This window comes from Chenopodium quinoa, unplaced genomic scaffold (genome assembly GCF_001683475.1).
Source record: "Chenopodium quinoa cultivar QQ74 unplaced genomic scaffold, ASM168347v1, whole genome shotgun sequence".
Classification (NCBI taxonomy): domain Eukaryota; kingdom Viridiplantae; phylum Streptophyta; class Magnoliopsida; order Caryophyllales; family Amaranthaceae; genus Chenopodium; species Chenopodium quinoa.
In genome coordinates, this window is record NW_018743389.1 from 4411781 (window position 1) to 4474284 (window position 62504).

Sequence of the window (62504 nt, forward strand, 5' to 3'; positions counted from 1 at the left end):
CAAATCCGAATTCCGGAAATGGATAGAGGCCATAAAATCCAAAACAGACTCCATGTTTGAAAATTATGTGTGATACTTGATTAATTTGCATGAAGGGTAAAGACACATCAATCATAAATAAGTTTTCAAGTAAAAAACTAACAATATGGAAATGCATATACATACATAGCTAGATTGGTTGAAAAGGTTACAATTAAATTCACAGCGTTGATTTAATAAAACCTATTCTCTAATCAGAATACTTAAGTCTTTTCATGATTATTCTAGCAAAAATGGCGCATATGAAATATGGAAAAATAGATATCGAAACCGCCTTCCTAAAAAATGGGATTTTGGAAGAGACTATGGATATAGTCTAAGGGTTTTGTAAATCTTAATAATGCTAGATTTGAAGGCAAGCTCAAGAAATCCATTGGTGGATTGAGGGAAGCATGTAGGAATTGGAATGGGTTTTCTCATAAAGTTAATATAAGGTCTGGCTTGTTGAGAAATATGGAAATTCTTTAAATAAAGAAGTTTAGTGGGAGCCAAAGTCAATTTTATAAGGTCCAGTAAGAGGTTTACGAACTCTATTGTAAAATAACTATCAAATGCTAAATGCTTAGATTTGATAGAATTATTCATTAATTGACCAAGCTAAAACGACACTTAGTACACAGTGGGAATTAAGATCTATTGAATGGACTTAATAAAATGTTTGAATGAGGAAATTTACCGTGTTAAACATGAAGGACCTGAAAAGGCTTTCGACCCATATGTATAAAACTAAGCCAAACAAGAAAGACTCTAGTAGAGACTTTCAACCGTATCATATAGCAAAAAGTTTAGCAAGACTCAGTGGAACTAGATGAGCTAAAAGTCACATGAATGGGATGATATTGGGAATATTTCTGCAATTAAATTCATCATGTATGATATGATATGGAATCGTTACATGATGTATGAGTTTTATACCATGTTTTACCCCGAAACTACAATGTATATTTGCATGATTTTGGGCTCTTTGGAGCCATTTCTTGCTAACAATCTCTTCTCTAATGTGTTCGATCTATTTTATTGAGTTTCATAGGAATACGGAGTTTCTTGGATGAATCAGACGTGTTTTCGATAGTTAAAGAAGAGGTTAGTGTGTGAAGACGAAGATTTCCCCCATGCCCTGTTGACCATAGCTTGCCTGGTCAAACAGGGCAAAGAAGGACAAAGCTAGCTATGAAGTATTGTTGCAGACTCTACGTGCCTAGTTGGGAATAGATCGCCCGATGAAATCGGGCATTGAAGAGTTGATTTCACATCTCAGTTTTTGAGGTCGCCTTGCGCGCCCGATCGGGCGTGGCTTGCCCGGTGGAACCGGGCGCAGGAAGATAGAAGAACAACGAGGCAGGACGTCGCAACACCCTCAACCGCCCAATCGGGCAGCCCTTGCCCGGTTGGACCGGGCACTGTTTCGCGGAAGTTGTTTTGTTTAATTTCGTAATTTTATCTTTTTGAGGGTATAAATACCCTTTGTAATCACAATTAGAAAACAATTTATTATATCCTCTAGTATTAGTTTTCCCTAAGAACCCTAGTTTGCTCTCTTTTAAGCAACTAAATTCTTCTCTTAGCTTTGATTATTGTTCATCAACAAATCGAGTTCTTTCGATTGAAGTAATTGGTATTCATCTATTTCACATCTCTTTCATTTATTATTGCTTATTGATTATGTCTTCTCCATTGAATCTTGTTTTTGGTTTTGTTAGTATGTGTGTGTAGATCCATAATCCGGGATCTTGCAAAGCCCGTATATGATTAATGCTTAGATTTAATCTTTAAATTCTCCAATAATATTTCCAATTGACATGCTTGATTGATTCTGTTTATGCCAATGCTAGATCAGGAATAATTGGTATTGTTATCATCCCTTTGTTTTTATTGCACCGGAAGTTGAATATTAACGGGATTTAGGTATTTCAATTGAGGGTTTGAAGATCATCACGAAAGTAGATGATTGATTGATTAGGAAGTTAAGTATTGTGTTTAATGTCCCTTATTTGCTTGATTCCATGGAAATAGGCTTGATAGTTGATTTAGGAAGCCATTGATAACTCGGAAGAGACTTTTGGTATTGTTTAGGGAATGCTTTTCCTCTTGTCGATTGGATTGTTATTGGGGGTAGAATTATTTATGCATTGATTATATTTATGCATTGATTAATTGAGTCCTTTATTTATTAGTTCTTAGTATTCATCACCATTGATTTGTTACTTGCTTAGTGATTACTTGAGTCTATTTAATTAGGTGAACCTTAGTCTCCTGGGATTCGATCCTTACTTGTCCGTCTATATAGTAGTGGTCTTGTTTGGTTTATTTTTGTTAGGTACGCAACACGCCTATCAAATTTTGGCGCCGTTGCCGGGGACTAACGGTTTTCATCTAGTTATTTGTGATTCGTTTTTACCAAGCTTTTGATTTGTTGCTTCGGCTATTGTTCCTTGTATTTTTGATCTCCTCTTTTTAGTTCTTTGTTGCATGAAAACTCGACATTCAGGTTTAGACAGCTTAACACCTTTTCACTCTGAAATCGAAGCTACTGCAAGGAGACGAAGAGGTAGACGAAGGAGATATCAAAATACAAGTAAAATGACCGAAAGAATCAAATCTTTATTGAAGTACGGCAATCCTGATACCGCAACCGAGCTCCTATCTAGCATTGTCAGACCACCTATTACTGCTCAGAGCTTTGAATTAAAACCTCAATTCATACAGTTCATCTCCAATGACTCATTTGCAGGCACACCTCATGAATGCCCTGTTAGTCACATAGACAGTTTCTTGGAGAAGTGTGACACCATAAAGCTCAACGGTGTTATTGATGATACTATCAGACTTTGTTTGTTCCCTTTTTCACTACGGGATAGAGCGAAGGAATGGTTACGAGACGAAGGTATAGGTTCCTTTGACACATGGGATAAGCTTGCCAAAGCTTCTTAGTAAGATTTTTAGGGCAATAGAAGACTGCAAGGTTAAGGTACGAGCTAGCTACCTTTCGTCAATTTGATGATGAGTCTTTATATGAGGCATGGAGAAGATTCAAGCGCTTACAGAGACAATGCCCTTATCACGGTATCCCAGAGTGGATGTTGATCCAAACATTCTACACTGGTATGACCCATGAGTTCCGCATATACATTGATGCTGCATCCGGGGGTTCTCTCATGACTAAGAACCCAACTGAAGCCAAAGAGCTAATTGAGAAGATGGCAGCCAATGATAATTATCATCCAGGGGGCAGAAATACTGTGAAGACTAGAGGAAAATTTGATGTTGATGCTTTAACTCTCTTGACAAATTCTGTATAAGCATTAACAAGAAAGTTTGATAAACTTCAAGCTGGATCCTTTTCCACTTCATTCGAAACATGTTAATTATGTGGTATTCAAGGCCAAATTGCATCACAATGTCAACCTCCCTCTAACGAAATGTCAATCGAGCAAGCAAATGCCTTCTATACTACGACACCTAAAAGGCCGTATGATCCTCATTCAAACACATACAATGAAGGGTGGAGAAATCATCCGAACTTCTCTTATAAGAACACTCAAGCTCAATTGAATTCTCCATCACCACCACCTAGTTTTCAAGCAAGGGCATCTTTTAATCACCAACCCATGAATCAAAAACTACCACCGCAAACTTCAAAATACAATCTTGATTCCATTATGGAGACTTTCACTACTTCCCAACTTCGACAGCAAGAGCTTATGACAGAGCAATTTGAGCTACAAGCAAAGCAAAATGAACACTTTGAAAGCTCGATTCAAATGCTTATTCCTCAAAATAAGAGGATAGAAACCCACCTTTTTCAACTTTCACAACAAGTGAGTCATTTATCAACTCTTCATGATCAAGCAAAAGTCCAAAAGGAACAATGCAATGCAGTTTTCTTGAGAAGAGATGAATTATTTTCGAGGAAAATAGATGAGAAAGTGTGCAATGTGGAGTCAAGAAAAGATGAAAACACTAGACGAAAAACCCCAATCCCCACCGGTTCAAACCCCCCATTCCCCACCGGTTTTGAACCGTTCTTGATTTGGAGGGTGGCAAACCGTCAAAGATATGCCACCGGTTTTAAACCGGTGGCCAAAAAACTTTCCCCACCGGTTTTAAGGTGAACCGGTGGCAAAAGTTGCTGATTTAGGTTCAAGCTAAGCACTTTTGCCACCGGTTTTCAACTGAACCGGTGGCAAAACTTCACCATTCCCCACCGATTTTCACAGTGAACCGGTGGCAAAAGTAAGCGCGCCAGATTTTAAATTAATTTTGGGCACCGGTTCATTGAAAAAACCGGTGGCAAAACCTGTTTTTTTTTTAAAATTTTTTTTTATAATTAAAATTAGTTAAAAACCTGCACATCCTGTATTAAATCTGCCATTAAAATATATTATAATAACAGTAATAATACCCCAAATTATTACCCGTATTATTATTATTATTATTAAAAATACTAATAATATAATAATTTTTACATTGGAATAATAACAACAATACATAAATATTAATTAATAACCGTAAATGCGATACAATGAAATGTCATATAGCTTTTACAACTCATTGATTAAAAGGTGTTATATTTACTAACTATACTAATAATTAATGTATAAGTTAACAACTTCAAATTAAATTATATGTGATGAAAGACGCTAACATATCTCGAACTTCATTCAGCTCTTTGCTCGTCAATGGACCTCCTTTCTGTACCTTTCAAAACTTGGTTAAACAAAAATGATGTTAGCTAGAATTAATTACTTAGGTTATGTATGTAAAAATACATTTACAATTTAAGTTAGGCAAAAATTTAATACATAGGCCTATATGACTACTACTTCACCTATTTTCTACATTTATAATCAAATTAGCTCACTCTTCCTCATAACATGTCAATATTACCTAGTTAGAGGCAGCTAAAGCTTGAAATCACATTAAAAGAACAAGTCAAGTGTTTTAAGACGCATTTTCAACCAAAAGGGCCCGAATAAGGCCTATATCACTACTTGTATGCCTATTTTCTATATTTTTTTTTTATCAAATTAGCTCATTCTTCCTCTTAACATGTCATTATTACCTAGTTAGAGGCAGCTAAGGCTTGAGACGCAATTTCAAGGGTTTTCTCTTATCAAAACACACCACAAAAGCAAATTAACTAAGTCAATGGCATACCTCATCAAGCTGTTGTAAGTCTGTGCAATGAGTCATTATGTCCAACATGAATCTCATCACGTATAGTCCGCAATCAACTCCGTTATCTTGTTGTGCGCACTAGCATAGGAACACAGTAAATGAATCAAACATGCATAACAAATTAGCAACATCTTACGCATCGTTTATTATAAAAATCACAAAATCATGTAGCATTACCATCGGTGATTTCCATGTAGGACCTTGAGGAGCTCGGCAATTTATCTTCTTCATAGCACTATAGAAAAGTAAGTTCAAACTTGATTAGTATGACTAATATAATAAATGAGTTAAGTAAGGATAATCAACACTAGATAGCTATATTTACTTTCGCAGTATAGACTTCACGAGGAGCTTTTTCGGATGAGGCAATCGAGCTGAATAAAAAAGGAAGATGGTGTTACTGGGAACACAAATCACCAGCAGGGTCCAATGTGCACTACAGAAATGGACAATACACAAACAAGTCAATAATTAGCCGTGTACAACATATAATTAGGGGAAACAAATGAATTTGACATGGTCAAACATACTCCTCAAAACATGGGGCGAATATGAACTTGTCACCCGCACGCAATGGTTCCTTGATACCCCGTTCAACATAGTACAACACGTCAGGGTAGTTGCCTAAGATTCTAGTAGTGGAGATTTGCTCGGGGCACAACCACCCTACTTGACACGGAGAATCAATCTCAAGTAAGTGCTCCTGTAGTGCTCTGCATGCATGGTAACAAAATATTAATGGGAAATTAAATGACAAGCAATCACCACTAATCTGAATAACATAATAGTGTCTGGCATTAAATTACCTCATGAATGTTTGAACAAGGGAGATGTTAAGCATTGAACCACTTAGAAATTCTTTCACATCTTCTTTGCTAAGCCATGCAACTGCATCCTCATCAAAGTGAAACATTGCCTTAGGTAGTGGAACTTGAATGGGAGTGTCAGCCGGCAACATACTAACACGGTTGTGTAGAAATGTTAAATCTTTAGACAGCGTTTGAAGGACCGTGTCAGCAGCAAGTGGAGTAGCTTGCAAAGCTGAACCTCTCGAAGAGTTCTTCTTCGACCCTTTTTCACTCTCCGACCTTTGTTCACTCCTCTTCTTTGGCACCGGTTGATCAACGCTTATTGGTTGTTCCACCTTCCTCTTTGAAGGTTGTCTTTTTTGCGAAATCTAATACAACAAATCACGCAATTGGTTAGAAAAGACAAATCCATCTAACTCTTGTGAAAACAACCGGGCATAAAGTACCGAACGAACCCAAAATCTTAATTACCTGGTTCATCAACCTTACCCAAGCACATGGCCACTGCACAAAGCTACCTTTTGCCGGCCAAAGTGTAGTGAACTCCTCCTCCTCTATGGGCACCGGTATTAGGATGTCCTCGAACCCGGTAATAACAGAATTGATCCCAACCGAGCAATGTTGTGGCCTAAGCGGTCGCAAATGGACCGTACCTTGTTTTTCCGGTTGTGCACTACCATATGCAACCACATGCAAAGCTCCAGAGTCGTTCGGGTGTAGAAGTGCACAACGGGTCTCTTCCTACACCAATTTGAAAGATCAGTTATTAGAACCAAACATATCACAAGGGGTCGTTTCCTACACAATTGATAATGTGCTCATATTCACTAAGATTGATAATGTGCCCATATTCACTAAGATAGAACTAATCAAAATCACCTGTAAATCTAGAAAATGATGAGGCACTGGATTATCGAGCTCCCTCGAGTCCGCATGTGTAGGCGTACCACCCTGCAACAAGAAATTAATGACTGCCACCTTAGATCCTACATAACTCAATATGCCAAAACTAAAAGTTTTAAAACTACCTCATTTGCATCATCGTCTCCATGTATATCATCTTCCCCTTGTCCTTTTGGGTGACTACATGAGTCAACGGGTGTATTCGAGGGGAAAGGAAAGCTCGGTAGGTTCATTTGCTTCGCCCAAGCGTTAAATTCACTTACGAGCTCGTTGCGGACTTGTTCCTTAATCGATTCCACCGTGGAAACCAAGTCATGAGGTGAGTTCACACTTGCTCGGGATCTTCCTGATTTGGTATACTCTGGACCCATCACCTTTTCCCACCCTAGCAATGACCCTCCTGCACCTACTACCCATCCTGGATGGTAGGGCTTTCCCAAAGCCAAGGTGAAAGGGTCTTTTTCTACACTTGGGACGAGCTTGCCTTCAACCAGTTCTTCAGTGTGTTCAATCTGTAGCCATAAAAAAAACAGAAACCAATAGCATCCATAAGTGATATTTATGCAAAATATTCATAGAGTTCTCAAGTTCGTAGTTACTTACGAGCTTATCAGCCATTTCTTTGGTTTCCGGAGCCTTGATGGCCCATTTTCCGGTCTCCTTGTCACGCGCATGCAGTGAACAGAAGAAATCACCAGCACGACTCACCAGCGTAGTGATCGTGGAAGAAGAAGAGGGTCCTTTGGACGACCCTAGTAGCGAAGTGGGGTATACTCCTTCGTTGACCCACGTTTCCCTCCATTCACCAAATGTCTTACACCCCATACGTTGGGTGTATTGCTTCATCTTTGCATTTTTGGAATTTTGCTCCCTCGGTTCCTACATAATTAGAATTGTTAGTATTATTACTTCAAAAAGTGATAATATATTATACAATTGTAATCAAATTTACTTAAACTTACAATTGCTTCCTTTGTACTTTGTTGAATAACAAAAACTTCCCAATCATCCTTCGATATGTTTGGCCATTTTTGCCATGGGAGTAGCTCTTCATTGATGACTTCATCATCATTGCCTTTCTTCTTCTTTGGTTTTTTCTTCCTCTTTGTAATCCAACAACGAACTAATTCGCTCTTGAAGCCTCTGAATCTTTCCGCTAGCAAAGATTCAAACACCCTTCGCTTAGCGGCATCATTAGAAATATTAAACAGACCCTGCAAACACAAATAAAGTCGATTAATAGTTTCCCCTTTTACATAACATTAAAGTAAAGGTATTTATAATTGTACAAATATGCAAATAAAACACTTGCCCTTCTATCATTCCAAAATGTGTCAATCAAGCCTGGAGGTACTTCCCGCATACGAAGTGTAATCCAGATTTTACGCGCACAAATGCCAACGTGAATAGCATATGGACGACGGAATTTGCTTACAGGTTGGCCCGCCTTGTCGAACTCCAGGACCATGGGACCGACGGGTTTCTTGAAACTTGTCGTCGGACCCCTCACCTTTTTCTTAGCCGGTGCCCTCACCCCTCCTCCACTTTGTCCTTGGCTTTGATTGTGGGAAGTAGCGTTCTCACCAACCGTCTCAGAAGCTGCATTTTCAATAGGAGGCGCTTGTTCAGCCTCCATTTCAAATGCATCCAGCCTACGCTCCAACTCATCCTGAGCCTGATCTTCTACCTCACCTAAATCAGGCTCCTTGTTCACATCATACAACTCATCACCATCCTCAGATAAGTCATCATCATCATCCTCTACATCCTCAACACAAACACGGTCCTGATCGTCCGCCATGAGATGTAATCACCTGCCATAACAATCATAACACGTTAGTAGTTGTATTATAAATACATTTGTAAGGTACAGTTATAAAATCAAATATAAATTGCCTAATTATAATACTTATGACAATTGATTAATTCATTTTTGGCTAACGTGTCATTTGATAATACTTTCAACACATAAAATTGCAAAATTGCTGAAAAATAGTACCTCATTCTAATATTCCTTCGTTGTGGTCTAATCGCACATAATTGGTTTGGTCGTCTACGTCATTTAGTACAACAGGTCTAGGAACAGTGAAAGGGGTCGAGTCATCAAACGCATCATATTCTTCCTCATCCTCGACATCTCCAATGCCTAGGATTCTTCTTTTGCCGGCTAGCACAATAGACCATTTCATATCTGCCGGGTCAGTTACGTAAAACACTTGCTTAGCTTGAGATGCAAGGATGAATGGTTCCGCACTATCATTTAGGTGGCTAAGATCTACAAGAGTAAAGTCATCATATTTGACGTTACGCCTGATATTATCAACCCATTTACACCGAAAAAGAGCAATCGTGAAGCTACAATAATCAAGCTCCCATATTTCTTGAATTCGACCATAGTATGATAACTCTGCATCAACGGGTGATTTATCCTTAGCACTTGCAAACTCCCTTGACGATGCCACAAGCGTTACACCACTGTTTAGGGTCGAGGAAGATTTCAAATCCTGACGCTCAGTCCAAAAAGTGTACCCATTTATGTCATATCCCTCAAATGAGCGAACATCATCCCTAGGACCATAAGCAAGCCACCTTACTGTATCAGTGACACTCTCATCCATTCTACCCATCACTCGATCACGAAACCAACTCACAAACCTCTTATTGTGCATCTGCATCAATGCCCTTTCACCTTTCGATGGAAATTCATCACGCAAACTAGCCATGTGTTCATCTAAGTATGGGTGAACATCTACAACATGGTGCAACACATATAGGTGTGCTTGTAAAAACTTATCTCGGTCAGGTGACATTCGTTTCGACCCGATTGTGCCGTGACCATCAAGTCTCCCTTCATGTCGAGAAGTAGGAAGACCAATAGGTTCAGCAACAGCTATATAGTCGGCCACAAAATTACCAATCTCCTCACCCACGATCCCTTGAATCATACTTCCTTCCGGGTGAGCCCGATTCCTTACCTTGTTTTGCAATGTACCCATGTGTCTTTCAAAAGGATAGCACCACCTCATGAACACTGGACCGCACAACTTAATTTCACGCACTAAATGAAGAATAAGATGCACCATTATGTCAAAGAATGAGGGTGGGAAGTACATCTCAAATTTGCACAAAGTCACAACCACATCCGCCTGCAAAGCATCAAGTGCACAAGGATCAAGCACTTTACTGCATATTGTATTGAAAAAAGAACAGTGGCTTGTAATAGCTTCCCTCACGTGATTCGGTAAAATACCACGTATTGCAATTGGTAGGAATACTTGCATAAGAACATGACAATCATGGGATTTCATACTTGTCAGCTTCAATTCTCCATTTAAGGATACAAATCTTTTCATGTTAGATCCATACCCTGATGGAACCTTAATGCCGTACAGACAAGCACAAAACATCCGTTTTTCTACCCTTGACAATGTGTGGCAAGCCGGAGGTAAATAAGCCTTGGCATCCTTTGCTTTTCCATCATAATTCTTCTTCAACGCATCTGTGGACTTTCCTTTTCCCTTGCTCTTCCCCTTTCCTTGTTTCGAACTCGTTTCATCTCTCTTTTCCTGTTCCTTTCCCTTTCTAACCTTTTGCTGAGCCCACAATTCAGGACGAACCCCCATCTTTTGCAAATCTAACCGTGCACCCTTTCCGTCCTTTGTTTTGCCTTGAATGTTCATCAGCGTTCCCACAAGAGCATCACACACATTCTTCTCTATATGCATTACATCAAGACAGTGCCTAACATCATGTTCTTTCCAGTAAGGAAGCTTCCAAAAGATTGATTCTTTTTTAAAGAGAGCAGTTGAGTCCGCAGCTTTTTCTGTTTTCCCAAATACTATTCGTATACCCTTAACTCGAGCATAAACCTCCTCACCGGTCAATGGCCTAGGCGCAGTCCCCTCTTCCGCTTTCCTATCGAAAGCCTTTTTCTGCCTACGGTACGGGTGATCGCGCCTTAGTAACCTTCGAGTCCGCAGATACACCTCTTTGTGGCAATTGTCAAGGTGTATGCTTGGGGTGTCATCAATACAAATGGGGCATGCTTTTTTTCCTTTGTTCTTGTACCCAGACAAGTTGCCATATGCAGGAAAATCATTAACGGTCCACATAAGAGCTGCACGCAAGGTGAACATCTCATTCTTATGAGCATCAAACACGGAAACCCCTTCGTCCCACATCTTTCTCAAATCGTCAACAAGTAGCGCAAGATAAACATCTATGTCGTTTCCAGGTTGCCTTGGCCCAGTTATTAGTAGTGAAAGCATTACATACTTACGTTTTATGCACAACCAAGGAGGTAAATTGTAGATCACTAAAAGTACCGGCCATGTGCTGTGCTGGGTACTAAGAGTGCCAAATGGATTCATCCCGTCCGTGCACAACCCAAGCCTTAAATTTCTGACTTCATCACCAAATTCACCAAACTTCATATCAATGTTCTTCCATTGCGGGGAGTCGGCTGGATGCTTCAGCATTCTGTTTTTCTTTCTTCCCTCTGCATGCCACCTCAAGTTTTTTGCGTCTTTTGGTGTTGAGAAAAGACGCTTAAACCTTGGAATGATGGGAAGATACCACAACACCTTCGCAGGAGGTCCCTTCGTACAAGCATTGCAACTCATGCGCTTGTAGCGCAACTTCTTGTATCGCGGACACTCCTCCAATTGTTCATATTCATTTCGATAAAGAATACAATCATTAGGACATGCATGTATCTTCTTATACTCCAAACCAAATGGACACATGAGCTTCTTTGCATAATAGTATGACTTAGGAATTTCATTCCCGTCAGGCAACATCTCACTTAACACGGTCAACAAAGACGTAAAACTGTTGTCCGTCCACCCATGCTTCGACTTAATGTTAAACAGTGTTAGCACAGTTGATAGTTTGGAGTATTTTTTGCACCCAGGATACAAAGGCTTTTTAGAAGCCTCCGATAACGACTCAAACACGTCACCTTCAACACCACGCATCATTTCATTCACCCCTTCATCCTCCACCTCATCCACCTGATCATCATCAAATCCATCCTCATCACTATTATCAACAATAAATTCCTCATTCTTGTATTCCTCGTCCACACGAATATCATTGCTTCTATCATCATACACATCATTCCCAATAACATCCCCTGTGTACTCTCCTTCTTCACCGTGCCAAATCCACACATGGTATTTAAGCCTAAACCCACGACAAACTACATGATCTCTAATGATATCAACACTATTAACCACCTTCACATTATTACAATCAACACAAGGACAATAGAGGCAATCGAAACCCAGTCTGCGCTGATAAGATGAAGCCCTCTCACAAAACTCTTGAACCCCGTCAAAGAATTCCAATGTATCACGTCTACCATACATCCAGCCACGATCCTTCTCCATTAAGTAAATTGCCTCTAAACATGGCAACATATTACGAATAATGTATAATTGCTACATCTATTATATATGTAAATCAAATTCAAACACACACCATGCATATAACATTCATATAGATACAATAATGCATATATGCTTCCAAAGGGTCCTTATCGCTCCAACCTAACCCATCCTTGAACGTTTACTCTCACTAGTGAATGTATGTCGACTTTCCAATTTTAAGGAAAATCCGGCAGCATTTCTCCCCAGTTCTCCAAGTACACGATGTAGGTAATAACTTACCCACATATGTACCAAGAGAAAATGGCAATCGAGGAAATGCTAAGCCAAGATGTTCCTTAAAATCGAAAAAAGAAGACATACATTCACCACCTAAGTGAGAGCAAACGTTCAAGAACAGTCCCAATCGGGGACTATTCAAGACTTTCTCCTAATGAGAAAGCCTTGAACGGGTATCTAGGCATATGATGATGCAAGCATTTATATATTATGGTATTTATTTGTCATTAAACAATACACAAGTTGTAAAGGCATGAGAAAACTTTCATCATGAATCAAGAAAAAGAAACATAGACTAAGTTTTTAGTTCATACCACAATTGAGCTAAATTTGTAGTCTTCAAGCTAAACTTGTGCTTCAATTCACATACGAATCTATAAGAAAATTAAAAAGAAAAAACATAAGTTAGTAAGTAATTATACCTACATACATTGCTAAAGAATAACGCATCATTAACCAAACTAACAATTGCTAATCACTAGTTTTTTTAAATTTTTGAGGAAGCAGTGCCAAGCTAAGCTTGCTTTCTGCATTTAATGGTGGCTGAGAGGAGGAGAGAGAGTCGAGGAGAGAAATTTTTTGGATTAGAAATGACTATTTATGGGAATGGATTTCAAATGCTATGGATTAGAAAATAGGCATACATGTAGCGATATAGGCCTTATTTCGGCCATTTTGAATGAAATTGCGTCTTCAAACACTTGACTTGCTCTTTTAATGTGATTTCAAGCCTTAGCTGCCTCTAACTAGGTAATAATGACATGTTAAGAGGAAGAATTATCTATTTTGATCAAAAATATAGAAAATAGGCATACAAGTAGTGATATAGGCCTTATTTCGACCATTTTGAATGAAATTGCGTCCCAAAACCATTCAAATGCTTTTTTAATGTGATTTCAAGCCTTAGATGCCTCTAACTAGGTAATAATAACATGTTAAGAGGAAGAATTAGCTATTTTGATCAAAAACATAGAAAATAGGCATACATGTAGTGATATAGGCCTTATTTCGGCCATTTTGAATGAAATTGCGTCTTAAAACACTTGACTTGCTCTTTTAATGTGATTTCAAGCCTTAGCTACCTATAACTAGGTAAAAATGACATGTTAAGAGGTAAAAAGGCTAGAATTTTGATCAAATTCAAATGCAAATACCTGGTATTCCAAATCATGTGAATTGGGCTAAATCCATCATTTCAAATGAAATATCCAATACCATATAGGCCATTGGATTTATAACTTTTGTTTAATCTAGATGTATTAAGGTAATTCTCAAATAATTAACTTAAAGTAGATTAATCATGGTTATATCCTCAACACCAAATTAAACCACCACTACACCCAACCGCCCCTCCCCTTCCCTTTGATGCCCTACCTTTTACCCTTAAACCACCCAGCCACATCTAGCGATAACCTATAAGAGCCTAGTCAACAGTAGCATCTAGCTCATAAAGATATTTATGGTTGCTGAAAAGTTGGAGAAACATATACTGTAGACATATATCTATTAGGGAAACCAGACTTTTGTTTTACAATTTGCATGAAAGCGAAAAAAGTGTCAATTAGAGAGGGAAAAAAAACAAAAAAAAAAAAATTGCAGTTCACTGCTGGCCAAATAGCATGATGCACTCAACTAAAAGATAATCCTTTTTTGGAGTTGGAGTCCACCAAGGCCTTAATTGTAATTCTTCGTCGAATGTCAATGATTAACACAACGTATCACTGAAGCTCAAGAGCTTGAGTTCCTCATTTCAAGGATTCAAAAACACCATGTGAAGAATACATGTCAGTGACACATAAGAAATATCAGCATGTGGCTAAGGGCATGTCCTGCAAGAAATATTACCTCTTCCTCCTCAATATTATTGGCTTTCTCTTTCAGCTTTAAAATAGATGATTCAAGTCGTGTAATCAGATATTGATTAGAGTGTTGCAATCGTTCTTTAAACCGCACAAATTCAATAACCTGAAACATATGCAGCAGAAGCAACACTGCTGGTTAGCCCATAAATATTAAGAGTCCCAACCCCGATACTATTTTCTAATTTCAGGCTCTCCACAGTCTACACCTACTTTGTAGAATCATGAAATACTTTTACCAAAAGCACAACTTGACTCAATATACAAACAGAAGATTTTAAAAGCTTTAAAAACCAGCAGTCCTATTTTATCAATAAACCTCAGTTTAAAGTCTTTCAATCATCCCCCCCTAACCCAAGTGGGCAAGTGCATATGCATCATGACAATATGCACTTCGAGTTTTAAATATTGGAATAAGTAATCCTAAAATCCTTAATTTCAATTCATCAACACCCTCTAAAATATAAATTCATCAACAAGAAACTCCAGAGGTTGTCCTTAGAGTCTATCCATGATCTCCATTAAGCACTGAACACACACCAATCCACACATCCCTAGCAGCATGCACAACTCGAAAATATGCACAACTCGAAAATATTCTACATATTCTACATTCAATTTTCAGATCAGCAGAAAATATGCACAACTCGAAATTAAAAAAGAAATTAAAGCAAACCACAAATAATGCATAAAACCCAAAATAACGACTAACCCTAGATTGCGAAATTAATCAATAATACCTCAAAGCTGCTACAATGCAGTTGGAAAGTCAGAATGCGCTTCAATGGAGGTAAGAAAGCTCGAAAGAATGCGCTTCAATGGAGGAGAGTTATGGAGAGAAAGAGAAGAGTTGCGCGGCAATGGAGGTGAGAAACCCAGAATGCGCTTCAATGGAGGACGACAGGAAGGACGAGAACAATGGTGAGGGTCGTATGTAGGCGAGAACGAGAGAGGAAGAATAATTGATGAAGTTGCAGTAATGGAGGCGAGAAGAACAGCAGCAGCAGCGCAATTGGGAAAGCAGGGGATGGGGAATGCGAATTGAATGGAATAGTGTTAAACGAAGGAAAAAGAAGTATAAGGGCGGGTTTTTTTTTTTAAAATGCCACCGGTTCGAACCGTTACTAAAACACCTTTCCCCACCGGTTTGGGTTGAACCGGTGGCAAATCTGTTTTCCTCCTTTTTTTTTTAACAAAAACAATTAGGATTTGCCACCGGTTTATCAGGAACCGGTGGCAAAAGTGATTATCCAAAATTAAGCCCACTATTTTTCCGACCGGTTTTTAAGAACCGGTGGCAAAAGGGGGGTGGCTTTTTCGATTTTTCTACTAGTGAAAGGGTGAGGATGTAAAAAGTCCCAAATATGTTGCTCCACCGGCCTATGAGGAACCGATGCCCTTCCCGCAAAGGTTGTCAAAAGCCGTGCTCAATAAACATTTTGGGAAATACTGCGTGACACTTAAGAAGGTATATGCTTCTATTCCTTTTTCCGATCTTTTAATTCAAATGCCTCAATTTGCAAAATTTGTGAAGAATTTTAAAGATCAACATGATGATAAGGAAGTAATAAATGAGAAATGCTCTACTCTTTTAAGTGATAGCCTACCACCTAAGCTGCATGATCCTGGTAGTTTTACTATTCCCTGTATGATAAACGAAATATTTTTTGACAGGGTTTTGTGTGATTTAGGTGCTAGTGTTAATTTAATGCCTTATTCATTATATGAAAAATTAGGTTTGCATAAACTTAAACCTTCCCCTATTTCTCTTCAAATGGTTGATAGGACTGCTAGACTCCCTAAGGGTGTGGTTGAGGATGTATTAGTTAAGGTTGGTAAACTTGTTTTTCCTGTTGATTTTGTTGTTATGGATATGAAAGAAGACCATAAGATCCCGATTATATTTGGTCGCCCATTCCTTGCCACAAGTCAAGCTCTAATAGATGTTCCTAAAAGACAAGTGACCATTAGGGCCCAGGATAAACAAGTAGTGTTTAAGCTCTTTAATGAACATAATTTTATATTTGATGGTGGTACTTGTTTAAGAATTGATGTTACTAACCCTTTGGTTGATAAGTGTGTATGTGATAGAAATCTTGTGAGAAACGAGGACAATATTCCACCAAATGATGTGTTTAGCTACATGAAAGTAAGTTCGAATACAATTCATGTCAAAATGTTGGAGTATATGTCTTTTGTCAAAATGTTAGTGTATATGTCACATTTCGAGTCGACATTTGACTAGGTTGAGCGTCAATATAACCCTTTAAACACGCGAATGTTGTGAGATGGGGGTTTGCATTATTGGTGGAGATGGTGAGAGATCGAGCTCATTATTAGCATGCCACGTAAATATTGTGTTGAGTGACCACCAAGGTGAGATACTCTAGTCATCGATTCTTGAGTTATACATGGTTGATTTCACTTGACGACTATTTAGGTTGATTGATGGTTTGAGTGACTTGATTGGTTGGCTAAGATGCGTGCTTGTTTGATTTCAATTTTGAGTCCTTTGTTTTCAATCGCATTATGGGGTGAAGTGTGTTTACTTGGTTGTTTGTTGTTTTTGATTGCCTTGCTTGAGGATAACCAAGAGGTTAGCTTGGGGGAATATGATGTATGTGTTTTATACCATGTTTTACCCCGGTTTTACAATGTATATTTGCATGGTTTTGGGCTCTTTGGAGCCATTTCTTGCTAACAATCTCTTCTCTTGTGTGTTCGATCTATTTCATTGAGTTTCATAGGAATACGGAGTTTCTTGGATTAATCGGACGTGTTTTGGATAGTTAAAGAAGAGGTTAGTTTGTGAAGACGAAGATTTCCCCCATGCCCTGTTGACCATAGCTTGCCTGGTCCAACAGGGCAAAGAAAGATAAAGTTAGTTATGAAGTATTGTTGCAGACTCTACGTGCCTGTTTGGGCATAGCTCGCCCGGTGAGACCGGGCATTGAAGAGTTGATTTCACATCTCAGTTTTTAAAGTCGCCTTGCGTGCCCGATCGGGCGTGGCTTGCCCGGTGGGATTGGGTGTATGAAGATAGAAGAACAACGAGGCAGGACGTCGCAGCACGCTCAACCGGCCAATCTAGCAGTCGTTGCCCAGTTGGACAGGGCACTGTTTTGCAGAAGTTGTTTTGTTTAATTTCGTAATTTTATCTTTTTGAGGGTATAAATACCCTTTGTAATCACAATTAGAAGACAGTTTATTATATCCTCTAGTATTAGTTTTCCCTAAGAACCCTAGTTTACTCTCTTTTAAGCAATTATATTCTTCTCTTAGCTTTGATTATTGTTCATCAACAATTCGAGTTCTTTCGATTGAAGCAATTAGTATTCATCTATTTCACTTCTCTTTCATTTATTATTACTTATTGATTATGTCTTCTCCATTGAATCTTGTTTTTGGTTTTGTTAGTATGTGTGAGTAGATCCATAATCCGGGATCTTGCAAATCCCGGATATGATTAATGCTTAGATTTAATATTTAAATTCTCCAATAATATTTCCAATTGACATGCTTGATTGATTGTGTCTATGCCAATGCTAGATTAGGAATAATTGGTATTGTTATCATCCCTTTATTCTTATTGCAACGGAAGTTGAATATTAACGGGATTTGGGTATTTCAATTGAGGGTTTGAAGATCATCACGGAAGTAGATGATTGAATGATTAGGAAGTTAAGTATTGTGTTTAATGTCCCTTATTTGCTTGATTCCATGGAAATAGGCTTGATAGTTGATTTGGGAAGCCATTGATAACTCGGAAGAGACCTTTGGTATTGTTTAGGGAATGCTTTTCCTCTTGTCGATTGAATTGTTTTTGGGGGTAGAATTATTTATGCATTGATTATATTCGTGGTAATGCTTGATCTTGGATGCTTTAGTTCATTTATATATCACTTTCTTTAGATTAATTGAATCCTTTATTTATTAGTTCTTAGTATTCATCACCATTGATTTGTTACTTGCTTAGTGATTACTTGAGTCTATTTAATTATGTGAACCTTAGTCTCTTGGGATTCGATCCTTACTTGCCCGTCTACATAGTAGTGGTCTCGTTTGGTTTATTTTGTTAGGTACACGACACGCCTATCATTACATGACTTGCATGCTTAGAGAATGACTAGCATAAAGTACCAATCAACTTGAATCTAAATAATAGAACGTTAGATTATGATCAAGATTATCCAAAGTACTTGGTTAAGTAAAAGGATGAGTTCTTGATACATGGAAACAAATATAATTTGAGTATTGATGTTGCGAGCACAACCTTAGCAAGGATTAGACCCTTAATAAGGAAGTCATTTACAAGCACGAGGTTAGACGTGTCGTGGCTTGTGAATGGCAACGTGAACTTATGTCCATGTGTATTGTGCGGAAATTTAAGGTAAAATTCCATAATCACAAATGATCCCAAATCATTGTGAACAGGTTGGAGTAAAATCCAAGTAAAGCATCATTAGAAAATCTACAGGAATATATGTTGAGAACATTGTTGCCTTAGAGGCAATATAAAGGAAGTTGTTCAATGGATAGTTCGTTGTTGAACTCTGATGATAGTAGGTTGTAAAGTTGAAGATCTCAAATCATGAAAATGAGTGGGAGCAATCACTTGGGCAATAAATCCTAGATCACATGTAATCCATAACACACTCAAATTTTATCATCTTATTATGAAAGTGTTAGATAATGAAGATGCTAAACTTTGCAAAGGTATGATAACTAAACCTATACAATAATTGAACCACAACATTCACAATTGCATAAAAGAAACCAAGCATATTAGATATGGGTGTGATTTCTATTAATATTTTGTAAAGAGTATTACTCTTCAAACATTTGGGGAAAACCATTTATCATAAGATGAAACGTTGAAAAGTTTCATAGTGGAATAAAAAATTTACTAATAATTCCACAAACTATTTAATTGTGGTTTAGAATTAAATAATGAGTCCATTCGATTTGACGATATTCAAAATAGGGTACCAAGATAATGTCTTGGATAAAGAAACACCTATTAAGTGAACATTGAATATCATATCGAAACTATCCCTAATCAAGGTCATTTGAAAGTTAAAAGACTAATGACCGCGCGAGATTAGTGTGTAGTATGATTCATAGCACCGTTTCTTGTGCTACAAGGACAAGATTGTCATAAATCATTTTCATAGGTATTAGTTTGGAACTATATCGGATCGACCTATGAGAATACTTTAAGAGATTTAACAATCATCATAAGTATATTACTCATTATGGCTACCGGAACCTCTTTCCTCAACCATGAGTATTGTAAGTTCTCTTGTTTTAGTACTACTCCGTTTTGATGTTGTCAAACGTCTACCGTACAAGGGGATTATAAAGGCAACACTCGGGCGGCTAGCTCTTAGTAAGGGAAGCTAATAATGCAAGACTGGGAATGTCCCCCTATTAACAATAAGGAACATGTCTTTGTTGTTTACAAGGTCTCTCAAAGAGCGAGACTGTGAATATGCATGGGCATGCTCAGATGGATTTTAGAAATCATCTGTTTATTAACAGTCGAACTCGGAAATCGAGAAACATTCCTAGACTCTGGACGTAATAATAATGACGAAGAATCTTACCTTATAGTTCATGAAGAGGCATTAAGTGACATAGGAAATAGGCTATACACAAGCAGTACACTTGTCCGGAAGGACAAGTGGGAGATTAAAAGGAATGGAGTCATTCGAACAAGTGTATTATTCCGATAGAGGGTTCAGAATTAATTAGAAAAGCTAATTATTTAGTGAGGTCAAGTGATCGGAATGCTTAGCTGGAGGCCGCTTCCGATCAGTAATATTAATGTTTAATTAATATAAGTTCTTGCTCTTAACTGAACCCCTCGGGTCACACCCAATTGTGTAACTGAACCAAGGCAACGAATTAATCTAGAGGATTAAATAAGTCGATGGATTTTTTACGAACTAAGACGTCGGATTCCGAGCTTAAAGCGTCGAAGCCGAGCATCGAACGGCTAGTCAAATTTATGAATCGACGAGAGGAGAAATTAGGCAAACAACAAGTCAACGCTAAGCCGTAGCCTCGCTTTAGCCTAGCCATGCGAGGGCTAGGCAAGCCAAGGCCACCAGCCGCAAGGCATGGCTGTGCCGCAAGCCCAGAATGCATATGCGTGCTAGGCTAGCTAGCCGAGCATGCTTGTGTGCTGGTGTGCCCAGCCGCTCGCATGCAAGCACCAACACGCATCAATGCATGGATAAACTGGCTAGCCTTGCCGCAAGCAAGAAGAAGCCTGCTAGTGGCAAGGGCCTAGCAAGCGGTAGCAGCGCCCAACTGCGCACAGCGGCTAGCATTGATGTGTGGCCTGCTGGTGCGGGGTTGCTGCTGTGTGGGCCGGCTTGTAGGCCCAGCCAAGGCACCAGGCGCCACCAAGGAAGCCTTGGTGGCCAAGGCAGTCCGCCTACTGGCGCTACCTTAGTGGAGCCGGTTTTGTGGAATTGGTTACCTTGGGGAGCAAGGGAGGTGTGGTCCTCCTTTATGGTCCTCACCTACTCCATTTCCCTCCTTGTGACACTTGTTGTTTGCTAATTAAATAGTTATTAAATTTGATTTAGAATTAAATTCATTCATTTATTTTCACATTTCACCAACTCTCCCACATGGAAAGTTGATGGAAACTCTTTTGAGCATTTTCCTATAAATACCCACCTTCGGTATTGGGATTACTCACTAGAGTAGAACTCAAAAGGAATCTCCCAATGAGTGAGGAAGCCTTAAGTTTGTAAAACTCTAGTAATTTTGTCTAGCCCCGTCTAAGCTACAGGGTAGGGGCCGTTTCGGTGATCGAGGGTGTGAGACGTTGGAGGTCTTGCATTTGCTAGTCTAGTGGTTTTCCAAGTCCGAGCTCGAGATACAAACGAAGCACGCTTCAAGGGTGAGTTAATATTGTCCTTACTTTCTCTCTCTTCTCTTTATGTGTTTATGTTTTCCTTAATTGCATGCTATTTTGTTATGTATTAATATAATTATTATGCATGCGATCCATTTTGCGGGTTTTGTTTCTGCACGGTGTCAGACACTGCAAAACCCAACAGGTTTTTTGCCAACTCTGAGAGAGATTATTAGAATAAATAGTCTTATAGTGCTTGCTCTTGTAGAAACTCATATTAGTGGTTATAGGGCGCAAAAATTTTGTGACAAAATTGGCTTCTCGAGTCAAACTAGGGTCAATGCACAGGACTCTAGTGGGTGAATTTGGTTGATTTGGAAACAAGAGGAGGTGATGGTTACACCTATTGAGTACCATGGTAAACATATTACTCTGGAAATTGCAAGGAGAGAAGAGCCTTGGATTTTCTCGGCAATTTATGCTAGTCCTGATTCGACTATTCGTAGAGAGTTGTGGAGTGCTCTAGAAAATGTTATAAATAACTTCTCTGGTCCATGGCGATTTTAGTGAAACGAGAACAATGAGTGAGAGACAAGGGGTTGGTGGTTCTAAAATGCAGAGTTTAGTAATTGGATGGAAAATAATGATCTCATTGACCTAGGATACTCAGGTGCAGCACATATATGGTCTAGAGGTGATTCTGCTTTGATCTTTAAATCTGCAAGACTCGATCATTTCATATCAATTCCAGATTGGAGGCTGAAATTTGAAGGAGTAGTAAGGCATATTCCGAAAGCTTGTTCAGATCATTGTCCGATTATCTAGAGTACTTGTGGATTTGCCCCGATTCCAATGTCTTTAAAACCTTTCCGCTTTCAAGCGGCTTGGTTAACTACAAACGAGAAATTTGAGGAATTTATGGTGCAAAATTTAAATAATTCTGAATTTCTTTTCAAAATTTCTTTTCGGGTAAGCTGAATGACTAGAATATGGAGATTTTTCGGTATATTTTTCAAAGAAAGTCACAACTCTAGGCTCGGCTAGAGGAAATTCTAAAAGTTCTGGTAGAAAGGAGAGTTGATAGATTAATTAATCTTGAAAAAACCTTAAATCTTAAGATGGAACAAGTGCTTCAACAAGAATAGCTTTTATGGTTTCAGAAATCAAGACTGGAAGCTATTCGTGATGGTGATCGTAACACTAAATTTTTTCACCTATCCACCGTGGTTAGGAGGAGAAGAAATAGGATCGATATGCTTCAAGATTGTAATGGAGAGTGGGTTTTGGATCCTGATCTAGCTAGTGATAAATATGGTAGTTAATTATTGGGAAGGATTGTTCCAAGAAAAAAATGGGTGTTGTTCTCAAGTCAAGCTATGGGATTTTATGCTGAACTGTTTCCTTCTTATACCAGAAGAAGAGTGGAAAAATCTGACTAGACCATATGCTTCGTGTGAAATTTATAGAGCTCTTATGACAATGAGACCGTATAAAGCTCCAAGACCGGACGGTTTTCAACCGGTCTTTTACTAACATTTTTGGCAACTAGTGAAGCCCCCATTCACTCGTACTGTGCTAAGTGTTTTGGAAGGGAGAGATTTTCCTTATAATTTGAATAAGGCTTTTCTGGTTCTAATCCTAAAGAGTCAAATCCGCAATTTGTTACACAATTTCGGCTTATAGGACTCTGCAATATTGTGTACGAAATAGTCACAAAAGTGATGGTTAATCGTCTAAAGAATATGCTCCCAACAGTCATATCCCCGACTTAGTACAGCTTTGTCCCTAGGAGGTAAATTACAGACTACATTATCATCGACAAGAGATGCTTCATACGATGAGAAAAAAACAGAGGAAAGTGGGATACATGGCTTTTAAGATCGATTTCGAGAAGGCGTACGATCGATTGCGATGGAGTTTTATTAGACAAGCTCTAATGAATTGTGTAACTTAAACTAGTTTACAGATTTTGAGGAATGGTGAGCCTACCGAACTCTTCAAGGCCACTAGAGGAATTCGGCAAGGAGACCCTCTTTCTCCGTAATTTATACGTGATATGCATGGAGCAACTTGCGCAAATTATAGATCGGGCTATTCAATTAGGAGCGTGGAAGTCTGTGAAAGCATGTAGGGTTGGGCCGGAAATTTCTAACCTTGCTTTTGCTGACGATCTAATATTGTTTGCGGAGGCTTCGTCTGATCAGGCCCAAATAATTGCTGCGTGCTTGGATCAATTTTGTGAAAAATCTGGCAGTATGATGAGATGTTCTAAATCTCGGGTCTTTTTCTCCAATTACACAGATATGAGTGTGAGGTAGGATATTTGTGAGAAATTAGGTATCGAAGAAACTGATGATCTTGGTACATACTTAAAAGTGCCTACTATTAATGGTAGAGCTTCAAAAAAGGAGTATCAATTTTTGGTGGATCGTATCAATGGGAAATTGGCAGGGTGGAAGTCGAAATTAATCTCAATGGCTGGCATGGCAACTCTTGTTCAAGCTTGAATTAATTCTATGCCATATTATGCAATGCAAACGACAAAGCTTCCGAGATCGACTTGCGACGAAATTGGTCGAATTTCTAGGAGATTTCTCTGGGGAGGCTTGAAGGAGCAAAAGAAATGTCATCTGGCTGCGTGGAATGTAACGAATAAGCCAAAAAATGCTGGAGGTCTAGGAATTAGATCGATGAGACAAGAAAATGCGGCTTTTTATCGAGGTTAGAATGGAGGTTACTTGCGGAATCGGAAGCGCTATGGTCGCGAGTACATGGAAATAAGTATTGTGAAGGGCGATGTGATATTAAAATGTTCAAGACGAAGAGCGATGCATCGAATGCTTGGCGAGGTATAGTAGAGAATTTGGATGTTTTGAAGAAAGGTATCAGTGAAGCGGTTGGGAATGGACAGGGTACTTTTTTTTGGCATCACCCTTGGGCTACTCGAAAGCCTTTGATTGATTATGTGACAATTGAACCCCTAGTGAATCCTATAATTTGCGGATAACATCTCGCCAAAGATACTACAAATAATCGAATCATTCGAATTGCAAGAAGATGAAGAGGTTGTTGATCAGATTTTCTAGAATGGTGAAGCCTTAGGGGGTTTTACCATAAAATTAGCTCTGAAATTAATCAGAGGGGATGGTGTTAATGAACCTACTGGCTTTTGGAGTCAACTATGGCGTCTTAGAATCCCCGAAAGGATTAAATTTTTCTTTAGGTTACTTCTGCGAGATCAATTGATGACAAATTCTAATCGTTTTTTACGGCATTTCTCTAAGAATCCAAGGTGTTTTGTTTGTGAAGCAATTGAAGAAAATGTTGAACACATTTTTAGGACTTGCCTAGTAGCGATTTTAATTTGGAAGAAATTCTCGTGGCTTGAGAATGATGAAATTTTTGGGAAGCCTTTCAATGCATGGGTGGAGCATAATCTCAAGCCCAATAATCAAACTTGGGTGGAAGATTGGCATGTGGTTTTTGCAGTAACTCTATGGTGGCTTTGGAGGTGGAGAATTAAAAAATGCTTTGGGAAGGATGTTAATGTACTATTTGATCATGTGAATTTTATAAGTACGAGAGTTGATTTTATTCAAAGAGCTATGAAATAGGAAGACCTTATGATGGGTAAAAGAAAGAGAGGCAAAGAGGTGATTTGTGTTAGGTGGTTAGCTCCTAGAACGGAGTGGGTGAGGCTCTGATGGAGCGTCTCGTGGAAACCCAAAGGCAGCAGGTTGTGGTGGGCTGAGCAGGGGGCACAAAGGAGAGGTCTTTGAAGTGTTTTCTGCGAGGTGTGGGGTTTTCTCTTCCATGAAGGCTGAACTTCTGGGCGTAATGCGTGGATTAGCTGTGGCTTGGAATGCTGGCCATAAGCAAGTCCAGTTAACTTTGGATTCGGAGATAGTTGTCAAGCTATTAACGAAGCCTTTTATTCCTAATTCTCCTTTTTTTCACATCATTCGAAGGTGCAAGTGTATGATTCATAGAGAAAGTTGGAGGGTAACTATTCAACATTGTTATCATGAGGCCAACCGAGCTACGGATTGGCTTGCTAATGCGGGAGTGGAGCTCAACTCTCAATTCAAGCTATTTGAGGTGGTCCTTTCGAATCTTCGTGCTATTTTATCGGAGGACTTGGGGAGAGTGATTATAGCAAGGATGGTTCCGGCTATGGCGGCTTAAGTTCTTGCTTATAGTCTTTTTGTTTTTGTCTTTTGTTAGTTTTTCTTTTACGTTTGTGTGTTTTATTTATCTGCTATTTTCTTCTAGTTTGATAGTTTTTTCTTTGCTTTTCTAGGGGCTTTGCCTTTCTCCTTGACCAAAAAAAAAAAATTCTTCTATTCACATTCACCAAGTAAATTAGTATTCCCAAACTCTAAAACATCACTTAAAAATAATTTCAAATACCTATATACAAGTATAATATTTTCAATTTAAATATTTAATAAACATTCAAATTTGTCTATATATATAATACTAAAAACATATATCAAGAATAACATGTGTCAATCCCTGATGTTCTTTTTTCCCTTGAAAAACTTTATTTAATTTGATTTTGCCAATGTCATCAATTATTTACTACTGTTAAATATATACGAGGTATAAAATATTCACCAAATCATATTATTTTGATAATTTTGCTTCACATATTTTCTATATCTGTAATAAAATACTATTACTTTGTATTAAAGGTGATCAACATCGGCCAGACCCATTAGCCCGGCCCGTTTAGGCCCGAAAATTGGGCGGTTTTGGGCAAGCCTAAAAACTCCTTTTTAGTTAAAAACCCAAACCCGGCCGAAAGAGCCCGAAAAGGCCGCTTTTGCCTGACAAGCCCGCTACTTTTTTGCTGGTTTGGACACGACGTATCATGTTAAGAACCTCTACTTTTTATATTAAAAATATTACACCATTTTCCATATCTTTTTAATAATAGGACAATACATCATATCAATCATCAAACAATCAATAACTATATGCTATAAAACACACTAGTAATGTCACGTGTCAATTTCAGGTGTGTCCTTAGTTTATTTTTCCTTAAAAAAAAACAAAAATCCTTTTATAAAACTTTTATTTTAGGAAATTATTACATCATAATAATTGTCATAGTTAAGCTTGTAAAATAAGTAATGATCTTTTACATTTCTATAAATGGATATGCCACTATCTAAGGTATGTGGTTTAGCAACATATAATTACTTAAATAAACACAAACTTTGAGAAATTTTTTTTAAAAGAATATAAGAATCTTCATATACTTGACAAGAATTACTAAATTAGGCACAAAAAAATCTTATTTATATCATCTTCTTCTAAGGATTAAAAGACACATGAGATAAATGTTACTGTGACTAACATTTTATAATTTTTTTTTTAATTTAACTAAATATAATACTAAATTAATAATGAATATTAAACAATACCATGTATGCCACGGGACTTAACCTAATTGTTATATAAAAATAAGGTTTGTATTTAAATTATGACTTTTACTTTATAAAAGATATAAAGTTAACTTCCTAAAAATCAACTTTGACTGTGAAGAGAAATATCTTTTGATTCTTAAGATCACTTATTAAGCGATTAAGTATCATTTTTAAAACCCTACATAGGATGTGTGGCCTATCCTCTGGTCTTAATCCTCTCCTTAGAACGAATCTAGTGATTTCTAACTATCCACTTTGGATTGCATGTAAATGTGATAAATAAATCTGGATATCCATACCACCTGCATATAGCCATTATGGCATCTTGAAAATTTTGCTTCATATATCTAGCACCACCAGCAAATGACAAAGGTAAAACAATTCGCAATCCCGTAGATGATGGATTAATGTCTCCTCTCAAAACTGAATCAGCAAGATTCTTATACAATTCTGACCTCAATTGCTTTTTATGTGTTCGAATGTAGTTAATTCTATTAGCCTCAATCATAGTGTAGACATCAACCCAAAACTGCTGAAATAACTTTCTCGACATAAATAATGTTGCAGCTTCATAAAGTCTTTCTTGTATTCGGAATGCAAAAAACTCTCTCATACTTAATATCTACCTTTTTCTAGAAGAACTACTTCCATCATTATCCCTCAACAGAATATTAACCCTATAACTATCCTGACCATATGGAAATAACCTTCCTCACCATCCTCAAAAGGTATAATTAGTAACATCCTTTGACCTATTCTCTTACTAAATTGTAATATAAAGTTGACTAATATAGGTAGGATAGAATTTTTTATTGGCTATAAAGATTTTTATATAATATGCAATATCATAAATCTTTTCCTAATTCATAAAATTTTCTAGATTCTTCATAAAACGGTCAAGAAGTAATTTTTTTTTTTTTTTTTTTTTTAAGTATTCATAATTTGTAATTGACCATTGTTATAGAAAAATAGAGGAGCCGACAATCTTTTACGCACTAAACAATAAAAAGATGTTTATACATATGTTTTATATATAGAGTGACAAAATGTAGGATAAAAATATCTTATATGAACAATTTTACCATCAATAATATTTTTTTCAATGTGTTTTTTGTGTGGCTGGCCACACCGTGTGGTCGGCTAATACCAAACTCGTGACCGAGTAAACCCTAACCTACCAAGTAACCTCTGATCGACTAAGTAACCTCTAATCGAGTTACCCTTAACCGATCGAGTAACCCTTGAACAAGTAACCCCTGAGTGAGTCACCTTTGACCGATCAAGTAACCCTTAACCAATTAACCCCTGACCAAATAATTCTTGACCAATCGAGTAACCTCTAACCAAGTTAAATAACCCGTGACTGACCTAGTAATCCCTTCCAAGTAACTGCAGCTACATGGTGTGGCCAGCCATATAACAAATGAAATTTTGTGTTTTTTTTTTAATATTTCTTTTTTTTATGATATACAGTAATCAAACTTACAATGATTGTGACATATATACGTGATTATGTATACACCATAGTAAAGATATTAAATGTCAAAAACCTTAGAATATTTTTTTCTACATATAATTTTAAGGAAAACTTACAATCATATATTTACAAAGAAGATTTATATGGTATAAAAATATGCTAGAACTAATTCATTTACTTAAACGATGGTTTACTAATTAAGAAATAACATATATTATACCTATATATTCATAAGTTTAACTATAGATAGGATTAGTGTAGGAAATATTTCAAACATCAACTTTAAACTCAACTGTGATCATGCATTTAAGTATGGTGGCGTGCAAAGGGAAAGAAGTTAGAGATAAAAGAGTCGCCAACAAGTTTTAGGAACTTGTAAACCGTTCACGGGTGTGAAGGTTACACCCCATTCACGATCACGGAGATCGCTAACTCCAACGTGGTACGGAACCATGACTGGATATTCGGGGATGATGGTACGAATCCAACCTAAAAGAGATTGAACCTGCCATAAATCGGTCTCTAGTTAATTCTTATGATATTCATGTGCGCTTTCCGATCAACATACATCCTACAAGTTAGCCCTAAACATGTTTAATCTACGTTGGTTAATTATTAATGCACAAATAAATCTATTATTGGCGATCACTTGAATTAAAATCATATTAGCCTAATCAAATTATTAATTACCTTATTAGGCGTGATTTCAAGTACAAATTCCCTTTAAACCTACAAGAAAGGGCGTGATCAAGCAATAACAATGAATAATAAATAGTCAAGCAATGTAATAATTATTGACACAACAATCATCATCATAATAACATGATCAAAAAATAATTAAAAACATGATTAATAGCAGGATCCTAGGCATGTTACTAAACAGATTAAAGCTTCATCCTAAGCATGATACTAGGAAACATGATATTAGAAATATTAAAATAACACCCTAACATGATACTAGGAATCATAATCAACATCCTAACATGATACTAGGAATTAATATAATATCCTAAACATGATTTATATATCAAAAGCAAGGAATAAAGATAGTAAATCTACTCACTTTGATGCCTCTTATCTCTTTCTTTCACGTCGAGGTCGAAGGCAACTACAAGAAGGGCTTGGAGTATTCAAGTCCCGCAAAGGACATATGGTGTTGGGATGTGATTAGGCTAAGGCTAAGAAAGAGAGAGATAAGCTTATAGCTTAGAGAGAGATTAAGATGATGATTGTTGGTGAATCGAAACCGAGGAAAACGACCTCTATTTATAGAGAAAAATGAGGGAAAAGATCATAAAAGAGTTAGAATTCGACTCGGGGTAAAACTAATTGTATCGTGAAACGACAGCTATATCGCGGCGCGATACTTATATCGTTGTGCGATATTAGTATCGTAGCACGATATTAGCATCGTTCAGCGATACTTTTGAAAGATAGAATCTGTACATAATCCAACTTCCAATCAAATTGGGTTAATCGTATTTTCGTACGTATTCTAGTTTTATCATAATTAAATCTATTGAAAAACAAGTTTTTTATCCGAAATAATTTTCTTAAATTTTTATCTTTTCAAAAAACAGGATAAATTAGAACCTTCTAGAGAATTCTAGAAACCAATAATAAATCCTAACGGATTTAGGAATGATATTAAGGTTAATGGACACTCCACATGGTCATTGGGTCGTAAGTAAGGCTCGGTTTGGGCTCAGTCTAGTATTTTGGCCATAACTTATTAGTTATAAGTCAGATTTGGGCTTATAATATATCGTTGGAAAGCTATTTTCAAACCCCATCCAACTACACAATTATTGGACTAGGATTATGAACCAAAATAAACAGGTTTGAACGTTTTATAAAGATGACACGAAATGAATGTTTTTCAAAGACATGAAATGAATGATTTTGGGTAAAAAGGCACGAAATAAATGATTTTGGCTAAAAACATTTAAGTAAAGGGTTAGAAATGGTCAAAGATAAAGGGAATTCACGAGACTCTTCGACTCTTCACCTAACTCGATAATCAAATACGTGAAAGGTATTTATCACTGGGTTTGGTTTTTAGGGAGACACAATCAGGTGTCTATAATTAGTTTTTAGTAATCGAGACCTCAAAAGAATCATGTGATATAAATTTGAGTGGAGCTATATGTAAGAATCATTCCAAAAAAAAATCAATCACATATATACACACACACACACACATACACACACACACACACACACACACACACACACATATATATATATATATATGTGTGTGTGTGTATACACGGGAGGGTTTCGCTGAAACAGAGCATATGTTGAAAACTAAAAACAACAAATCTCAACCGTTGATGATTAATGAGATAATCTCACGGTTGAAATACAACCCAGAAATTTCAGCTTCTTCTCTCCTGCAGTTAACCTTTTTCCCCCAATTTTTTTTCGAAAAATTCCTTGATTAATTATCAAAATTTCCACGAAAAGTTTTCAATTAAGAATCACGAACTGCTAGATCAAATTGACGAATGTATTCTGAGGTACTTTTTTTTCATCCAATTCGTTTCACTATCAATGTTGCTGAAATCACTATCTATGTATCATGTTTGATTTTTATTCGTTTTTCATGAATTTAAGTTTATATTATGTTCATTTTTTCATATAATATGCTATTTTGATATTATTTCCTTGATTGTTCTGGTTACAAGTTTCAATCATTTTATCTGTGAAGGTTTTTATTGTTGCACATAAGGTGTTTGTGATTTTGCTTGAATGACTTTATTTGCTCTGTTTTTTAGTTTCAAATTTAGTTTCAATCTCATCAACAATGTAGCCTTCGTAGTTTGCATGTACCACGCTTCCTTTGTCTATCCTTAAAGCATTGAAACAACAGGAGGAGTTATTGATTTCATTTAAGTATATACTTTAACTTGTGATGCTTACTTCTTATTTACTTACTGGCAATCCTAATCCTTTCATTTTTTTTCTATGCTCTTTTTTCGTTTTTTAACGATTCAACCAATATAATATGCATTATAAATATTTTTTTTTTGTATTGAAGTTTTTTTTTTCTTGGATATATGATATTAGACACTAGGAGAAATTGTTGCACATAAGGTGTTTGTGTATTTGCTTGAATGACTAACACCTTGCTCAATACCATATAGTAACTCTTTTTTATGATACCATAACCATATATTGTAGACTATTTTGTTGGTGCTCAGTTAGTTGCACCATGGAATGGATCATATTTGTTTTATTATAGTACCCATCTTAAAACATATTATTTGATATTATATGCAGATAATGCAAGAGGAATCAGAAGAAGGTAGTTGCTCAAATACATCTACAACTACCAATGTTGCTGAAAACTTGTCGTCGCTAAAGGGCCCAAGTGTGTGTTACACTACTAGAGGAACAAAAGAGTTCATACCGTGTTGTCCCCCTGAGCTAAAGCCTACACTTGGTATGCTTTTTGATTCCTTACTTAAAGGTGTTGATTTTTATAAGCAATATGCTAGATTTGGTGGGTTTGTGGTAAGACTAGGTATTGAAAAGAGAATTAAAGATAGTGATAATGTCTACTTGAAATATTTATATTGTAATAAACAAGGGTTTACGAAGGATGGTGAAACTAAAGCAAAAGTTTCTAAGAAAGAAGAAAAGCCTGAAGCTAGAAAAAGAACCATAAATCGTGTTGGATGTAATGCAATGATTGGGTTTAGAGAACGTTCAGACGGAAAATGGATGGTTTATGTCTTTCATGAATCTCATAGCCACAATCTTGCTTCTCCCAACACAATGAATTTTTTGGCAAATGTTGGAAACCTTAAACTTGGCCAGAAAAAATTCATTTTTGACAATTCTAGATTGAACATTGGTCCAAACAAGTCTTATAAGTTGATGAAAGAACATATTGGTAGCTATGATAATATAGGTGCAACATTGAATGATTTCAAGAACTTTAATCGAAATTTGAAAGCTTACATACAAGAGAAAGATGCTTCAATGTTTATAAACAATTTGAAAGAAAAAGCTGAAAACAGTGAAGGTGCCTTTTTCTTTGAGCATTGTATGGATGAACATCAAGGCTTGACAAGAGTATTTTGGGCAGATGTAATTAGTAGAAAAAATTATTCGTTGTTCTGTGATATGATTACATTTGATACAACATTTGGCACTAACAAATACTCTATGGTTTTTGCCCCATTTACGGGTGTTGATCACCACGGTAAGTGTGTGACTTTTGGGATAGGCTTACTTGCAAAGGAGGATATTGAATCCTTTGAATGGTTATTTGAAACTTTCTTAAAGGCAATGAATAACTGTCATCCTACCTGTATCATGACAGATCAAGACCCTGCAATGAAAGTGGCAATTGAAAAAGTTCTTGATAAGGCAAAACATAGGTTTTGTATGTGGCACATTATGAAAAAAGTGCCACAAAAGGTAGGGTCCAAATTATGCTTAGAAACTGACTTTCTTCATAAACTGAACTCTGTTGTGTGGAATAGAGACCTTGAACCAGAAGAATTTGAAATTGGTTGGCAGTCTGTGATGTCTGGATTTGATTTAGTGAATGAAGATTGGTTTAAAAATATGTATAATATAAGGAATATGTGGACTCCTTCCTACTTTCGTGACCTTTTTATGGGTGGGATTTTAAGGTTAACTCAAAGATCAGAGAGTGAAAATAGCTTTTTCACTAATTTCACCAATCAACATTTGTTATTGGTTGAGTTGTGGTTTTGCTATGAATCTGCAATCGATGCTCAAAGGCACACACAAGACAAGTTGAATGCTACTTCGAAAACTACACATCCCCAAATTGTCACCCCCCTGTACTTGGAAAAGCATGTTGCATTTGTTTACACTCATAATGTATTTTACATATTCCAAAAGGAATTCAAGCACGCTTTGTACAATTGTGGTATAAGTAGTGTTACCATCAAAGAAGAAGAAGGGATTGAGCAATATAGAATTGTTGACAACACAAGGAAAAAAGCTATCATGTCACATATGTTTTGTGTTCTAATGATGCTTCATGCTCTTGTAAAATGTTTGAATCTGTTGGAATATTATGTCGTCACATTCTCTTTGTCATGAAAGGAACGAAAGTTCTTATTTGAGATTCCAAGGCAATATGTTTTGCATCGTTGGACTAAAGAAGCTATGAAGAAACCAATTTTTGGCTTAAACAACTTGCTTGATGGGGCAGAGAAGGGTAAGAAGCAAAAGCTAGTTGGTGATTTAAGGTACATGTTTTTTTCATGTGTAAGTCTTTGTGAGGAGAAAGTTGAATGCCTTGAGTCACTGTTGTCTAAGCTAATATCTTTTGAAAATGAGATGAAAGACTTGGATTCCATAAGTCTAGTTGATAAACGTGAGGCAAAAAATAAACACATTGAATTATTTGTTGGATTTATGACATAGTTGTTGATATTCTTCCTCCAAACAAGTCTTCCAACAAAGGTAGTGGTAGTGGGAAAAGGAAAAAATCTGACAAAGAGATAGCTATTGAGGAAAGCCAAAGGAAAGATAGACTTTATAGAACTTGTGGTCAGAGAACAAACCATGATAGTCGGAATTGTCCGCAAAAAAAATCCAACTTGTATGAGGTATTTTTGTAGAAAAAAATATATAAGTTATGTACTATGTTTACTTCCCACTAGATTTTCACTTTATATATGTTCATGTACATGATTTCAGGATTTCAAAGAAGAGTCGAAAGGCTGCAAAACGACTTCATATTTACAAGAAGCAACATCAGCTACTGACGATTTAGTGCTGAAATAGAGGAGAGGAGAGAAAAAACATAGTGTTATACTGCCCTTTTTATTGATACAGTGATTGTTATTGTTTCACATATATTAAACAGGAACCTTTTATTGTTAAAATTTTATTGATAGGGTGACCTTTTATTGTTAAAATTTTTATTGACTTTTATATTGTTATTTTGATGTAGTGACATATTGGCATATGATAACTTCAATTTATATTATAGCATGTGTTTTTAATGTCATAGTGACTTTATTCATCGTACTGGAACCTTATTATGTAGTTACCTTTTTAGTGATATAATGACCTTTAATATGATATAGCAATCGTTATAAAAAATACTCACATTTTAACAATTCTTCTAACCCACATCGATTAAGCCAATAAAAAGTTAGGGAAGGTGGGGCTCGTTCTTTTAATTGATATACTAATTGAATAGCTTAAGAATAGATTAATATAAATACGACACTTTTACCTTACATAGTGACCTTTTATTTAAATAGAGACAGATTATTATAGAAATCTTTTTAATCACATAGTAACGCTCATGTATCTCATAGTGATCCTTTTGCATCGCATAGTAATTGGAAATTTTTACCTCATATAATGTCATTTTACTTACATAGTGACTATAAAAAGTCATATAATATCCTTTTTCAAGTTTTTTTTTTTTTTCTTTTTTAAGAGATAAAAAAAAAGTTAGGCATTTTTAGGTACATATTTATCATAGGTCCTTGAAAACTTGTCACATATGTGTACAAAATAGAATAATGAATATGGTGATAATTTTGCATTATAACTTAATTATATATAACACATTGAACTAATAACATTTTAAATACATAGTGACTTTATAATATAGAAACCTTTTAAATAACAAAGATACCTTTTAAAATACATAGTGACCTTATAATATAGAAACCTTTTAAATAACATAGATACCTTTTTAAATAACATAGATACCATTTTTAATAACATAGGCGCCAAGTTTATAGCTAATATATATTTCACTAAACTTCTTGAATGTCAATTAAGGATTACATATCAAAAGAACTACCAATACCACCAATTCAAAAGCTTTGTATGAACTGAAATCATATCATATTGTTCTACATTAACACTTATACAAATTCGTTAGATTATCCATTTGTTGATGCAAACTACATCATTACATTAGATTTCCTACTTTTGTGCAAAAAAATTCTAAGCAAAAAACTTCATCCGCATATTTGTTAGCCTGCCTATACTTTCTTTTCCTTTTTACCTTGCTTTGTTTTCTTCTTCATCCCATCAAAAACATCTTTTGCATCTTGACTCCTTATTAATCTGAATTCAGATAGCTTTTTAAGAACTTCATCTCTGACAGTGTTCATATCAGACAATACCAGAGTAGCAGCAATCCGAGCTCTCAATGCCCGTCTAGTTGAAACCTAATATATTAATTTAAGCAAAAATTAGAATAAAAAAGCTAGTTAAATTTCATGGAGGAAATAGTTAATAAAATAAAAATTGAAAGCCAAATAAAAAAAATGAGACGAGATAACCGTTTTCAAAACATCGCAGTTGAACATATCAGCTCCATCAAAGTAAAGCATGCTGACCATAGTATAAATGCCACTATCATTATTCTTCTGTTTTCCAGATTTCCAATTTAGAGAAGGCGACTCCAAAGTATACTCAACCATGTTCTTCACTGAGTCATTACTTTGAGGAAGGCGTTGATCAAGAAAAGTACTCAGCATATCACTCTAGGCAAAATATAGTAAAACTTTAGGTTCCATGCAGCATATCCTAAATACAAAAATACAAATAAAATCCAAAACATCGTATTTTTACCAGAACATTAGAGAACTTCTCAACCTCACTCATGTACTTTGTATCATAACTCATATTATCAATGAACTGAAGCTTTTCTTCCTTCAAATTCACAACAATTAGGAAAAAGTGCTCACTCAAGAGTATAGGAACAAATATCTGCAATAAATAAACAACTATTAAGCTTGAAAAACTTAATATAAAAGTACTTAGTTGAAAAATGATAGTCAACATTTGCAATGTATTACCAACTCAACATTTGCAATATCAAAATCATTGCAAGGAATGAACAACCATCTTGACCAAATGTCAAATAGCTTGTCAATGTCTTGTGTGTTACTATCTTTGTTTGCAACTTCCAGTAAAAAAGCCTAAAAAAGATCAAACATTAATAAATATTAAAACAAATAAAAGGTAGAGTTATTATTTTTAAATGTGATTACTTGAATTACATAGTGACTGTTTTCATTACATAGTGAAATTAATTTATGAATCATAGTGACTGTTTTCATTACATAGTGAAGTTAATTTATGAATTTTTTATAATGAATAGCTACCTTTATAATGATATAGTAACTGAATAGGCGAAAGATACTCACACTTTGAGAGACACCAAAATATAGTTTTTGAGGGCCATGTGCACTACTCTTCTGGTTTTCATTAAGCAATAAAGCCTAACAATCAATAATACCAGAAGATATAGCAATAGTCGGTTCACCTAATGAAAGGAATTCATTCCTTGTAATCTCAAATGGGATGCCAAAACATACCAACAACTCACTGTACAAGGAAATAAAAAGACACATGTATATTGGCATTGTCACTTATTATTAAAATTTGAAAAATAAATAACAAAAAGAACCATGACATGACTTACTTGAGATTGAAACCATGGTAAATTCCTGGAGACTAACATCCATAGCAAGGGAACATTTAGATTTTCCATTACTCAAAACATGCTCAAAACCTATCCTTGGAACTTCACCAACTACAACATTAATCTCTTTTGCAGGTGCACCGTTATCATCAATATCAGCATCTTTACCCAACTTACAAGAGACACAATCTCATCAACAATTTCATGAACACGAGGATCCATAAAGAATAAATCAGTTTGGGAGATTGGAGGTATCAAAGTGGAAGCATCATTAAGTTTATGAGTCTGAAATAAGACTTTCAACTCATCCATGTAGAAGTTTGATACCACTTCCAAATCTCTTTTCATGAGCAAAAACTTCTCATAAACTTCCTGTGAAAAAAAAAATGTAGCACTTAGATTTAGTAAAATAATTTATGACAGAGAAAAAAAAACACAGAATTAAAGGGTAAAATACTTACATCAATAGCGATTGAACGGATTTCCTCATTAGACATTGAACTAGCAGGTAGCTCATACTGAATAACACCCTTAACATTGCTACGAACACCTTCATAAACAACACATTCTTTTCCAGGAGCTTCCTTGAATTGATTATTAACAACTTGTCCATCCTCAAATTGAAACTTCTCACTCACTGGATATGTATCAAACTCAAGAATGCCACACCAAAACCCTTGGACAACTTTTCTTTTGTAATTATATCTCTTATATCCACATCAGTCCAATGTTGAATTAAAGGTATTGTAGAATTTAACACAACATTCCTAAACCTCAATCGATGAAAATAGATAATCTCTAACATCAAAACACAACCACAAAACCATTCTATATTTCCTTCTTTGCAGCTCTTCACAGCTTCACAAAGTCTATCTAAGACATATTTTGACCAATCATAAGTTCTTATTTGATTAACATCAACCAAACATTTTACAATTCTCAAATCCACAGTTCTGTTGGACGTAGGTGCTAAAAAACTTGAAAAAGCATGCATGATAAAAAGTTGTCTGAATTCTTCCCCGCCATCTATTAGTAAAGGGATCGTAGATTCCAAAAAACTCAAAGGAATTTGATCATTCTCACCCATAAGACCAAAATGAGACCTCCATTTAATCTATAAATCATAATCAGGGTTGATGACATTAGCACAACGAGAAATTTCTTCAACTTTCTTAGATGTTTTGCAAGGAAGGCAAAAAACATCATACACATCAAATTCAGTCACGAAAAAATCCTTTTTACTATCAATAGTAAACATGCAACTACCATGATCAAAACAATCTACCAACCATGATAACATATCAGTTGCAGTTCGTTTCACCTTCAAAGATAACAAACCTCCAAAGCCAATTTCTTTCACAGCCTTGATTTGATCATCTGAAATTTTTTTAATCATCTCTACTAAATGAAATGGCCTACAACATGTTTTAAATCCTCGTTGCACCCTGTAATAAGACATACGATAAGATAAACACTTAGTATCATAGAAAGAATCACATTAAGAAAATAACAGAGATACCTAATAACGGTTTAATAAAAAAGAAAAAACAAGGAGGAGAAAATAAGAAACCAAAGTATTTATTAATAGAATTACCAAGCCTAGAAGGTATAACAAAAGAAATAAAAATGAATGCATGTCACTAGTATTATATTTAAATATACTATGTAACAATAATATTGATAAAACATAACATCATATGTTTATAAAGACTATTTTTACGTAGTTGCCTCTTTTTATAACATAATGACCTTTTTTTAAAATAAAACTTCAGAAAAAAAAAAAAAAAAAAAAAAAAAAAAAAAAAAAACAAAACAAAAATTCACTTACATATGTACATCACCATCTACGATTGCAGATTCTTGCCTATGAATCACAATTTTCTTATCCTTATTTGCCTTCACTTTCTTCACTTTACGGCCTTCATTTTTATCCAACTTTCTCTTCTTAGCTGACAAAACAATAGCATGTGAAGAACAAGACTCATTCCACTTCTTAGTGATAGTCTTTTTCAATCCTTTTTTTGGCATCCCTGGCATCTTACTAATCCAAGCATCTTTATCAATTTCAACATCTTTGACAGTCTCTATTTGTTTCCCTTTATCTCTGTTAGTATCATCATCAATCATTTTGCTTCCACCATCAATATGTTCTTCATCTTCATCATCGAGATTGATACATGCAAAACAAATAATTTAAATAAGAATAAGCATACCAAAAACACTCAAGCATATAATTATATATACAATTATCTTCATTTTTATCTAGCAAACAATTATAATATAGCAAACTAATAACTTAAATAATAATCATTGTCATTATATAGTGACCTTTTTCAGTTACATAGAGAACTAATAATATAGTAACTTTTATATTGATATAGGGACCTACATTCTATAGTATTAGGAGTCTATCATAACAGAGGCAACTAGCTATATTAACAGGTGTTACTAGTTAACTCCAATACATTAACATCATATAATTCAAAAAATTGAATATTAAGGTATAATAATAAAAAAATCAAACATTCATCATACCTTCTATATCTTGCAAATTAACTCCTGTTGAGCTACGAAGGCCTCTCCTTTTTTTAAAAGTCGCACTACCTCTAGTTCTCACCATATGAATACAATCTAATCCAAATCGAATAAAAATGAACAAAAAGTGAGAAAATCATTCGGAATTATTACGAATATAATATATACAATGACCAACCCATAGTACAATTGTTGAGCAAAGCCATAACAATTCAGAATTATTGTACCTATAACACGTAAATTAGAAATTATAACAATTCAAAATTATTCAGAATTAGAATAATATAGTAACCTTTATAATGACATAGGGGCCTACAATCTATAATTTATTTTTATACAAGAGTGAATGATTTATGATCATCACTAAAAATTATAAGATGGGGACAAGAACAAGCCTCAAACTAATAAGCCAATAGGATCTGGTTCTCATTTCATGTCCATGACATGAGGTCTCAACTGTTAAACCCTTCGACAAACATTCTATAAATGGTCTTGAAAGCATTGTACAACCTCAACAGCTCTAGTATATTAAAACCCCACAGGGGCCTACTCAATAACCTATAAATATTACTACATGCCAAACCAAAAGGAGCAAAAGGAATACATACATACAATCTCCCAAAGGACAAATAAAACAAATCACAAGATTAGCCTCCACATTCTTCATCAGAAAAATATATATGCACCATCTTTGAGATCCCACTACATAGACACTCAGACTATATATAATATCCTAACAGTCTCTTCTTCCATATCTTCCTGGTAATCTGATTTTGACAGTCTTTTGAAAACTAAAATATGGGTAGTGCAAGGGGTAAGTATGAGATTTCAGCTGAGCTTGCAATTAAGAGGGAGACAGCATATCGCGAACATTTGGAGTTAATGCAGCTGATCAAAAGCACTGAAGCCAAACAAGTCCCTGCACCTTCTAATGTAAGAAACCTATGTTTCATATACTTCATGTTAGTTGTATTGGTTATTCCATAACATAATTATGCCAAATCTGACATGTTACTTTGCATGATTATACTAATTACATAAATGATTAACAACTTGTCTATGCATGTAATCCTTGCAACCAGCTTCAAGGCCAACTTCAGAGACAATTCAGACAAGGCCAAGACAAATTCCAAACCCGAGGCCCAAACTAAGCGAGAATTCATCACCTAATCCAACTCAAAAGACAGGCTCTTCATTTTCAAATCCACTAAAAACACTTCGAATTACTCAAAATTCGCCTAAATTAAACGTAATTCCTTTTTTCCGATTCAATGAAATTAAGGAAGAAACTAAAGTTAATCGATTAGTAAACAAGAAATCGAACTAAATTGAACAAAATCGAACAGAAAATCGCAAAATAAACAAAATCGAACAAAATTGATTGAAAAAAAGTCGAAAAAATTGATGAGCAAAAGTCGCAAAATCGCACTGGAAATTGAGAAAATCAAATCAAAGTTCCAGCAAATTCCACAATATACAATAATATAACAACAACACGGATCAGAAACTAAACATTAAAGAAGCCCTAACATCAGACATGCACCGAGAACCTAATTTTCGAGATATCAAAAAACCAAAAAAATTAAAAATATCAGATCGAACCTCCAAAAATACCTTAGCCGCTTCTCCTGAAACTCGAATCCACCAAAACTCGCCGCCTTCCTCCTTCCGCCACGTTTAGAGAGAGAACGAAGAAAGAGAAACACACATAGAGAAGCTGGTTGAAGAGAGAGAAAGTACGAAAGAGAAGAGAGGAGAGACAAAATAACCTGTGAAAATTAAAGAGGATAGAGAAATTCAGAAATGTCTGAAAATAAGAGGAAACAAATCTAAGCCATACGATTTGATGAACGGCTCAGATTTAAAGTTTTCAGTTTTTAGTTCAACACTTGTTTTTACATGATCCTATTCCTATATATATACATATATATATATATATATATATATATATATATATATATATATATATATATATATAGGAGGGATCCAGTAAGAACCCATCCCTATATAAGAACCCAAGTGTATATAAGAACTAATCTAATCCGTACGATTAGATTGAATTAAACGGTCACGATTAAAGGAAATCAAGTAATAAGATAATACTCCATATAAATCCTAATTTTCTATCTCCTCCCACAAAAACATGTCGTTTTCTCTCTCATCATTTTCTCTCTCCTCAAACCCACAAAAATCTCCATTATTAGAGCATATTGAAGGACTTTTTTAGCGATTTCTAGTCATTTCTCGCAATTTGGAATATTAAGGTATGTTTGTTCAAGCAATTTAATTTCAGCGGTTTTGTTAATTTTTTTTTTCGAATTTTTAAGGAATTTGTTATGAACTTGCATCAATTATGTTTGATTTTTGTTTTATGTTCGAAGTTGCATAAACATTTTATTTTCTGCTATTTTAGGGCTTGATTTCTGCGATTTTTTAGTTATTTTTTTTTTCCAATTTATGGTTGGAATTTTCAACTGCAATTTTGTTCGATGTTTTCCGAATTTCCAATATTTTTGTACTCCAATTTTATTTGATTTTGTATTGCAATTTTGTTCACTTTTGTACTATAATTGTCCGAGGAATTTTTGATATTTTCATTTAGTAAGTTTACCTCTGAAAAATATACTGGAATGTTGGTTTGGATAGTTCATTGTTAGAGTTCATATGAGATTGCAAATGATATTGAAGCATTTACTGTTAGTTGCACAAATTTAGTCATTTAGGTTAGTTCATGTAAAAATAAGGGTATTATAGTAAGAAATTAGGTTAGCACTTGCAGTAGATAAATTTGCATTATATTTTATAGGAATGGAATCAATGGATGAACATCCAACTCTATATTTTTTTTCTAGTCAGACTGATGTAATTTACTTGATAGTCCTTCCTAGTAGTAGTTGTGTTGGGTGAGCATGTGTTGGGTAATTTATGAGCTATGGTGGCTGTTGTAGTCATAATGGAGGCATTTGAGTTTCTACATGTGATTGTTTTCCTCTGCTTCATTGGGAGGGCGTTGAACTATATCAAAAACCTATTAGCTCAAGTGGTAGAGTACTATGCAAATGCATAGATGATGTAGGTTCAAATCCTACATAGGAGATATTTATAAATAACTATATACAAAAAACCTTCAAAAAAAACTTAATCATATCTCCTTATAGCCTAATTATTTTTGTATATAGGAAAAAATTTAAAAAAAATTAGATCATAATTCATAATGTAATAATTTAGAACATAAGAAATAATTTTAGAACATAGGGAAAAAAATTAGAACATAGGCTTAAAAGATAGGTTTAGAACATAGGAAGAGATTTAGAACACACATAAAACTTTAGAACATAGATGGAAAAGGTAAGAATATAGGAAATGATTTTAGAGCATAGGGGGAAAATAATAGAATATAGGCTCTCAACATAAGTTTAGAACATAGACAAATTTTATTGAACATAGACAAAAAAAATTTAGAACATGAAAAAATAAAATTAGTACATAAGAACAAAAAATAGAACATTGCAAAAAAAAAAAAAAAAAAAAAAAAAAAAAAAAAAAAAAAAAAAACATAGGAAAATAATGTAGAACATCAGATAAAATTAAATTTTGGAACATTGATTCCTAAAATTTAGAATTTAAGAAAAAAAATTGAACATGTATGTGTTATTTTAATAGGATTAAAAGTTAGAACATAGGCAACAAAAAAAGTTTAAAACATAGCAAAAAAAATCATGTACATATATTTAGAACATAGGAAAATTTTTTGGAGCATATGTTTAGAAATTAAAGCATAGTAAATTAGTAAAAAAAACCATTAGAATATAAGAAAAAAATAATTACATTGTTGGTTTATAACATAGGTTTAGAACATATTTAGGAAAAGAAATTTAGAACATAAGATAAATTCTTATAAAGTTAACAACATAGACAAATAAATTTAGAACATAGGTAGAAAAACTTAAGAACATGAGAAAAAATAAAAATTACACATAGGAAAATAAAATTTAGAACATAGGATAAATCTTTAGAACATAGAAAATTTTAGAGCATAGGAAAAAAATTAGAACATAGGATTAAAATTTAGAACATGGGAAAAAACATTTGAACATAGATCTTTTTATTGGATAAAAATTTAGAACATATGTTTAGAGCATAGAAAAAAATAATTAGAACATAAGCGGTAAAAAATTTAGGACATAAGAAAAAAAATCTAGAACATATGAAAATAAATAAATAAACATTAGAACATAGGAGCATAGGTAGAAAATTTTAGAACATAGGCCAAAAAAAACTTTGGAACATAGGAAAAAAATTTAGAACATATAATTAGAACGTAGGAAATTAAATTTACAACATAGAAAATAAAAATTTGAAACATTGGAAAAATAAAAAAAATAAAAAAAAAAAAAACTTTAGAACATTGGACAAAATATTTAGGACATAGACAAAATATAATGACGAGTATCACTGTCCGAGCAACCCCTAACTTATAACACTGACGAGTTAATCCTATAATGGTTGGTCACACCGTGTGCCCAACCACATATAAAACTTTATGTTAAAACATATGCAGAAAAATTTAGAGCATAAGCTGAAAATTTTACAACATTTCACTAAATTTTAGAACATGTGTAATTAAGATTTAGAACATATGTTAAAACCTATTAGCTCAATTGATAGAGCGGTTCGATTCCTACATAAGTTATCTCTAAGCATTACTAAAAATATCTTCAAAAGTAAACCATAATAGCTGTAAAGTTGATAAATAAAAAATGTAAATCAAATTTTCATTTATTTATATGAGAAAAAAATTGGCTTGAAATGAAATGAATATGGAAACTTTGTTACAACTGACCTCTCATACAAACTCTCATACATACACTAAACAAATGAACCCACGTGGGATTCGAACCACATCTTTTGTGCATTTACACAATGCTTTACCCGTTGAGCTAATAGGCTAATGTATATAAAATATTCAAATAAATATACAACTCAAACTTACCTACTATATTAGAAGATATAAACAACTACTAGACAATATTAGACTAGCCTTGTATGACTGTACGAGTAATAATCAATATCATGCACTTTATTTCTAAAGCCCATCAATTACATGTAGCCCAGCTTATATTATCCTCAATTCCTCACTAGCTAACAAAGATTTTTGGTTCTACAAGTTGAAAAAAAACTTGCATTGTTTACATATTTTTGTGGTCAGTGGTTCATTTTTGGTGAAGTTTAACTCCCCTTGCTCTTACTAACTATGGTCAACCAAACAAATAAAATGAGCACTTGTTTCAAATATTTTCCCATGTTTCAAATTTTTTCTACTTATATAGTTATATTCTAATTTTTTTTCCCCTATGTTCCAAACCTATGTGCTAAATTTTTTCTCATTATGCTCTAAATTTTTTTTGCTTATATTCTAAATATTTTTATTAACCTATTTTCTAATTTTTTTTTTTTTCTTATGTTCTAGTTTTTTCCTATGTTCTAAATTTTTTCCTCATGTTCTAAATTTTTTCCATGTGCTATTTTTTTTTTCTCATGTTCATTTTTTTTTTCTTTTTATTGCTTATGTTCTAAAATTATTTTCCTATGTTCTAAATTTTCATATGTATGTCATCTTTCAACACCTGCTCACAAATAATTCTAAAGTTATGCATTAAATACTGTAGTAGTTAAGTAAGAACTATAGAACTAGCATAAATCAAACTGAAGGATTAGTTAAAAAAAGTCGGAGCAAATAAAATGACCACAGTCACAACAAACTGCTATGATTACTCAGAAAAAATCTTAAAGTAAAAGGCCATGTAAACAAGTGAAACAGAGTATTTGTAGCACTAGTCCACCAACCAAAGATTGTCAACTACCCAAATTTAACACGTCAATTATCTTCAGTGCTCGGTTTTGGCATGTTAAATGCCAAGAACTCGGTTTGGTAAAATTACAAGTATTGTCAATGTAACCAAATGCTGCTAATTAAACCGAAATCAAAGACCACCATATTAACTGCATAGTTGATATGAAGAGGTAGCAAGAATTGCAAAAGGTTAATAAATCTAGGATAATTAGCAAACCAAAAGAGAAATAGATAACATATTCAAATTAATTATGGTTTAGAACTAATAGATCCTAAAGTATTCAAAATTAAAGATCAACATAGAAAGTAAGGAACTTAATGAAAGGAAAATCCATAAATTACAATGAAGTAAATCGTGTAGAATATAACAATAGTCCAATATCTTCCTAAGTATGAATCTGCTATGACACCTACAATTATTATAGTTAGTAAAGAAGTCCCTAACCATGGTGTCACCTTCCTAGCCACAAATACATTTTCGATCAGAATACATGAATAATCAAACAAAAAACGAACTGAATAATCGTACAAAAAAAATCGAACAGAAATAAGATGAAATTAAAATCGAAAGCAACAAAACATTAAAAATTGGAACAAAAATAGACCCAAAAAATCGCCCAAAAAATCGCATAAATTCAATCAAAAAATCGCTCAAAAAATCGCTCTGAAATGCGCTCATGAAATTCTCAGAAATCACATAAATTCGATCAAAAAAATCGCTCAGAAATCGCATAAAATCAATTAAAATCGAACTTAAATCGAAAATCAAGCATCAATCAAACATAAAAAGAGCATATAAATCACAAAAATCAGGGAAAAAATTGAGAAAAAACGCATAAAAAATGCAACAAAAATCATGAGAATATATAAAATAGAATATAATGAATAGAAAGAATTGAATCATAAGAATTCAATAACAAACCTTCATTTCTTGAAGGAATTTGCACCCAAAATTACGAGAGGAGAGAGCTGTTTGATGTAAGTCTAGAGAGAAAAAGAAAGGGGATAGAAACCGTAAAATTGTGAATGAGGAGAAAGAAAGAGGAAAGTGTGCATCAAAAATTACAAAAGTGTCATTACTAACCAATTCATTTTGAGTGGTCATATCAAATCTAATCCTACGGTCCAGATTAGTTCTTATATATAATGGGTTCTTATATAGAGGAGGGTTCTTATATGAGTCTTCCTCTCTCTCTATGTGTATATATATATATATATATATAACCACCCTCTATGTGAGAATCTATCCCTTATATGAGAACAAATCTCAGCTATTAGATTGTAATAAATCCAACAGTTGAGATTAATGATATAAACCTTTCCTAACAACCATGCTTAATTGTTTCGAAGCTTCAATTTCTGCTCTGCTCTCTCTCCACCACTCAATTTCTGCTCTGCTCTTTCTCCACCACGAAGCTTCAAGGTTTTATCAATGGCGTCTAATTAAAATTTTAAACTCGATAATTTCTTTCTCCTCTTCTTATTCACGAGTATCAATTACCATAAATTATTGAGGTTTGTAATTCTCTTAGTTTTGTAAATTTTGTAAATTCAACGATCTTAGTTTAATCTTAGCATCAAAATTTACATAATATTTTTCAATTGCATGTTAATTTCTGAATTTTGTTCAATTTCCTGTGAGTTTCTTGTTTAATTTTTGTTCGTTTTTTTTTTTCGACTTCTTGTGCGATTTCATAATCTGATTTTTTGTTCAATTTTTGTGCGATTTTATATGCCAATTTCATCAATTTTATTTTTATTGATTTTTTCCTGATTTTTGCGATTTTTATGCGTTTTTTTTTTATTATTTTTTGCATATTTCTTCGTTCGATTTAAGTAGTTCGATTTTTTTTTCGATTCATCAATTCGTTTTTTCCGTGATTTATCAATTTGCCTCGCATGAAGATCTATGTCAAATTGCTGGTTGGTACAGATGATTTAGTGTCAAATACTGATCTTTCATTGAAAATGAGAAAACCTAAATATGTGTAATATTATAGAAAAAATATAATGAACAAACATAATTAAAATGAGCAAATACAAAAAAAAAAAAAAAAAAAAAAAAAAAAGAGCAAATATAAAAATGAGCAAAATAAGTTGGTGATGGTGGTGGTGGTGGTAGGGTGCAGAGGATAGGGGCGGCGGCAGGGGAATGAGAGTGAGACAGGTTGTGGTGGTGATGGTGGTGGTGGTGGTGGTAGGGTGCAGGGGCAGGGGTAGGGGCGGAGGAAGGAGAGAGAGTTTGGTGGTGGTGGTGGTACGGTGTAAGGAAGAGGGTGAGAAATGGCATTCAGCTCATTATCATGATTGCATAAAGTAGTGAAAAAGGTAGCTGTAGCTAATGCTAATGCTAGGACTAGAAGAGAGAAAGTGCCCATATTATTGTGAAGAAAAAAGAGGAGAGAGAAATAAAGTGGAGGGAATTTGTGGATTAGAGTGGTGTGGTGGGGTGGATTAGAGTTAAAGGGAAAGCTTGTGGTGGAATAATGAACTTGGGATGGTAAAATTGAGAGTGTGTATGTAAGTGTGTTTAATGTTGGGTTTGGTAACGTCCAACGCTACGCGGAAGAGAAACCCGCCCAAGACCCACCCCAATAATTAAATCAAAAAAGCATGCATAAATATAATTAAACAATAATTAAGAAAAGGGATAAAGAAGTAATACCCTTGAAGCGTGCTTCGCTCGTAAACCGAGCTCTAACTTCGAAGCCTAAAGCCTCACAAGCGTGACGGCCTCCAACAGCTCGTACCCACGACCCGACCCGAACGATCTTCGTCTCAAGGGTTAGTCGAGACTTGACCAAGTATAAAACTAGAGTTTTACGAACTTAAAGGTTTTCTCAATAATAAGAGATGCCTTTTTGAGTTCCACTCAAGTTGATTTCCAAATGCCCAATCTTGGGGTATTTATAGGGAAATGCAACTTGCTCTTCCCATTCATGATCAATGTGGGATAGTTGCATTTTCTACTAATTTATTTAATTCCAAAATAAATTATAAAACAATGCAATCACAAATCAACAAGTGGCATGAGGAGAGGAGAGGTTAGGTGAGGACCATGACCATGGGGGGACCATTGCCTAGCTCCCCAAGGCATGGCTCTAAGCCTTGGTCCCTACTCTCCTCAAACCGGCATCAAGCAAGGGGTGAGCTGGCTGCCAGCCTTGTTGGCCAGCTAGCACAGCCAGCCCAGCACAGCTAGCACGCACAGCACGCACCAGCCAGCATGCCTAGCACATGCGTGCTGCTAGCGAGCCACGCATGCTGCTGGCTGCTGGGCGCTGGGCGAGCCCTCGCTGCTTGCTGCTTGCTGCTTGGTGCTGCCATGCGAGGCACGCACACACGCAAGCACGTTGCTGCTGCTGTGGTGCTGCCATGCGAGGCACGCACATACGCAAGCACCTAGTGCTAGCGATGGTGCGCCTAGCACACATGGTGCGTCTAGGCTTGCGCCTAGCCATGCAAAGTGCATGCTAGCTCGAGCTAGCCTAGCAACCACATGGCTAGGCCAATGTGATGCTACGGCTTTGCTCGAACTTGTTGCTTGTTGATTTTGCGACGCTCGGTCTCGACGCCCTAGGCTCGATATCCGACGTCTGTGTTCGTAATACTCTAGTGACTCATCAAATCCTTCGGATTGATTCGTCGGTTTGGATCGGCAGTTCGTTTGGGTTCGACCCGAAGGGTTCAGTCAAGACAAAGTTGTAATATTAATTGTTCACTAATATTACAGATCGGAAGCGGCCTCCACCCAGGCATTTCGATCACTTGATCTCACTGAAGAATTAGCTTCCTGGTAATTCTAAATCCTCTATCAGAATAATACACTTGTTGGAAGGACACCATTCCTTTCATTTAATGGGGTGCATATTCACTTGTTACTATTTTGTGGAATTGTTAATGACTTGTTATTTCTATTATGTTTAATGACAGAAATGATGAGGAACAACGAACAACTTGAGAGTCATTTTAGTACCATCACAAATGTGCCAACTACTCCTACAATAGTAGTTTCTCCTAAAGTAGCACCTTTAATGAGTTGAAACCAGCTATAGGGATGAAGTTTAATAGTCTTGAAAAAGGCCTTGAATTTTATAAAAGTTACGCATTTGCTGCTGAGTCAACACAAGAAAGTGTACAACTTAAAGACAAAGAAGAAGCAAAGAATTGAAATCACAGTATATCTTATGCAATAAGGAAGGATACAAAGAGGAAAAAAAAGGCTACTGTTGAAAAATATTTAAATAACAAGGAAGGAGAAAGCAATGAAGAAAAAGCTTCAATCAAAAGGAAGAGACTCGTTACTCGTGTTGGGTGCAAGGCACATATTGTCATAAAACATTGTGATGATAACAAATTCATAGTGTCACAATTTCATGAGGGACATACTCATGCACTTTATACACCTAGTTGCAATCTCTTCCAAAAAGAACGAAGGAAAATGAACATATTGCACAAAAAAAATAATTGTGAATAATTCTAAGGTAACACTTTCAAGTCTCTTATGTTTCATGAATTCTCTATATGTTCTAATAAAAGCTGTTTTCTCATTTGACAAATGAGCAAATAATTATTTGCTCATTTGAAAAATGAGCATTGAATTGTTTGTTCATTTGAAAAATGAGCATTAAACTGTTTGCTCTTTTGAAAAATGAGCATTAAATTGTTGAAATGAGCAACCAAATAATTAAATGAGCATTGAATTGTTTGCTCATTTTAAAAATGAGCATTGAATTATTTGCTCATTTGACAAACTATTTTGTTCTTTAAATAGTTGAATATTGGTTCCGTTACAACTTTTCGAATGATAAAGGAAATTGTTAGAGGATATGATAACATTGTTGTATCTAAGCAAGATTTCAAAAAAATTCATAGATATTTAAAAGCATACATTCAAGGAAGTGATGCTCAAATGTTCGTGGATAACTTTACAAACAAAAAGCTAATGTGGAGCGCTTTTTTCTTTGATTTTGAGATGGATGAAGATTATTGCCTTTGTAGAGCATCGTGGGCAAACCCCCTTTGTTTAAAGAGTTATGCTCTATTTGGTGATATGATATCCTTTGATACCACATACCAAACCAATAGGTAATACATAATAATCACAATTCATTTCTATGTTATAACTATGGCTTAACTTAATGACTTTGTTTTAAATGAACTTAGTATAATTGTTTGCTTACTTCAATGTGAAAAGTGAATATCCCCATAAGTCTAATTTCTTTGATAAGAGTATGTATGTGGGCATTGAATTGCATGTTCATTTGACAAATGAGCATTGAATTATTTGCTCATTTGACAAATGAGCATTCAATTATTTGCTCATTTAACAAAAGAGCAAAGAATTGTTTGTTTATTTCACAAATGAGCATTGAGTTATTTGCTCATTTTACAAATGAGCAAATAATTAGTTACATGAGTGGTTAGGTATCCAGCAATGAAAATTGCTGTTACAAGTGTGTTTAAGAAGACTGAACATCGGTTCTGTATGTGGCACATAATGAAAAAATTATCAGATAAGGTGGAGAAATCAATCATGCAAGAAGAAACTGGTTTCCTAAAATAAAATATGTGCTTACGTTTGGCATCTTGAAATTGAACCCGCTGAGTTTGAAGAAAGGTGGAACAAGGTTATGGTTGAATACCACTTGGAAGAACATGAGTGGTTAGGTTATATGTACAAGATAAGGGACAAGTGGATTCCGGTGTATTTCAAATATGTGTTCCTTGGAGGAATAATGCGTACAACATCAAGATCCGAAAGTGAAAACAACTTTTTCTACTCCTTCATCAATCCTCATGTGTCACTTGTTGAGTTTTACTTGAGATATGAAGCTGCAATTGATGCCCAAAGACACACTCAAGGTCAGAATGATAATGATTCAAAGCACAAATATCCTGAGTGCAAAACACCACTAGGGATAGAAAAGCATGCCTCACATTTATATACTAACTCTGTCTTTCATGAATTTCAATATGAGGTTGAATTGCTTGTTTTTCTTGTGGTGTTGATGAATTGAAGAAAGAAAATGGATTGGAAGTTGCAAAAGTAAGTGAAGAAAATCGGACTAGAACATTTGATGTTGTGTTTAATTCAACTCACTATGACACCACATGTTCTTGCAAGCTATTTTATAGACAAGGAATTCCATGTAGACATATGATTTGGGTTTGGAAAGCAAAAGGGTTTCAAACCATTCCTGAGCAGCATATGCTACATAGATGGACTAATATGACATTGAAGAAACCAATTTTTGACTTGGGAGGAAACCTGTTGGAGCAATGTGCTAATATAATTGACAAGAAAAAATTGTTAAATGATTTATGGTCAGAGATACACACTTGTGTAAGTTTGGTAGAAGGCAAAGATGAAGATATTCAAGACCTTGTGATAAATCTTCAAGGAATAAGAAAGGATTTGGAGGCTAAGAGGATTGCAAGAAATAATGAAACAACATCAGGAAGTATAAACAACAAAGAACAAGACAATGAGCTATTGATTGGAGCTAGTGTGCCAACTGAAATAATTGTCAAACCTCCAAAAATTTCAAAGAATAAAGGGACTGCAGTTCATGTATCAAATGAAGAGACTTCAAAAAAGAAAGGGGCTGAGATTGATGTGTCAAATGTTGAAACAAGAGGTAGAAGTGCAAAAAGGCTGAAGGGAGAAAAAGAAAAGGATGTAGAACAAAACTAGAAAAAGAAGAGATTATGTAGAGGTTATGGTGAATTGAGTCATCATGATATTAGAAATTGTCCAAAAAAAGTGTAATGATACTTTTATATAAATATAAGATTGCTTTCGCAAAGGAAGGTAAAATTGCTTTAACTTTATTCAGATCAGACATACTTTGAGTTGTACTTTATTTTTGTTGATTGGGATCTCATCAGATTTTGAAGGGCATATATCATACTCTCTGTGTATAGGTCTTAATGAACTTGTATAAACCAGGTAATAAATCATGCTATTCTGATCATTTTCACTTTCACATTCATATTAGTTCTAGGAACCAGTGACATTGCTCCTCTTTCATTCTTATTGGCAAAGCAACAGAAGTAATTGTCCAACAGTCATATATGAGGATACTTTGTGGAGAATATCACCATCCGTAATGGTTTATAGGTCAAATGAGCAAACAATTCTTTAATTTAATCATTCATTAAATCAGCAAGCATTTTTTTGTCCATTAGTGAAAGGAGCAATCAATTATTCGCTCACTTGACTTAGTATAATTAAACACTAGGTATAAATGACAAAGTATTTCAAGTGAAAAATAAAAAAAGAAAGGTTATAAGAACAAGATTAACACAACACACATTTGTCAAATTTGATCATTTGTCCCATTGAGAACATCATAAAAACTAATACTTCTATTGTTCTATACAAATCCTAAGAACATCATAACAATTGCCTAACATCTTAATATGCCCTCCTTCCCCTATATACAATAATTACCAAAATGTGATTCTTCCTAAAATCAACTTGTCTTATCAACTTCAGTCTTCAATTCTCTCCCTTGAATGCTCTTGGATTGCTGCCCCTAGCTTTCTTCAGTTGTAACACTAGCTTCCTCAGCCCTTTTTTTTTTCTTTTGAACAATTTGTTTAACAGATTTAATAGTATTTACTTCACTTGAAATATTTGAGAAGCTATACATCAAACGAAGTTTTTCAATGATTATGACCTGCAAAGCGAAAAAAATGAAGCAATAGTTCAGGGTAAGGGTCTATTAAATTATAAATAGATAGGTAAGTATAGGGAAACAATTAATCAGATTATTTATAAGTTGCAAAAGGTCATCTTAGAAAGCAAAATTTTGATTCAGCTAGTAGCAAAATAGAATTAAAATGAAAATAAAATTGAAATGAGCAAAAAGCTGGTTGTTATGCATGGTCTCCCTTTGTATATAAATAATCTCTTAGTCTTCCCTTCCTAGAAGGTGAGGCTTATTGAGATACTCAGATGAGATGAAAATGACCAGTAAGTTGACAAATGAGCAAATAATTGTTTGATCATTTGACATATGAGCAAGAATTATTTGCTCATTTGATAAATGAGCAAAGAATTATTTGTTCATTTGACAAATTAGCAAAGAATTATTTGTTCATTTCGAAAGATTTGAAAGATTTGAAGCACCAACAGCAAGCATAAAATGTGAAAGACTAACATTATTTTTCTTGAAACCTGAATTACACTTTTGCAAACCCATATATGTTTCCATATGCCTCATCATTGCAACTCAACAATGCAAATGATCATCATCTAAACACTTCCAGGGTAAATCAATCACTACATACTCCATAGACTTGATCTCTTTCGACAAAACAACACTTTGTATAGTTCCTTCACCATCCATGAAATATGAAAATGCGCTTTTCTGAAGATGAACAAATAAATTAAAATAAGAACAAAAACAGGCAGAACAAATATAGTCAGAACAAATATAGGCAGAACAAGACCAAGATAAACAACTAAACTCTAATCATTTTTCTGAAATAATTTAACAAAATCTTAAGCCATACCAAATTTTAAGGAAATTTCTTGTTTTCTCTAGAGCCTTCTCTATAATCAATAACCTCCATTGTACCACGCTCTGTGGTGGTGTTAAAACACACCAAAAAATAATGATCTTTTTCAAATACTGGGAAAAAGAAAATCTCAATATCTTTCTTTGGGATGACTGTTTTGCTGAATTCCGGCTCCACTATATCATAAAAAATTTTATTCCTTTGTAGAGCACGATCACTTTCGTATTGAAAAAGGCATTCCTAAAAAAATACATAAAGAAAAATACATAAATCAGATGAATATAAATGAAAAGAGTAAATATGAAATGAGCAAAGTCATATAAAATGAGTAAATTGAAATTTGTTTGACAAATGAGCACTGAAGGTTTCGCTCATTTGACAAATGAGCAAAAAATTAACTGCTCATTTGACAAATGAGCAAAAAATAAATATTTATTTTCAATGAATGAGCAAGAATAGTTTGACAAATGAGCATTGAATAGCAGTTTTCTCATTTGACAAATGAGCAAAGAACTAATATTAGTTTTTGGAAATACAAACTAGATCTACATTCAAATATTAAAAATCATATGAAATGAGCAAAGTGAATATGAACAAAATAAAACAAAATAAAATGAACGAGTTTAACTTACACTTGCAGTAAAACTGAAAAAGAAACGTCCACGAGAATTGATACCTCTATATTGCTCATTATAATTCAGAATAGTAGACCATGCATTAATGATTTCGCAATGAATTTTGTTATGATTTTTTAGCATTTCAAGTTGAAATATCATTACTTCAATACCAGCCTCACCCTCGCATGAAAACACTGGATCACTACATATAAGATTTATGGAAGTTAATATAATTTCAATTGAAGGTATGTAAAATGAGAATACAGAGCTGGACTCGTTTTAAGAAAGAAACATAAGGTCAATTGCCAATTTCCAGAGGGGTACTTCAAAATCCAAGAGGCTACTGAAATTTCCATCACCCTTTACTCTGGAATGTATTTCCTAAAATAAGTCTAGCTTAGTATTTTTAAATAAAAAAATATTGCTCATTTTGAAAATGAGCAAAATTTAGATAAGTCAAGATAAACATTTATATGACTTAAATAAATACTTACAAACGATTTTTCTTCTCATGAAAAACTGAATCCATAACATCTTTCTGAACTGTGTTAATGGTGTGTAAATGTTGATAATCCGAGACTTAAAAGGAGATCTAATCTGCAACGATGGTTGCACATTACGCTTCTTCTTCGGAATAGAACTCTCCTTTTCAGTATCTCCTTTTCTCTTAAGCACAATTGGATCTTCTTGAGCATTAGAAATGGACTCTTGATGATTAGCATTCAGAGCATCAGCAACAGCAACAACAACTGATATAGAAGCTATTGCAGAAGCACGAACTTGTGCACTGACAGGAGCAACTACAGGTTCATCAGTAGGTGCACTGCTAGGGGACTTTTCCTGAGAATCAGTTTCTTGAGAAGAGATTCCTAAATTGAATGTAGGAGTTCCAGATCCTTTGGCAAGTGAACTTCTTAAACCATATCTGATACTTGAGTCTCCAAGTTTTGTAAACACATGTTCAGCAACCCTAGGCTCTATGACAACGGACGAACATTCAACATCAATGATACCACTTGCTATGTGAACACATTCATCAGCAATCTTAGTAACATCAATGGGTTATGATTCATTTAGATGAACAACCCTTGCATTGATTGAAGATGCAACATGCTTGTCGTTGCCTGAAATCTTAGAAAACCTATCCCAAGCTTCAATTACTGCCGGATCTTGCCAATATTATTCATCTTGGCTAAATGAAAGAGTATTATCTTCAGTCAAAGTTTTGGAGCTCATCTTATGCTCATCACAAATGCTCATGGCATCTTCCTTCAACTTTTGTATCTTCTCGTTGTTAGGAAAATACTTGACGGCAGCTTCATGTTTTTGACTGAAATCAATGTATGCCAAGACTAGGTTTGTAGATGCTGTTGCAAGCTCCATAAGGCAATTCTGTTAAAAAAAAATTAAAAAAAAAAAAATTCATAATAAGATGAATATAAATGAAAAGAGTAAATATGAAATGAGCAAAGTGAATATGAAATGAGCAAAGTCATATAAAAATGAGCAAATTGAACTTTATTTGACAAATGAGCAAAAAAAAATTTGGTTTCCAGAAAAATTATATAAATACCTTCTTTGGATCTTGTTCAGTTTCTTCATTTTTTGTACCAATTGGATCAGATTGTTCCTAAAATCAAGAAAAAAAAAAGTTAGAACAAGTTGAAAGCAAATATCCTAATTATTTGCTCATTTGACAAATAAGCAAAGTGGATATGAAATAAGCAAAGTCGTACAAAAATGAGCAAATTGAACTTTATTTAACAAATGAGCACTTAAGTTTTGTCAAGTGAGCAAAAAATTAATTGCTCATTTGACAAATGAGCAAATATTTTTTTGTTGATTTAGGAGGTCCACTGATGCGCCATATAGAGCGCCACATTGCATCATTATCCACCTGCTGTTGCTACTCCACACCCCCCAATTTTGCCAACCAGTAACCAAACTTCACATAATAGACTTCACAGAACATCGAGTCAGAACGGATGTACATTGAAAAATAAACTACATTTATATTAGATCTACATTGAAATATTAAAAATCATATGAATACCTTCTTTGGATCTACTTCAATATCTTTGTTAGTTTGTGGAGCAGTTGGAACGGATGTTTCCTAAATGCAAAACATTAAAAAAAAAAAAAAAAGTCAGAATAAGTTGGGACCATTTGTAATCATATGAATACCTCAACAAATTATAGCTCAAGCTTATAAAATGAGATCTGACAAATGGATAGTTATTATACAAGCAAAGGAAAGATTTGTTCCAATATTATTTTGAAGCAATATAAATGAAAAGAGTAAATATCAAATGAGCAAAGTGAATATGAAATTAGCAAAAGTCATATAAAAATGAGCAAATTGAACTTTATTTGACAAATGAGCAAAAAATTAATTGCTCATTTGACAAATAAGCAAAATTATTTTTGCTCAATTAGGAGGTCCATTGATGTGCCATATAGAGCGCCACATTGCATCATTTTTCTAAAGGCAAGATTTGTTCCAATTCAATTCTACAAGCAATGCTAAAGGCATAGAAAAGCAAGTATTGGTTGAAAGTGAAATACCATTTTTGGTTGTTTGTTGCCATAAGGACCAACAACCTTCAGATTTTTATCAAAAAGTCCAAGCCTCCCCTTAAAAATTTCCAATTTCTCACGACTAGACAACATATTGGCTGTCCAACCTTTAAGAACTGGAGTTTCTCGTTTGGCTCTAACTTCCTCAATGACAAACTAATCAACATATAAAAGCTACAAAAAAGTAAGATAGAAAAAATTAGTACATTAAAATTAAAAAAAAATAAATAACAATTAATACATAAAAAATAAAATAAAAAACTTAGAAAATACCAGCCCCACCCCCTACTGCCACCTACCCACACATTTCAATTCAGTAGCTGATCACAATTCTGATTTCAGATTTTATTACAGGTTGTGAGTGCGTATATGTATGTGTATGTGTGTGTGTGTGTGTGTGTGTGTCTGTGTGTGTGTGTATGGGTGTGTGCGCGCGCGCGCGTGTGCGCGTGTGAGTGTGTGTGTGTGTATTTTCATGTTAAAAAGTGTAATGATACTTTTATATACATATAAGATTTAATATTTTTGGCAAATAGTTATTTATCAATTTTTTGCTCATTTAACAAATGAGCAAATAGTTAGTTGCTCATTTGTCAATGAGCAATTATTTAGTTGCTAATTTAACAAATGAGCAAAAACTTAGTTGCTCATTTGTCAAATGAGCAAATAGTTTTTTGCTCATTTGTAAAATGAGCAAAACAGTTCAAATAAACGCTAGGAATACCATAAGAAATAATAAAGATCCTGGAAAGTATCGAGTAGGAAGCTCATCCCATTTCATCTTCGCCTTCACAAGAGAATCAAGGATAAACTTTGACCAATTTAAATCCTTGATTTTATCAACACTAGTCATCAAATATCTGAGAATGTCATGATTAACATTCTTGTTTTGTTCTCCTAACATAAAATAACAAAATTAAATTAAAATGATCAAACAAGAACTAAAATGAGCAAAATGAAAGTAAAATGAACAAAATGAAATTAAAATGATCAAAATGAAAGTAAAATGAGCAATATGAAAATGAAAAGACTACCTGACATTAAAGTGGAAACACAAAGAACTACAAAATCGTGTTTGAACATTGGCCCAGCTGATTTATGGTCCTTCAAATACTTTGACAGCTCCCCAATGTTGACAGATAATGAGTTCTTTTTGAACTGTGTTTTCCATTGGGTAATGACTTTATCATCCTTTGAAATAACATTTGCATCTATCTCCATGCCTCCAACTGACAGCCCTAGGACCTCATGTACATGTTGTTCTGTAATTTTGAAAGGTTCGGAATCAGGAATATTCAAGGAACAACTCTGAGCATCAAAGTGCTTGACCAACCAAAAACCCAACTGCAAAGGCAGTTGGGACACTTTCAAGAACTCCAAGGACCCAAATCCTGTAGCTCTAATAGCAATCAACTTATCTTCCGAAAGCTTCTTAAGAACATTAACGACAGATGAAGGCGACATCCTATTATGCAACGTCCCATAAACAACAGATTTTGATCCTAGCACTTCATCAACAACATCTTCACCATCAGGATCCTCGAACTTCACATTCTGTTTTTCTTTCACTCCTTTTTCAACCTTTTTTCCTTTACCCTTAGTAGCGAATAATTTGATTCTCTTCTGCTTCTTTTCACTGAGCTTCTCTTTTGCCACTACAGCCCTTGATGAACCAACATCAGCAGCAGCCCCTGATGAACCAACATCTGCAGCAGCCCCTGATGAACCAACATCGGCAGCACACTCCTTTTCAATAGAGTTCCTACTCATACAAAATCATAAAAAAAAAGAGTAAAATATCACATAAATTTATTTTTTTGGAGGTGTAGTGAAGAGGATACTTTAGGGGAGGGTCTAGAGTATGTTACGATAGAGAAGCATTGGTTGATAAATTATCTAATGAACAATAGTCAAATGAGCAATTAATATTTTGCTCATTTAGCAAATAAGCAAATAATTAGTTGTTCTTTTGTCAAATGAGCAAATACTTAGTTGCTAATTTAATAAATGAGCAAAAACATAGATGTTCATTTGTGAAATGAGCAAACATTTAGTTGCTCAGTTGTGAAATGAGCAAACATTAGTTTGCTCATTTGTCAAATGAGCAAATAATTAGTTACTCATTTGTAAAATAAGCAAACATTAATATAATCATTTGGGAAATGAACAATCAGTTTTTTGCTCATTTAGCAAATAAGCAAATAGTTAGTTGCTCATTTGTCAAATGAACAAACATTTCTTTAATAATTCATTAAATCAGCAAGCATTTAATAAGAAAACATAAAATAAGGAAATAAGAAAACGCGTACATTATCCTTTCCAAAGGTACATCCGTATAATATTTAGCATTGGTAGAATCAATAGCAATCGAAGAATCCATAACACTGAACAATTCTACAATTATAAAAAAAAAACCCGAAAAAAATGTAAGCTAACTAAAACAAAGGAAAAATCAAATTAAGAAGCAAATTTGTAAGAGAAATAAAGAGGGGGAAGGGGGGATTCACCACATTTCTAACAAGAAGCAGAGGATCCTAAATGTGAGAAAATAGTGTCCTACCAACCAAGAAAAAGTAAGAAGATTAAATAGTCCATATAAACTATCAGAAGGTTCAATTCACAACCCACATAACTTGGTTGGAGACTATTACCAACAGCCTCCCGACCAGTATTAGTATATCACAAGATTCTAGGATATGATAGCAGTCCCTGTTTTCTCAAACAAGCAACATGAAAAATATGCATGTGTTTTTAAACCATAAATAGATCATCAATTTTAACCAAATACCAGCAGAGATATGTATTAATCCCAATTCTAACATAATCCAATTGACCAAAATGTTCTAAAGCAAGAATACATGTTAAAATCCATATGAAACTACATATATCTAAATTTTGTATTGAAGGCAACTTAAAGGAAAATTTTGATGCAAGCAAGTCGGAACCTTACTACAGTCATAAATAAACTTCTGATCTCCATAAATCAGAAACTGAAGATTTGATGAGGATAAAGAAGGCAGCAGAGCAAAATACAAATCTGTTGCCAGCACTTAGTTTTGAAGCTACAATAAACACAAGCACTCACTGCTGAATGATGCACAAGTCTAACACAATGTATTTTTAAGACATAACTGCTAGTATGCTAGACAAGTAAATGTATGATAAATAAAAATTCTTACAGGAAGAATAAGTCAGCCGCCGAGGAAACAATTCAATCTGGTCTCGGAATCATGTACTAATGGGAACCGAATATTAACAAATGCAAACCTTATAACAACAGTGAGTAAAACCAAACACTCATTTCATCCCTACTGTTTAGCCAAGTTATCACATCCAACAAAATTGAATATCATACTTCCAATAGCAAAAAGTAAGTGAAATTACTCAAATAAAGCTAAACACAAAGTATTTTATTAAGCAACAAACAGAAAATGAGCAAGTAAATATAAAATGTAAAAATAAAAATAAAATGAACAAACACATGCATTGTATTTTCTTGAAGACCAATTAGGGTTTTTTCCATAGCAATTACTTCTAGGTTTCCAAAAAATCAAAAGAAAATGTAAGATAATTACTCAAATGAAGCAAAATTAAAACTAAAATCAACTAATAAGTACTCAAATATAAATCGAATAGAAATCGCCAGGAAAAAAATCGAATGGAAATTGAACCGAAAATCGCCAAAAAATCGCAAAAAAATTGACAAAAACCTTAAGTAATCAAACTAAAATCAACGAAAATCAGACTTTAATCAACAGAAATCAAACTAAAATCAACCAAAATCACCTTGACAAAGAATTAATGAAGTTTGAAGCAGAATTGATGAAGAATCAAAGCAAAGGAAGAGAGCAGTAAGAAGGAAGCAGAGAAATTGAAGGAGGTGAGAGAAAATGGCGCGTCGAATGAAGGAGGAGAAAGAAAACGTTGGAAAATTGTATTTGAAATTACGTTTGATGGGGATAAATTGTAGCCATTGGATACAATTGATCCAACGGTTGTAATATGTCCTCACATATAATAGGGTTCTCACATAAGGGATGTGGTTTCATATGATCCCATACACACACACACACATATGTATATGTATGTGTGTGTGTATATATATATATATATATATACGGGGAGGTTCCACTAAAAATAGGGCTTATGGTAAAAACTAAAAACAGAAAATCTCAACCATCCATTATTACTAACAAGATCTAACCGTTTAAAAAAAATAAAATAACGTAGAGTCACTATATATTAAAATAACGTAACTATATACAAAAATAGGGTAACTATATCAATTTTGATCCTATTCATAGAAGTCACTACATACAAAAAAAGGGTAACTATATCAATTTTTACAACATTTACATTAAGGTCGCTATATACAAAAATAAGGTAACTATATCGACTGAGTTTTTGACACCATTTACATATAGGTCACTATATATAAAAATAAAGGTCACTATATGTAAAAATAAGGTAGCTACCAATTTTGACAACATTTACAACATTTCCATGATACTAAGGTCATTATATACGAAAATAAGGTAACTATATATATATTTCTGGTAATTATATCAATTTGACACCATTTACCCATAGGTCACTATATATAAAAATAAGGTAACAATATCAATTTAACATTTATACAGAGGTCAGGTTAATATATTAATTTTGACTACATTTTAAAAAATCACTACATGTAAGCCTATGTAGGATTCGAACCCACATCATGTGCACAATACAAGTACACAATGCTCGACCAATTGAGCTAATAGACTTTCGGCACACAAAAACAATAAAGCTAATAACTCATAAATTTTGCTTAACGAACCACACAGCATATATGTACAGCTTTTCCATATGTACTACAGTCATCCCAAACAAATATATCAACCTTCTCATTATAATTGCGTCAAAAATATCCGAAGCCATAGTTTATGCGGTACCAACACAGGGATCATATTTACACCAAAATCTCCCAGCTTAAGCAATAAACCACCATAGAAATCTAATCCTTTTTCATCATGCAAGTGAGCAATACAAGAAAGACAAGATAGAGAGGCTTACAACATTTTTCTGGAAAGTATAAAGATATACTTACATTTATAATCCCTTCTTCACAAAAGGGATTATCCTAACACATCCAAATGAATTGCCAATTCTCTCATGTCCAAATTATTCCTGAATAAAATGGCAAGGGTTACAAAATAATACTGTAGATTAATAGCTTTAGGCTATTACTCTCTTTGATACTTTCGATTATTACTCTCTTGGTAACTTTAGCTTATCATTCTCTTTCATTCCACAATACAAATCTCACGCCTTTCTACTGCTATGCTACTTCCCTTTTATAATCAAGCAAAACTACAAAAATAATCTAATATTAATAATGTTTGTCCTTTACTGCTCAAGAGTATCAGAATTCAGTCCCATGTTGCCACACCCCTTAGGGGTGCTCCCTTAATTAGTTTTGTCTTCTTTTGCTAAAGGGTCTTTTGCCCCCTTTTGGGTTCATTACATTTGCCCTAAAGATGGCAGGTCCTATTCAAAACTTTAGAAGTTGGCATCAGAAAGAGAAAAATGAATAATACAAAAGACTAGATGTATGAAGGGGCAATGGAAGCATGAGAAAAGCGTACCTCCCATCAGATTGTTGAAGGTTTCTCATAGATCTCAATATGGATTCAGAATCAAACAAAGAAAAATCATAGCCAAGGA

The 62504-nt window shown here is 34.6% G+C and overlaps 2 protein-coding genes across 2 annotated transcripts; both read right to left on the reverse strand.

Annotated features, from left to right (window-relative positions):
- Window positions 1-35012: 35012 nt before the first annotated feature.
- On the reverse strand, window positions 35013-37279 carry LOC110738462. The gene is made up of 6 exons (XM_021918869.1): window positions 37145-37279; window positions 36684-37055; window positions 36055-36177; window positions 35828-35965; window positions 35536-35739; window positions 35013-35421 (listed from the first exon to the last, which is right to left on the reverse strand). The coding sequence occupies exons 2-6, from the start codon at window positions 36750-36752 to the stop codon at window positions 35233-35235; spliced, it is 723 nt and encodes a 240-aa protein (XP_021774561.1). The 5' UTR covers window positions 36753-37055; window positions 37145-37279; the 3' UTR covers window positions 35013-35232.
- Window positions 37276-46233, reverse strand: LOC110738461. The gene is made up of 6 exons (XM_021918868.1): window positions 45995-46233; window positions 40821-40987; window positions 39219-39314; window positions 38512-38839; window positions 38005-38128; window positions 37276-37797 (listed from the first exon to the last, which is right to left on the reverse strand). The coding sequence occupies exons 3-6, from the start codon at window positions 39301-39303 to the stop codon at window positions 37318-37320; spliced, it is 1017 nt and encodes a 338-aa protein (XP_021774560.1). The 5' UTR covers window positions 39304-39314; window positions 40821-40987; window positions 45995-46233; the 3' UTR covers window positions 37276-37317.
- Between the last annotated feature and the right edge of the window lie 16271 nt (window positions 46234-62504).

What these genes read in the sequence shown, in the direction of transcription:
- LOC110738462 (XM_021918869.1), bottom strand. Translation starts at nt 36,752, where the DNA reads ATGGAAAATCTAAATGTTCCCTTGCTATGGATGTTAGTCTCCAGGAAT. An exon ending in TACCATGGTTTCAATCTCAA is followed by an intron (nt 36,178 to 36,683) that starts GTAAGTCATGTC and finishes GATCTTTTTTAG; the next exon opens with GCTTTTTTACTGGAAGTTGC. An exon ending in ACTGCGATGTTTTGAAAACG is followed by an intron (nt 35,422 to 35,535) that starts GTTATCTCGTCT and finishes TTAATATATTAG; the next exon opens with GTTTCAACTAGACGGGCATT.
- LOC110738461 (XM_021918868.1), bottom strand. Translation starts at nt 39,303, where the DNA reads ATGGTGAGAACTAGAGGTAGTGCGACTTTTAAAAAAAGGAGAGGCCTT. An exon ending in TAATTTGCAAGATATAGAAG is followed by an intron (nt 38,840 to 39,218) that starts GTATGATGAATG and finishes TCGATGATGAAG; the next exon opens with ATGAAGAACATATTGATGGT. An exon ending in GAGGTTTGTTATCTTTGAAG is followed by an intron (nt 37,798 to 38,004) that starts GTGAAACGAACT and finishes TATGATTTATAG; the next exon opens with ATTAAATGGAGGTCTCATTT.